Source organism: Megalopta genalis, chromosome 1, assembly GCF_051020955.1.
Source record: "Megalopta genalis isolate 19385.01 chromosome 1, iyMegGena1_principal, whole genome shotgun sequence".
Taxonomy (NCBI): domain Eukaryota; kingdom Metazoa; phylum Arthropoda; class Insecta; order Hymenoptera; family Halictidae; genus Megalopta; species Megalopta genalis.
In genome coordinates, this window is record NC_135013.1 from 16,908,464 (window position 1) to 16,960,560 (window position 52,097).

The 52,097-nt window shown below is 44.9% G+C and overlaps 1 protein-coding gene across 1 annotated transcript; it reads left to right on the plus strand.

Moving 5' to 3' along the window:
* The first annotated feature begins 1,215 nt into the window (after positions 1-1,215).
* On the plus strand, positions 1,216-48,877 carry LOC117222680 (putative G-protein coupled receptor B0563.6). The gene is made up of 7 exons (XM_033474523.2): positions 1,216-1,435; positions 19,081-19,334; positions 21,035-21,493; positions 43,141-43,290; positions 43,480-43,730; positions 45,817-46,104; positions 46,196-48,877. The coding sequence occupies exons 3-7, from the start codon at positions 21,289-21,291 to the stop codon at positions 46,445-46,447; spliced, it is 1,146 nt and encodes a 381-aa protein (XP_033330414.1). The 5' UTR covers positions 1,216-1,435; positions 19,081-19,334; positions 21,035-21,288; the 3' UTR covers positions 46,448-48,877.
* Positions 48,878-52,097: the final 3,220 nt, after the last annotated feature.

The window sequence follows — 52,097 nt, forward strand, 5'->3', positions numbered from 1 at the left end:
TAAAGAATATAAACTATAATACAACTCGATACAATTATATTTCAGATCTTTCAATTTGAAATGTTGCTCGTTCGACGGTCCGATCTCGACTTTTCGACTGTCCGTTGGTAACACATTATTTTTTAAGGGGTTGTTCATAACAGGGCAGTTTCACATTACAGCGACTTGATTTGGACAAGTCGCCGTAACAATATTATATTAGTTTTATTATTAGTTTAATTATTATTATTATATTAGTATGTTATTGTCGAATGTTTATACTACCGTTCGATAAATTCATATTCCTAGATAACTTAATGAATTTTGAAATATTTACATAATATGAATAAAAAATAATGCGAGGAAACTAGTAAAATAATACGTTAATATATATAATATATATTATATATATGTATCATAATACGTTCTCGCGTATTTGAAATAACCTTCGCAAAATTGAATTTGAATCACGGATGTCAGTTCCATAAATCGGGACAACGAAACAGTATGGAGCAGTATGTTCTTGCCAAGGAACATCCGCGCTCGAATAAACATCTTTTTCACAGCCGATATATAATAATAGTATTTATGCGAGTGAATTTACAAAATACTCTTATAAACTACTAGTTTTTGCTGCTACCGTTTCGAGTAGGGGTCACAATTCAGCGGTGTTTCATAATAGGTACTTTACCTTACGCATCCGAATCGAGAAGTTTGTTCAACAGTTTCTTTACGAGAGGATCTTCGTAATTTCAATGAAATAATCGTCGCCGGGTTAAAAAAAAACGTTATTTAGAACATCCTCTTCGTTCGAAATCGATGAAAATCGATGAAAATCGAGGAAAATCGAGGAAAATCGATGGAAATCGAGGGTTAAGAAAACTTCCTCGTACTCGCAACGTAAGTCGTCGGTGATCGCTGAAACAAAGTCCGCATTCTCGCGGCTCGAGCTTATCGAAGGAATTGTTCTCGAGGGATATTCGATTAGGGCGAAGGCAAGTGGATATGACAATTACTCGGTTGCGGGAGGCAGCGTTCGCGGGCGTCGATCAACTTTCGATTCGAATGAAAACCGGTCCCCGAGTGTCTCTCAATTATTAGCTTCCCCCCGGCCGGCTGCTTGCATTCCATCAGACGATCCCCGTGGCACGACGTATCCTGGAGCATGCGTCTCGACGTCCCGGCGGCGTCCCGACGAGCCGGCGTCCGGCCGACGTGCCCACCTCGCCGCGAACTTCTCCAGTCGGCGTCGCGACGCGCGTCAAATGTCTTTCGGCTCGTATCGCCCTCTGTCCCGTGTGCTCGCCCGTCGCTCGAATCGGCGCGAAACCGTCGCGAGAACCGTCGCGAGATCTTCGCGAAATCGTCGTGAGCCGTCCACTCGTCCGGTACCGTCGTTTCAGCGATTCGCCGACAACGAGCGGCTCGGAGAGCGAGCGGTAATCCGCTTTCGGAGGTAAGTAGAAAATGCGTGCCTGCTCGCGAATTTTCCCGTTGCCATCTGTTGCAACCCGCGGCACCGTGAGACCGTTTTTTATAGAAGAAGAAGGAGGAGGGAAGGGAAGATGGGGACGATAAACCCGGCCGATAGTATAACTCTCCTCGAAATACCTCGTTATCGCTTTATCTATCCTCCACGGTCCTAAATGGGCGACGGTCACCCTGCGGACACACCTGAGCTGTGCAGACCACGGACGGAACTCGAATTGAACTTTTGCAATCGTCGCACGACCAGCACCCGAGGCGAGTGCTAAACGTGTTTACGAGCCGAAGCTTTGGTTCTATACTCGTCCCCTACGACCGGTGTACCAAGTTGGTCCCTTGATATGCAGGTTCTGTCGAATAACGTGCGCGCGAGACAGAGAGAGAGGAGAGAGAGAGAAGAGAATGAGTGGAGAGAGAGAGAGGAGAGAGAGAGAGGAGAGAGAGGAGAGAGAGGAGAGAGAGAGGAGAGAGAGGAGAGAGGAGAGAGAGAGGAGAGAGAGTGGAGAGAGAGAGGAGAGAGTGGAGAGAGAGAGAGTGGAGAGAGAGTGGAGAGAGTGGAGAGAGAGAGAGGAGAGAGAGGAGAGAGGAGAGAGAGAGGAGAGAGAGGAGAGAGAGGAGAGAGAGAGGAGAGAGAATGGAGAGAGAGAGAGGAGAGAGAGAGCGTTAGGCCATCCCTCGCGAAAAATGAGAAAATAGCGTTGAGTAATATTTTCTCGCCCGGAGCTGTTTTTAAGGGAACCGAGCTTCGGGACTCGATGGAGCATCCGATCCTGTTTGTAAACAGTAGCTGCGCGACGTTTAACAGTTGATAGATTCAATAAAAAAACAAAGGGACACTATTTTCCATCGTGGAACTGCTGGAGACCGATGATTCCTCCGTTTCTGTGCACACAGAGAGATCGTCTTATAGAAGATGTTTCCGCGAGCGTAACTCCGCGTTTTAATAACCGAATGTAAGCTGACTGGCTCTCGTAAATAATAGGGGTGGGCGGGAATCCGATATTTCGGGTTCAGGTCGGGTCGAGTTATTTTCTCGGGTCGGGAAATTTTCTCGGGTTCGGGTCGGGTCCCGAACGTTTGCGATACTCAGGTACCCGAAAATTTCGGGTCAAAGTCGGGTTAGTTAGTGCTCGGGTCGAGTCAGGTTATTTTCTCGGGTTCAGGTCGGGTCTCAAAAGTTTGCGATACTCAGGTACCCGAAAATTTCGGGTCAAAGTCGGGTTAGTTAGTGCTCGGGTCGAGTCAGGTTATTTTCTCGGGTTCAGGTCGGGTCTCAAAAGTTTGCGATACTCAGGTACCCGAAAATTTCGGGTCAAAGTCGGGTTAGTTAGTGCTCGGGTCGAGTCAGGTTATTTTCTCGGGTTCAGGTCGGGTCTCAAAAGTTTGCGATACTCAGGTACCCGAAAATTTCGGGTCAAAGTTGGATTAGGTGGAGCTTAGGTCGAATCGGTAACCTAGAAGATTCATAATATTCAAGTACCCGAATATTACGTCGCGTGTCATTGTAATCCTTCGATCCGATTTCACTTATTATTTTTACTTATTCTTTCAGGTGTGTAAATGTTTTGTGTATTTTATATACAAGTGAAATCAAATTTTTAAAATCCACCAGCAAAGAGAACAGTTCATAATATATTAAATGAAATCTGTTTCTTTTTTTTTAGGAAACATACTTTCCCGAGAAAGTAATATAATTTACAATTTACGATCAATAAAAAATCATTGTTCAAGTATTCATTTAACAGAATCGTATACAAGCTGCATTAATTGCGTCTTGAGGAAATGCGGTTTGAATACTCTTAGTACACCTGTTCTTTTTTTGTCATTGACAATGGCAGCAATATTATACTTGCATGCAATTGAATCCAAAAAAGATTGAAGAAAGTGTAACTGTAAAATCCAATTAAGGGATTTACCAGACCCGCGACGTTAATATTCGGGCATCCGAATGTTATAGACCATTCGATTGTTTATTTCAAATTTAATGCTTATTTTAAATTCAAATTCATTTCTGGCTTTAACACGTCAAGTACCGAAACTCGTCCCCAAAAAATTCCCCACAAAATCGAAGTAATTTAATTAATGGAATATAAAGTTAAAGGTTACCATAGCGAATGGTATTTGATCACTTTTGCATTCTAAACATTCTAGTAAGATTCAGTTTATCCGAATCTGTTGCGATAAAAATTAATTTCGAAAACCAATAAAAAAAATTAGTGTCACCCGAATGCGAGCGACGCGTCACTGAACGTATTAAATTACCACCTATCTTACGATCGCTTCACACATACGATGTTGGTAGACCGCCGCCTATAATTTAAAAAAAAGAGAAACAGGTCGCTGTAGTGATGAAAAGTTAGGCCACCCCTGTTGTATACATTAGGGTTCTCGGCTCGACCTAAACACTACTTGACCCGACTTCGATGCCGGGTACCCGAAATTTTCTGTCGCCCGCCCACCTCTAGTAAATAACACAGAACCGGAGAGGCCGCGGGGCGCTGTTTACAAACAGGATAAATGTTGTTACGTTACGGCGCAGTGGTCGTTGCATACGCGCACAGTGGATTAACAAGAGCGAAAAAGTTTCGTTCTATCAAATAGCCGGGAGGTCGTATCCATGGATTTAGAGAACGAGCTTCGGGACATCATTTTCCGCGTCTCTCCTACAAACCATCTGAAAAAGTCTATATTAGGTCTACCGGAAAGTTCTGTCCGTTTTTGAATTGAAATATAACACAATTTTCATACATTTAATAATATTTATTGTAGAATACACTTTCCATCGTTGCTTGTGACTTCTTGCCAGCGTGATGGCAACTTGTAAATGCCATTTTAAAAAAATAGTTGCCGATTGTCAACAATTATAAAAACGAGGTGCAAGGCTCAAATCTCCTCTTTCCAAATTGTCCAGTTTTGTTTAGAAGCTGAAGGGAAATTGGGGAGAATTTACTATATTTGGCAATGTTGCTTTTACTATCCATAATGTTCAAAAGAATGAACGCAAAGTAAGTATTGATCTATAAAAATAACAATTCTTTTCGTATTGTATTTGGCAGAATATTTGATTTGTTGAACAGAACGTCTCACATATATTAGGTCTATCGGAAAGTTCCGTCCGTTTTTGAATTGAAATATAACACAATTTTCATACATTTAATAATATTTATTGTAGAATATACTTTCCATCGTTGCTTGTGACTTCTTGCCAGCGTGATGGCAACTTGTAAATGCCATTTTTAAAAAATAGTTGCCGATTGTCAACAATTATAAAAACGAGGTGCAAGGCTCAAATCTCCTCTTTCCAAATTGTCCAGTTTTGTTTAGAAGCTGAAGGGAAATTGGGGAGAATTTACTATATTTGGCAATGTTGCTTTTACTATCCATAATGTTCAAAAGAATGAACGCAAAGTAAGTATTGATCTATAAAAATAACAATTCTTTTCGTATTGTATTTGGCAGAATATTTGATTTGTTGAACAGAACGTCTCACATATATTAGGTCTATCGGAAAGTTCCGTCCGTTTTTGAATCGAAATATAACACAATTTTCATACATTTAATAATATTTATTGTAGAATACACTTTCCATCGTTGCTTATGACTTCTTGCCAGCGTGACGGCAACTTGTAAATGCCATTTTTTAAAAATAGTTGCCGATTGTCAACAATTATAAAAACGAGGTGCAAGGCTCAAATCTCCTCTTTCCAAATTGTCCAGTTTTGTTTAGAAGCTGAAGGAAAATTGGGGAGAATTTACTATATTTGGCAATGTTGCTTTTACTATCCGTAATGTTCAAAAGAATGAACGCAAAGTAAGTATTGATCTATAAAAATAACAATTCTTTTCGTATTGTATTTGGCAGAATAATTGATTTGTTGAAGAGAACGTCTCACATATATTAGGTCTACCGGAAAGTTCTGCCCGTTTTTTAATCGAAATATAACACAATTTTCATACATTTAATAATATTTATTGTGGAGTATACTTTCCATCGTTACTTATGACTTCTTGCCAGCGTGATGGCAACTTGGAAATGCCATTTTTAAAAAATGATTTATTTTTAGAGGCGAAGAACTCGACTAGTGCTTGGTTGACATCAGCTTCAGTTTTGAATTTTTTTTCCTGTAAAAAGTTTTGCAAAGAGAGAAACAAGTGATAATCGGAGGGTGCTAGGTCCGGGGAGTATGGTGGATGCGACAGAATTTCCCAGCCTAGCTCTGCGATTTTCTGACGAGTCGCCAAAGCAGCATGTGGTCTGGCATTATCATCGGTAGCCATGTTTTCACGATCGCGTCTCGCTTAATAACGACACGAGACATCTTTGTTTCAGTTTATTTAGGAGAGTACATGCGTGTAAATGCAACGATAAAGAGAGATAGTCGTATATGTCTCCAATCAACATGTGCATATGGATTGAAACTTGAAGTGACATTATCGGAAAGAACTTTCCGGTAGACCTAATATATCGCTTATTATTTTGACACATTGATCTACAGGAGATTCAGACTACGAGCATACGAAGACACCTCAAAGATTCATTTCCGAAAAAAATGGAAACGAATGAGAAGGGTCAGCACAAAACAATTGAAAATTTTTTAAAAATTGCAACCAATGAGTCGGTGTTGAAACACACATCGTAAGAATAGCCATAAAAAGCAATCGATACGAAGGGAAAAGGATCGTGTATGAATGGCGGGAAATGTATGTGATCACATAAACTTACACATCAAGCAGTTTGATTGGACTTTTTACTAGTGTCAACTAATTCTCCTAGAATACAAGAATGACACGAGACATCTTTGTTTCAGTTTATTTAGGAGAGTACATGCGTGTAAATGCAACGATAAAGAGAGATAGTCGTATATGTCTCCAATCAACATGTGCATATAGATTGAATCTTGAAGTGACACCATCGGACAGAACTTTCCGGTAGACCTAATACATTTCGTTACTACAAAATCTTCGACTCTATTCGCCGCGCCCTGTCGCGCACTTTCGCCGCGTAGCCAGTCGCGTTTCCAAAGTTAAATTTGCAATAAAAAGAACGATGGTAAAACTTCCTATCCGGCGTCTCTTATTTTTTAACCTGTTGGCGGGACAACCTGAAACCGCGCGTCGTCTTGCATGCAAGAGAAGCGCATCGTTCTTGTTCGCGAGTAACAAGATTTTATGAAAACCGTCAGACGGAAGTCGCGTCTCTTTTCGCGGATACATCGCGTCGGAACGCTTCAGCAACGCATTTGTACGCATTTGTTCCCTCCCGACCCCTCGAATCGACGGTCTGAACGCGGTTCGTCCTCCAGCGGATCGCCTCGAATTGTTTGGTATCCACCGACGTTCCGTCTTCACCGCGGAAACGCTATCGACACTCTTTGCACGCGTTATTCGGTCAGATAGAGATCGATAAGCGTTTTATACGCTGTAAAGCTTATCGCAAAGGTTCGTCGGAAGTACTCGATTGATTGGTTTGCTCGGCATTGGGCGCGCGATTGAGAAAGAAGGATCGGAGCTCCGCGATCGGAGGTGCACCGCGCGCACCTCCGATCGGATCTGATTCTTGCACGTACACTAGGTTCGCTGTTCAAACACAGGACGGGCCTTATTATCATAGGATAATAGAATTTGCCGAAGGAACGAATAGATCGAGACCGCGGCACGGGGCGAAACATCTTTACGACGGCCCCGAAGAGAGTTTCCCCGGTATTGTTCGGAACAAAGCCGCGTTATTACCCGGACCAATTGTAATTGCTTGTACAGAGCGAGGAATGAGGAAGAGGGGGGGAGGTAGGGGGGATGGGAAGCGCTGTGTGCTGCTCCATGGAACGCGACAAGAATCTCAATGACCGTGTTTTCCATCGAGGTCCGAGGAAAAATAATGTCGACGGCGGTCCGGTCCCGAGGATTTCGACTTCTCCGCGTTATCAGCGACAGTGAAAGAACGTGATTTCGCGGCGAGTTATTACCGATGCGTTCCGACCCCATTTCAAATCTATTCACGAACGCCGGCGTGCCGCGCGCGGCCGAGGAAAAAACAGTGCGGGTTCCCGTCGAACTTAAATTAAAAATGTTGCGCGCGCGCGACGTGACGCGAATAATCGAATCGGATCGGGCCGGGCCGGGCCGGGTCGGGTCGAATCGAATCGAATTGAAACCGGCCGCGCGCGCGACATCACAAAGCATCGACGACACGCCGCACCCGATCGCGCCGTCTCGACGGGACTATAATATTTACGAGCGTCTCCATCCGGGCCGAAGAAACTTGACGCATGGACCAACTTGTCGAGCTGCGAAACAAACTCACGACGAAACTTCCCTCGGCGAACTTCCCGGACGTCCACCCGTTGTCCATCAAATTACCAACTGCAACAATCGCGAGCTTTCCTCCGCGCTCCAGCCGCTATTCTTTCGAGTTTATCGCTCGGTTCCTTCTTCAGCCGTCTCGTCGATTTCATCGGATCTATCTCGACAGCAATTTTATCATCACGGTTTCGCGCTTGCTTACTGCAGCTGCGACTCGCGGGATATCCGGGTTACGCGCGAGTACACCGCGGATTTTTATGCAGAATATAAATTGTCCGCGAGATTGGTCGCGAGACGTTGGAGCGTAACGCGATTCTCGTCTTCCTTCGATCATTTCGATACGTTCGAATTGATGCGTCGACAGACTCGGTTCATCTGAATTTTTTTTTCACCGTTTTAAATCGCACGTGCCTTAAACGCAGCAAATCCGCTGTCCACTCGCGAGTAGACTGCGCGGATCTTTACGCAACTCATAGGTAAAATATTAGGTATAATATATTATTATATATATATTAATTATATTAATTATATTATTATTAAAATTATTTATATATATATTAATTATAATATATTATATATTAGGATAATGTCATTGCAAATTTCGATGGATATGCATATATTCATTTGAGATATATATTTTTGAAAAATGTTGCTCACAAATTGCCATAAGTCATAATGGTCATAAGTAACGACGGAAATTATATTCGAAAAATTATATTATATTCGAGTCTTGCACCTCGTTTTTATAGTCGTTGACAATCGGCAACTATAAAAATCAGTCGCGAGACTCGAATGATTGTATCTCCTCTTTTCAAGTTGCCCATTTTTGTTTAGAAATTGAAGGAAAATTACAGAGAATTTACTGTAGTTAGTGTCATCGATCAATTTATTAAGAAGTTCTCAGCTATAAATTATTAACGCGGCTCATTTCTACCGATTGTCAACAATGATAAAAACGAGAAAATTAGGGAGCATTTACTGTACCGGCGAATCTCACATGCTCGAGCAAAGATACCAAATTCTATCGCTTACAATTGGACAATTTGGGAAGAGGAGATACGATTATTCGAGTCTTGCACCTCGTTTTTTATAGTCGTTGATAATCGGCAACTATAAAAATGAGCCGCGAGACTCGAATGATCGTATCTCCTCTTTTCAAATTGCCCATTTTTGTTTAGAAATTGAAGGAAAATTACAGAGAATTTACCTTTAGTTAGTGTCACCGATCAATTTATTAAGAAGTTTTCAGCTATAAATTATTAACGCGGCTCATTTTTACCGATTGTCAACAATTGAGCCGTTTATTTTGAAAGTGGCATAAGTCACTTTACCGTAATGAAAAGTGGTGATTTTTTAATGTTTATACGAAATTATTTATACTGAGAAAAATATCAGTATCCTGAGATAACAAATACAAGTAAATCTTCTCGAAAGTTAGCATCGATATTTTTAAACGGTGTAAAAACGCAAACCCTTAAATATATCGACTTAAAAACAAAGTGACTTATGCCACTTTCAAAATAAACGGCTCAATTATAAAAACGAGAAAATTAGGGAGCATTTACTGTACCGGCGAATCTCACATGCTCGAGCAAAGATACCAAATTCTATCGCTTACTCGATTCGAGACCGAGACAATTTTTAGCAAACGAAGCGATTCGGGCGTTCGTGCCGAATGTTTCCAGGAAGCCGCACGCGTTGCGACACAACGATCTGCAAAATTCAACGTGTCCGGGCAGTTCCATGAAAAATTAATGCGCGGACCTGTCTGGCCTTGACACGGACCCGCACCTTCGCGGAGGATTCCGTCGGTTCGACGATGGATCCTCTGCTAATGGATCGCCACGCCGGCAGCGGTGAGAAATTTCGGCTCATTGTCGTCGGATCGGTCGGGTCGTCACGGAAAACGGGGACTTGTCCTCGGTTAATTTTCTTTCATCCGGTCTCACGGAGAGAATTCTTCGTTCTAATTCCGAATGTTCCCTCTCGCAAGATCAGATTCAGATCTCTCGAATACATAGCCGCGCCGGCGCACACCCACTCGGAAACCACCACGGTTTCGCCTAGCGAATCCTTTTAGCCGAAATTCTCATTCGAAAATAGAATCTATTTTGCAGAATATTTTCCCAACGATTATTAACGAAAGCTTTCTCCTTTCCCGCCCCTTTAGAACGTTCGGCAAGTTTGTAGGTCGTCGTAGAACCGTCGTCCGCGGGGTTTGTAGGTCGCCGGTGAACGGTCGGGGAAACAAGGTTTAGGCAAAAAGATCCGAGAAAATTGTCCGTCGGAAGAATTCGGACGTCGCGTCGTTGAATCCGCAAATAGGATATATTTCCGGTTTTTAATAATTCGCGGTGGGCCGTTTCGCCCATTTGTCACGTCCCCGGGACATCGCGTTGGCATCAAAAACAACAACGCAGAAGGGAGGAGTCGGTTCTCTGAAACGGGCTACAGTAATGTCTCTCTAATTGACGCTCGGATTGTCCACAGAAATGGACAATTTAGGAAGAGGAGATACGATTATTCGATCCTTACGGTTCGGAAGAGCTGCAAGGCTCTTCTTCCCAAATTGTCCATTTTTGTGGACAATCTGAGCGTCAATTAGGGAGACTTTACTGTAATTGGAAAATAGATACTAAATAAAAGTCATAATGCTTCGGAGATATCTGTCGACTGCGTCGAACCTAATATCAACAAGCCGAAGAAAGGCATATTTAACAGATCTATCGCGAAAGTGTTTATACTATTGCATAAAGAACGAGTTCGTATAAGTCAATTAACCAGTTAGCTGTCGGCGCCTCATTTTCAGAGCGCGCACCTACGTGTATCGCGAGAATCAAGCGACGACGAGTATACTCGTAAGATTAAGTATCGCTGTTAAAATATTGAATCAAAAAGACGGTTCTATTTTGTATAAAACTAACAATTTTATTACTAGTATTTATTTATTCGCTTAACATCAACATATACTACATACATAATTAACGAGTATACTCTTCGTGACACAAAATACAGTAATGTCTCTCTAATTGACGCTCTAATTGTCCACAGAAATGGACGATTTTGGAGGAGAAGATACGATTATTCGAGCCTTGCGGTTCATTTTTATAGTTATAAATTGTCCACAATTATAAAAACGAACCGCAAGACTTGGATAATAGTATCTCCTCTTCCCAAATAATCTATTTTTATTTATAAGCTGAAGCTTTATTGTACTCGTTTCGGCAAAAAAAAAGATTCCTCGGAGAAAAAGTGGTGTCCTGATTTTATGGGAATTGCAATAAATTCTCTCTAATTTTCCTTCAGCTTTTAAACAAGAATAGACAATTTGGGGAAGAGGAGATACGATTATTCGAGCCTTGCGATTTATTTTTATAGTTATAAATTGTCCACAATTATAAAAACGAGCCGCGAGGCTAGGATAATAGTATCTCCTCTTCCCAAATAGTCTATTTTTATTTATAAGCTGAAGCTTTATTGTACTCGTTTCGGCAAAAAAAGAGATTCCTCGGAGAAAAAGTGGTGTCCTAATTTTATGGGAACTGCAATAAATTCTCTCTAGTTTTCCTTCAGCTTTTAAACAAGAATAGACAATTTGGGGAAGAGGAGATACGATTATTCGAGCCTCGCGGCTCATTTTTATAGTTGCCGATTGTCAACTATAGTGGTTGGTAATGATTTGTTCGACGAAGAATAGTGTTTATACAGTAATGTCTCCCTAACTGACGCTCAAATTGTGCAGAAAAATGGACAATTTTGGAAGAGAAGATACGATTAATTTGAGTCTTGCACCTTGTTTTTATAATTACCGATTCTCAACAATTATAAAAACGAGCCGCAAGGCTCGAATAATCGCATCTCCTCTTCCCAAATTGTCCATTTTTCTGCACAATCTGAGCATCAGTTAGGGAGATATTACTGTATATCGCGTCCACGAGAACATATTTCGAAAGAACGCCCGTTGCGTATTCCGCAAGTCCCCTCGGTTCGCGACGCGGATTCGGATCTCATTTTTTTCCTTTCGTGCGTAAACGAAATGCTCGAGGGAAATGTGCGCGTTGCCGACCTAATCAGGCTGTAATATCCTTCGCGTTACACGGCAGCATTACAGGAAATCTAACGACGCCGATCGAGAGGGCAAGACGGCCCCTCCCAGTTCGATAGCGTTCCCATAACGTGACGGAGGGTCGCGTCGTCGAAGCAACTCGAGTCTCTTTCAACGTCGCCGGTGTATCAACGTAATTCGTTTTCGTTCGTTGGCACGTGGGAACCGACCGAACACGCTCCATTATCGCGTTCGGTTTTTCGGAAATCAGCGATCGAGGTGCCCGAATCCACGGTCGAAACCGCCTAAACGAGCACCGGGATTCGCCGCGTGTCGCAAATCTCTGATATAAGCCTCTCCATTTTTTATTTCGAATTTACGACAGACCCTTCCACTTCTGCACCCTCTTTTTTTTCCAGTTTCATGGATCGGCCCCCTAACGCGAGCGTACGGGGCCAAACATAAACAAGAAAGTTACGGTCCCCTCGAAACAACTTGTTCTTCGTATCTTTCGCGAGACGAAAGGGTCGCCGTAGATTTTCGATATCCTTCGTTTAGGCTCGTTGAATCTGTCCCCGCGGACTTTCGAACGTTTTCTTTGCGTCATTCTTTTTTTTTTCAGAAAAAAATAGAAGCGAAAGAAGATACGAGACGCGAAACTGTTGCGGTTTTTCGGTGAAGGGGCGTCGTTCCGCGATCAGACCGTTTGGACACTTCGGAAATATTGGATTGGCAAGAAAGTAATTTCGGTATTTCAATGTTAAATGAAACTCAATTTTTCCTAGAAAACGAAAACACATGTAATAACTCAAGACTTCTACCAACAAGAAGTAAAAATATAAAATAACATCACCGACGATCTGACATCACAGAAACATGTGTCCAGAATATCCTACATTACCTAAAAGAAACCAACGCCTATCACCAAATATAATCATCCTGAACTAAAAACAGCACCAAGATGTCGCTAATGACCAGAAGACAAAGAAATTATAACTTTAACAAAAGAATGACAATAAAAACATAACGCTATCTATTGATGCAAACCGAAATTACTGTCTCGCCAAGCCGATAGTTGAGCGATAGATTTCAAGGAACGAACGAGGAGTTCACTCGTAGACGAGAACCGGTTTTCTCGGCGAGGATCGATGTCGAATAGAACACGATATACCGTTTAAATCGCTTAGCCCCGATCGAATCGGATCGAATGTCCCGATAGCGTGCAATTAACTCGACGCTTTTGATCTGTATTACGGACACGTAACTTAACGCGACAATTAACTTTAACGACTTTGCGGCCGTCGAAATTCGAGTGGCTGCGATTCATCGGCCGAGGGAATCGTCGATGACAGCGAAAGCGGATCCGCGTGGGACCGAGAGCGCGGATACGCGACGATAATTTCTTGAATTCGCAGCGCGGTCGTTTCGAGAGCGAGCAGCGGCGGACGACAGCGGCTGGAAAGTCTGGAACGGCGTCGAAATGTCGCGGAAAAATGGATAAGTATTCTCGGTGATATCGCCCGGACCTTATCGGATCTCCGTCGATCGGTGAACAAGCGCGAAAGCGAACGCGAGATCTCTCAGCCGCCGAGGGAAATTCCGTATCCGATCGGGGCCAGTAATTTTTTCCTCTCGGATGTGTCGTCTCCACGGTTTACCGCATTCGATTCCACGACACCTATCCCGATCCGGAACGCTCCGATCTTATCGTTCTCTAAATTGCGTCGATCACCGGTACAGCCTTGCACGATCAGTCTCCGAGGAAATCTGCGGTATTCAAAATCGAAATGGCCCACAGTGATTTCCCCTGAAAATCTGTCGAACATGATTTCATTCGTTTTCACTTTTATTAGTTCTTGCCGTTTTCGATTTTAATATTTATAACCGAATTGAATACGTATCTGGAAGTGGTCCGACGTTATATACAAGGTGTCCCAAAATTATGGTATTTCCGGGAAATGAGGGGGTTCCCGAGATCATTTGAAGCAACTTTCTCCTTTACAAAAATGTTCTCCGAGGCATCGTTTACGAGTTATTAACAAAAAAACGCTGACCAATGAGACGCGAGATCGACTCGCTAGCGCGAGGCGGTGCAGCCAATGAGCGCGCGAAGCCTAGTTCCGTTCATTGGCTCGGCCGCCAGGCGCCAGCTGATCTCGCCTCTCATTGGTCACTGTTTTTCGTTAATAACTCGTAAACGAAGCCGCGGATCGCATTTTCGCCGAGGAAAAAGTTGCTTCAAATAACTTCACGAACCCCTCAGTTCCCGGAAATACAATAATTTTAGGACACTCTGTATACATGCAGTAAATTCTTCTTAGAAGGTCGGAGCTTGGAATTGAAAATGATCATAGCTAGACACTCGGGACACGATTCTTCGAGTGTCGCGGTTCGTTTTTATAGAAACTCGGTTATTATTAACTACACAGTAATGTTAGAATAAAAACGATGAATTTTTTTATTTCTAATATTTTGCCACGACTCAAAGGCAATTCGGAGGCCACCTTTCACGATTCGAAGGCAATTCGGAGGCCACCTGACACGATTCAAAGAAAATTCAGAACCACATGACACGATTCGAAGGCAATTCGGAGATAATTCGGAGGCCACGTAACACGATTCGAAGGCAACTCGGAGGCCACGTGACACGACTCGAAGGTAATTCGGAGGCTTCCACGATTCGAAGGTAATTCGGAGGCTTCCACGATTCGAAGGCAATTCAGAGACCACCTGACACGATTCGAAGGTAATTCGGAGGCTTCCACGATTCGAAGGCAATTCGGAGGCCACCTGACACGATTCGAAGGCAATTCGGAGGCTTCCACGATTCGAAGGCAATTCAGAGGCCACCTGACACGATTCGAAGGCAATTCGAAGACAATTCGAAGGCCACGTGACACGATTCGAAGGCAACTCGTAGTCCACACGATACGATTCGAAGGCAATTTGGAGACCACTTGCCACGATTCGACGGTCACGTACCTCGTAGATCCGCGGTCTTTTTACCCAATTCACACCCAAAAAGACTATTTTATATTGTCTTCCGGGAATTTGCCAGATGCCACGATTCGACGGTCACGTACCTAGTGCAATAAATCCTCTTCAATCGCCCCTCAACTTGTAAACAAAAAATTAACAACTTGAGAAGTGAGTACACGATTATTCGAGCCTCGCGGCTCGTTTTTATAGCTGCCGATTATCGACAGCTACAAAAACGTGCCCCGAGGCTCGAATATCCCCTCTTCCCAAGTTGTCCACTTTGTTTAGAAACTGAGGGACGATTGGGGAGAATTTACTGTACCTAACACGTATCTTCTAGCTCCGCGGTTTTTCTAACCCGACTCACACCCAAACAGACCATATTGCGACGTCATCCGGGAATTCGCGTCGCGTGCCGCATCACGCGCTCGACCGACTCCGTCGACCCTTATCATCGACATAGCAATAAATTAGGCGTGGCAGTAGCACGGGGAAATTCACAGTAACCCGAAATTTGACACTGAATGAACTAATGAACGGACACTTCCTATATGAAAAAGTAACGTTCATTATACCCATTTCGTACTATAGTTACTTAGGGTAGTTCCATTATATATCAACATATGTCTTGTAGATGTCATTGTGTGATTTATCAATTGTTCATTCATTGATCACTTAACGCATTTTTTTTAAATAGCTGCAACTACCAAGAAATGCTAGAATTGTATTCAGAGATGAATGAGTTTAGTAATAATACTAAAGATTAATTAGGATTAATACTAGATTAATTAGGATTAAATAACGATCGTTTTAACAAACGTGCAGCTTAACACTTTATCTACTGATATACCATTAATAGAGTTTTCAATTACTGTGCTGTACCAAGAGAAGCCTAAATAACTTCTTTCTACATGATAATCCCAGACGAAATGATTAGATAATGCTATTAGAGACGTTTTGTTCGTACACGATAGACATAGATAGTACCACTAGTCAATTTCTTAAGAAATTTTTTTTTATTGCAAATTGTGGACTTTCGGAATTTACAAAATTAATGCCGGCGAACAATATGTTAATATTATATATAAACAATATTAATATTATAATATAATTATAATAATAATTAATATTATATATAAACAATATTAATATTATAATATAATTATAATAATAATTAATATTATAATAGTTAATATTATATATAAACAATATTAATATTATAATATAAACAATATGTTCATTCACTGGATTGATCACATTGTATATCAACGAATAGTAGGTGCTTGTTACCGATACTCTGTGCATTTTTCACAAAGTTCTAAGTTTAAAATGTTTTCGTTTTACACTTCGAGCCGGCGACACACAATTTAACCCTTTGCCGTAGTTTAACTCGTGACGGAGACTTTCTAGTAAGAACCTGTTAAGGATGAATGTTATTCCGTTCTTCTAGGTTGAAATCAAATTCTGTTTTTTATAACTATTCCAGGAAATATAGGCTCACAATAAATACAAATATCCTTCTTCTTCTTCTTCTTCTTCTAAGAAATTATTATAATCGAAAAACTTCTAGTCATCGTAACTGGAAAGAAGATGGCACGGCAAGGGGTTAAGAGCCCAGCAAAATCAGTATGAATCCTAAGGCAATATGCAGAACGGTTCGGTTGCACGCTGGTCAGTGGTTGCGAAACTTCGTTTAAGTAAGCAGCTCTAAGGGAACGGGTGAAACGAATGCGAATGTATAATACACGAGAAGCCGAGATTCGGCTGCTCGTGTCGAGGGTCGAGTATCGAGTATCGAGCCGCAGCTGCGGGTACCGTTCCCGGAGAAAACTCGCGAGAATTGTCGCGAGTGCAATACGGAAATTGCAAACTTTCTTCCAGGGTTCGCGTCCCGAACTCTTCGGGAGTCGACTGCAGTTGAATTCCAGCATTCTCCCAGGATTCCGTTAACAAGGACGGAAAACAAGTCGAAATGTAACAGGTGTTCGCGGCCGCGTAAATACCGCGAATCTGGCAATTTTTCTGGAATTTTTATCAAGAGGCTCGTCCATTTTTCGACGAACTCTGAAAACCCTGTTCTTCTTAATCCGTTCAACCCGCTCGCTGTCAAACCATCGCAAAAAAGTCTTACGAAATCGTAGTCGCGCTTTTAAATATTGATCGTTCGGAAAGTTGGTTCGTTCTTTCACGAGAAAATAAAAGACAATTTTTTAAAGTTTCAAATAAAAAGAAAACTTTCCGACATTTTTCTGCTTATCTCGTAGAAGCTCCGTCGTTGATTCGTAAAATGCGAATCACGTGCTTCTTTAACGAGCTTACAAAACAAGATTTTTGTTGAGAACCGAAGCAACTTTCCGAACGACCCAATAGTTGGACGTCTTCATCATTTAACCAATATGACAACTGTTACATTTTAAGAGGGGAGACATGTGGCATATCTTGTTGCAAGAGAGAACGTCGCATTTCAGGGTTTTAACTTAAAGCTCTGATTGCAAATTCTTGTTTTTTCCTTCTTCCAGTCTGTCGGACTTCCTCTTATCCCGACTTTGTTCCAGATAAATACGCGAATCCTATATTCAACAGTTCAATTAATGCGTAAACTCACATTTTCTGGAATTGCGACATATTGTATTTTTTCTCACAGTCACAAAGATATGAACAGAACGGTTTCCGACCAATCCTGCGACTTCCGGTGGTGGCGACACGGCTATTTTAAGGCTTCTGTGATTTCCATACGCACCAAAGAGTCCATATATCGTATTCATTGTCGATATATCGAAACCAATATTACGTTAAATACCGAAAAGATGGTCCACTACTTAAAATGTAACAGCAGCAAACCGGTGAAACGTTCGCAGCGCGACGATACGGAGGTATTCGCGAAGTTCCGAGTCATTGCAAGTGAAATTCCGAGACGCGCGTACATTCCGAAACCGTTTCCGGGAAACGCTCGACCCGCCCCGCCGCGCAGAAATGTGTGCGAACGCCGATCTACGTGGAAATTCGTAGCCTCAAGCACACCTCGGCAATTGCAAAAATATTCGGGAAGCAGCGGGTAAGTATTTTGAAAATATTCCGGGGGCGTCGCGTCGCGTCGCGCGTCGCCGCGTTTTCCAGAGCAAAGCCGGAGTTCGTGCCTGGAAACGTTGAAACAAGACGTTTCCCGGGAAATCCGAAGTTACGATAATTCGCGACCTTCCTTTGTGCAACGGGATTCCGGATGCAATCGTCGCAACGGCGCGGCGCGTTATTCCCGGCAATCATCCGCGTTCGAGGCAGGAATGTTTAGCGGCGTCAAAGGAACGGTTTCCGATCCGGTGACGCCCGATCGAGGAAGTATCTCGAAGTATCTCTGAAAGAGCATTAATTTCGAAGTTCCCGGTCGCTTTGTACAGGGTGTTCCAAAAATGTCTCGCAATCCGAAAGTGTGGCGGGTTCCTCGGGTCATTTGAAGCAACTTTTTCCTTTACAAAAATTTTCTCCAAGGCACCGTTAACGAGTTATTAATGAAAAACAGTGACCAATGAGAGGCGAGCTCGGCTGGCGCGAGGCAACCGAGCCAACGGCGCCAGCGGTCGAGGCAGCCGAGCCACCGGCGCCAGCGGTCGAGGCGGTCGAATCCCAGTTCCGCTGGTGCGAGGCGGCCGAGCCAGTGAGCGGAACTGGGCTTCGTGCGCTGGTTGGCTGGGCCGCCTCGCGTCAGTCGTACTCGATTCTTATTGGTCACTGTTTTTCGTTAATAACTCGTTAACGGTGCCTCGGAGAAAATTTTTCTAAAGGAAGAAGTTGCTTCGAATGATCCGAGGAACCCGCCATTTCCGGATTGCGAGACATTTTTGGGACACCCTGCATTTTTGCCGCGATGAATTCTGACGCAGGGAGGAAGAGAAAGCGCGAAAGCACGAGATGAAAATTTCGGAAGCTCGTTGTCTTTTTGCCGGGGAGTGTACGCACGCGGCGCGGTTTCACCCCTCTCCGGGGGGGAAAACTTTGTTATTACGGCGAAACGTGAATTATATCCGTTTCCATCTGGCGTCCCCGGTGTTTCTTCGGGCGCAGTTGCCGTCGCCCCCGCGATTTCGTTGCCGCAACGCGGAACACCGGGATGATCTCGGCCGGTACGGCGATCCGTCTTCGTGTCGATTAGCCGACGAACCGCACCGACTTTCCGCGGCTAGAAAAATGTGGAAACTTGCCGGGCAACTGGAGAATTAACTTCGTCGTGTTCCGAGCGATTCCTTCGGATCGAGCCCGAATGTACGCCGTTGTTAACGACACGATTTGTTTTCTAGGGGATGAACGCGATAAGGCCGGCCGGTCGATGAGGCGCGGCAGCTCTGTGGACACGATACACCGTGGAAATAGTGCAGGAGGCCATCCATCCTCGAGATCTTCTTTCGGCGTTTTCGGACGCCAGTAATGAACGGCGGTGGGCTGTCGATGCACCTGTTGCATCCGGGGCCGTTTCTTTCGCGATATTTAACGCGTTGACAGTCGCGTCGTCGTGTCTTGCTAACAGTGCCGTTCGAGAATTCGGTCTGCTAGGGTAAGTGTGGGTATTACTGCGGGGACGCCCCAAATACTGCGGGGCGTATTTTTTATTTTATTACATTATAAAAGTAATAAATATTTTTATAATCTTCTTTATAGTCTTTATAATCTTTTAAAAATGAATCTCATGATTTTTTATACGTTTAATATCGATAATTTATGACGTACAAGGGTAACAGCATTCGCAGTTTTAATTCATTTATTGATGTTTTATATCCGAAAACTTATGAAAACGTCGTGTCTTATGATATATTCGTAGTGGCAGCTGTGAACGCTGATTCGAAAGGCATTTATGGTTTGGCAATTAATAATAAACTATTCATTTTAACGTTATTTTTAGATAAAGTAATCGTTACTTTGATAAAAAGTCGATATATACTGTCGCTATCATCTATCCTCAAATATTATTTACTAACACAGTATTTAGTATAGTTTTTTTACTTTTTTACTATATATACATTTTTACTATGTGTGTATATTACTGCTTCACTGAATTGCGTACCCTAACCTATACAGTGCGGTTCTCGATGAGCCGGTGCGAACACGCTTGATCGTAGCGTACCTATATCTAATTTGTAAATTTGTTTTACGGTGAAAATATATTGATCCTGGGAACTGTAGCTGTGTGTGTACATTGAAAAGAAAATGGGTTACGTCAACCTTGACACGGAGAAATCGGAACGTCCGCAGTATTTGGATCGCAGTAATAGATACATAATCGCAGTAATATGTGTACACGTATGGTTTATTTATATTACGCTTTTTAATGAAATCTGCGCGTTCGGAGATCCGATATTTTGAGAAAAGCAAATATTCAAGTTAACCTTTTAGGTACGGCTGAATTCTGCGCGAGGCTATTTCTCTGGACGGCAGAGTCTGATGTGTACTGTACAGAGTCTGATACTGTATATTCTGTCTGTATATACAGGGTGTCCCAAAAATGTCTCGCAATCCGAAGGTGGCGGGTTCTTCAGGCCATTTGAAGCAACTTTTTCCTTTACAAAAATGTTCTCCAAGGCACCGTTAACGAGTTATTAACGAAAAACAGTGACCGATGAGAGGCGAGATCAGCTGCCGCGAGGTGGCCGAGCCAACAGCGCCAGCGGTCGAGCGGTCTAATCCCAGCTCAGCTGGCGCGAGGCGGCCGAGCCAGCGGCGCCAGCGGTCGAGGCGGTCGAATCCCAGCTCAGCGGGCGCGAGGCGACCGAGCCAATTAGCGGAACTGGGCATCGCGCGCTGATTGGCTGGGCCGCCTCGCGTCAGCCGTAATCGATTCTTATTGGTCACTGTTTTTCGTTGATAACTCGTTAACGGTGCCTCGGAGAAAATTTTTGTAAAGGAAGAAGTTGCTTCAAATGATCCGAGGAACCCGCCATTTCCGGCTTGCGAGACATTTTTGTGACAGCCTGTAGACTGCTGTAAATCGATGCGAAGACAAAAGAAGTGTGAAACAATGCACATGAAGACGATTATTTGGTTCAAACGATGAGCGCGTGAGCTATTAGAGCAAGCCACTATAGTGGCGCGTCGTTCTAAAAGATGATATCCGCGGAAGTCACTATAGTGGCGCGTCGAGCCTAAAAGGTTAAAGAATAATAAATATAACTCAAGTTGTCAATTTATTGGCGCGAAAGGTGTTCTTTTCTCTGTGAAAGTACGGCTTGTTCGAGAAACCGTACCCTACGCTTACCCTAGATAGTTCGAAATCCGAGCAAATTGCTCGATCGAGTTCTCGCGGTCGCAGAATCGGCGGCCCGAGAATGCCTGAACCGTATCGCAGGATCTAGAGACGGGCCGTGAACGCGGGACGAGTGATCATGCCGGATCGCGGCATGGGTTCGGCTTTGAACTCTGATCGCGGAAGATGAAATGGACGATTTAACCCGGAGTCCGGACAGCTGTGAATGTGAAAAAGACAGAGAAAACGAGTGCGCGCGTGGGAGGGGGAGATGAACAGCGCGGAGAACTCGACGGAGACGCGAATATGCCTTCTGCAGGAGGACTTGGAGGATCCTCGGACCTCGTCGCTGAGGAGGATCAGCTACGGCATTATCCTGCCCGCAATCTGTTGCTTGGGAATCGTCGGGAACATATTGAACCTGGTCGTGCTCACCAGACGCAACATGCGGGGAACCGCTTACATCTACATGAGAGGTAGGTTCATTCCGTTCCAACTGTACAGGGTGCCCCAAAATCGTGGTGCTTCTGAGGGATGTAAGGAATTCGTGAGGTCATTCGATGCAACTTTTTCCTTTACAAAATTGTTCTCCGAGGCTTCGTTTACGAGTTATCAACGAAAAACGCTGACCAATGAGAGACGATCTCGGCAAGGCGGCCGAAGCCCGGTTGCGCCGATTGGCTCGGCCGCCTCGAGCCAACTGATCTCGTCTCTCATTGGTCACGGTTTTTCGCGAATAACTCGTAAACGATGCGTCGGAGAAAAATTTCGTCAAGGAGAAAGTTGCATCGGATGACCTCAGGAACCCCTCGTTTCCCGGAAATACCATAATTTTGGGACACCCCGTACAGGTCGATTTCTATTCCTAATCTCGTTCGAATAACAGCGGCCGGCGAAGTTTCACAGTTTCCGCTAATGGACGTACAGTTAGCCGGTCGTGCATTCGTTTCGAAGTTGCGGTCGTTCCACCTCGTCCGCAGCTTTTACAACTTCGCCATGGTATAGTTTAGGTTCTTGGGATTCCTTGGGGTCGTGAGATTCTAGCTTGCATAGTGAAACGCTGCGCGCTCTGCTGAATGGGCCGATAAGATTTAACGCGCGCGAACAACGGATGAAGCGGGTAAAGGTGCGTCGATGGTTCTTTGGAAGGCCCTGCAGAACGAATCTTGCCGGCGGAGATAATGTGCGAACGGAGCGTAATTATCGCGGAGTCGGACGAAACGCTCGGAGAGGAAGCGGAATCGGAGAAGTAGGATCGTTGGATCATAATATCCTCGGATAAATTTGTTTCTCGTGTTTATGCGATATTATTCGAACGGAAGGCCGCGCTGACGCGACGCTACTCGACGCTTCGGAATTCATCGATAAGCTGCAGCCGGAAGGCTCGCCGCGGGGCATGTTCGCGACTTCCGTCGCTTCGTGAACGAGCGAGACTCTCCGGTCTCGGTACCGTCGACGGAATTAACGCGGGAACGCGAGAAAAATTGGCGATCCCTGCCAAATGAGACGCTTTGACGTCGAGCCAAAAAGTCAGCGCGGCGCAGCCGCTCGCGGACAAGTTCACCGAAACTAGATACCCCGGCCCGGACTTTTATTTCGCGGCTTATCTGTTGAACACAGTCCGCTCTCGCACGAATCCATTACCGGTTTAACTCGTGCCTAAGTCCGCCTTATGGCTCGAGTTCGCGTAACGTTTAAACTTTCGTCGATTTCTGTCGTCGATGAAGACTCCGCCGAGCTTGAGATTCTTTTCGAGATGGAGCCCGCACGATACGGAGCTCGCGGAGCTCGAGAAATAGGGCGAGGGACGGACGAGAAATAGCAGAAGAAGAAGGAGGAGGAGGAGGAGGAGGAGGAGACGGTTCGTTGGGCGATCGTCGTTGTTTCTTAAATTCGACGACGCCGAATAGAACCGAAACGCCGCGACGGCTTCCGCGTTGCTGGCACCGACACGTCCACGCTCGTTTCCGGTCCGACGACGACGGTACATTAGGGGGAAATTACTCGGCAATTCGATTTTCGCCGTTTCCTTGTTCCGACCTTTACCGATTCGGCCCCGTACACGTTTCTTCCCCTTGCGGAACGCGAATCGCGACGCAGCCCTTAGTTGTGCTCGGGGCGTTCGCCAATTAGGCTAAGCAACCGGATGTTGAAGCCTACGGTAGCGAAGGGAACAAGAGATTATTCGAAAGAATCTTATATGACTGTTATTTATTCATTGATTTATTTATTTATTTGGTGTATGGAAACAAATATCACGGACGGATTTGCAGAGCTACGTTGCATTATGAATTGTAAAGAGTAGCGACTTATAATAGTTGTTCACGTGTACATACTAGTTGTGCACTGGCTTCTAAACTTGGCAACAAGTGTAATGCAGAAATCAACGGTACCAAATCTTATCATAATTACGAATATCATTGGCATAATATTTTATTCTTAGAAGAAGAGAGGGATACGATTGTTTCAGTTCAGTGATCGACGTTCAAATTTTTGAAGCATCTGAAAGTGAAAAGAAACAAAGGTACATTTGACAAATGAATTTCTCTATTCGCATGTATTGATGACTACTCCGTGGAATCGAAGAATAAATAAGTAGTTGTTTTGCATAATGATCCGCAGACCAGTAATAACTAAAAAGAATAAAAGATAAAATTTTGGCTTTCGAACTCCGTATTTCTCGCAACCAAATGGACAATTTGGGAAGAGGAGCCTTGCGAATTCGAGCCTCGCGACTTGTTTTTATAATTACCGATTGTCAACGATTATTAAAACATGGCGCAAAGCCGGAACAATCGTATCTCCTGTTCCAAAATGATCCACTTTTGCCTACAAGCTGAAGGAAAATTAGGGAGAATTTACTGTATTTTCAACGGTATTACAGTAGAACCTCGATTATCCGGGTTAAGTAGACTGACATGAACGTTCGAATAACAGAATAGCTATTTATTTAATCTCCGTTGATCTACAAAGTAAATGATTTTCCACACAGTTTGCCTCAGTTGGATCGAGCTGATCGCATATCAGACGTGTTTCGATGACAGAATAAAAAACGCTCGATAAAAGCGAAGCTGCTTCTCAATATTCAAAACCGAAGCGTCGCGTATTATTGGGTTGGTAACTAAGTAATTGCCGATTTCACAATTATAGATGTCTCTCACTCCCATTTTTATGATATCCGTAAATGTTATATTATAAAATTATTATTATTATTATTATTATTATTATTATTATTATTATTATTATTATTATGTTATTTTTTATTATCCGAGAATGTTAGCAACTGGACAAATTGAATGCAGCGGTCAAGGAAAAGCGACCAGAATTGGTCAATCGTAAAGGTGTCATTTTCCAGCAGGACAATGCTAGGCCGCACACGTCTTTGTCCACTCGGCAAAAATTGATGGATATTGGTTGGGAATCGATGTTACACCCACCATATAGCCCCGATCTCGCGTCATCGGATTACCACTTATTTCGATCCCTGGACAACTCCCTTCGTGGTAAAACTTTTAACGACGATGACGCTGTAAAATTTCACTTAACTCAGTTTTTGGCCGAAAAGATGGTCGAAAAGATTGTCGGAGAGATGGCAAAAGGTCATCGAACGAGATGGAAAATACATTACAGATTAAACTTCGTTCCAAGTAAAAAAGAATTTTTATTTCATTGAACAAATCGGCAATTACTTAGTTGCCAACCCAATATAATGATTGCGTCAAGACAATCTTATCGGGCAGTCGTTAAACTTTGTCCAAGGTAAAACGCGGGAATAAAATAAATTCTCCGAGAGCGGACACCGTGGTAGTTTCGACACCGTGGAGAAGATCCAAAACGAATCGCAACAGGTGCTTACCTCGGTCGGAGAGAAAAGCTCGCAGAAAGCACCGGAGACAGGGGATCGTTGCCAGCGTTATACCCGTAGGGGAACTAACAGGCTAATTAAATGTTTTATAGATTCGGTCCGGTATTCTTTCGTTGATAGCAGTTGCGGGGGCGAGTGAAATAGCATTTGCCTGGTTAGCCCGGGGAGAGACGTCGCGTCGTTTCAGTCGAAATCACGGCGCTTGTCCTCGAGGATTACTCGTCGCCCGGTATTCCAGGCGCGAGTCTCGCGGTATTCCGGCGGACGGAAATCCGGAAAATCACGGGAAAGCTCGGTTCGAGCCGTATCGGATCGGATTGGATGGGATACGGCGTCGGTGCGCGGGGATGGTAATTCGCGGACGCAAAGAAATCGCGCGGAATTTCCGTTTTATGCGGTTTCCTCGCGACGTCGACGAAAACGTCGGGGAAAAAGAGCGGGACAGGAGATGCGAAAAGATTCTCGTTTGCCGCTTTTGTATATTCGTTATCCGCAAAGAAGCCGCCTCATTGTTCCCTTGTAGCTATCTCGCCGTCGCCTTTTCTCTTCTCCGTTTAATTTCCTTGTATTTAATGAACGCTCGCGCGGCAGCGCGGCAGCTCTAATAAATTACAGTTAACGGGAAAACATTCACCCTTTTGGTTTCCCCGCCTGTCTTCTCTCCCGCCAGCCATTATTCCTCTCCCCCGTTCGCGCTCTATCGCGCGTCACCATTCAAATCCATTTTTCACATCTCGCCTCTCCGCTCGTTCGCGCTTCGTTCACGGTATCCTTTTATTTCTCCCACCCCCTCCCCAACCCCTTCGTCTATTTTTCTCTACCTCTCTTGTTCGGACCGACGCGACGTCGCCGAGCTTCCGGTCCGCTAATTCTTCTGTTCGACTTCGAGGATTCCCGATACGTTTCACGCTTTAATCGCGATCGCGGAGCTTCCGCGCCCGCGCCGCCGCGAGCCTCCGATCCGCTTTTTAGCGAGTGACTCCGATCCATCTTACCGTAAAGACGGCTACACGCTGCTGACTGCTGTTGCTGTTGCCTCCGTCGAGCTTAGCAAATTTATCCTCTCCGTGTTTCATCGTCCGTGCACCGCTGCCAGCCATCTGCGCGCGCGAAACGACGGTTAGAGAGTCCGTCGCCGCCGCAGCGATTGCTACATTTTCCTCGGAACGAGTCGAACCTATTTTTCGAATCCACGGGCTGTCGCGCGGATAATACGCTCTGATGCGCCACCGAGCACGGATCGATGCTGTTCGCTCGATCGTTGCGAGAACCGCCGCCAAAAAGAAGAACGGGGACACCGTCTGGGAAAAACCGGCGAATTTCGACGCTCGCCGGGAAAGGAAAATTCCTTCGACGCGACGCCGGGTCGAGGGGATCCGAAAATGTAGCAGCTATCTATCCCCGGAAAAGTATCATCGAAATTGCTGGTGCAACTTTTATAGATACATGTCGTATAGAACGTTTTCGCAGAAGCGAGAGAATGACTCGTTACGATATCTTTTTTTTTATCGGCGTTCGTTTCGTACCGAAACGAACGACACGATGGTGCAACTTCGCTGTCGATACGTCGCGACTTGAATCGACTTGTCAAAGTTCCCCGGAGGGAAATTACCTTGTGATTTTGTTCGCTTCACGAAAATTGGCCAATTATCGGTACGCGTCAGCGTACACTCGACGAATAAAGTCGATAGAGGAATTACAGGATGTTCCAAAAATGGAAACCCCTGCGAGAGGCGATTCCTGCGGCGATTTTAAGTAAGTTTTTCCCTCAGCGAAAATGCAATCCGCGGCTTTGTTTGCGAGTTATCAACGAAAAACGCTGACCAATGAGAGGCGAGCTTGGCTGGCGCGGGGCGGTCGGACCAACGAGCGCGCGACGCCCGGTTCCGCCCATTGACTCGGCCGCCTCGCGTCAACTGATCTCGCTCTCTCATTGGTCACTGTTTTTCGCGAATAACTCGTAAACGACGCGGCGGATTGCATTTTCGCTAAGGAAAAAGTTACTTGAAATAACCTCAGGAACCTCCCATTTCCGGCTCGCTAGACATTATTGAGACACCCGGTATATAAGTCAAGGTAAAAAGCCCGGTGATGAACCGACGTTGCAACGAAAGACCGTGCACACTGTCTACGTTGTCCCGCATCGGTGAAATATTCTTCGAGTTCGACCGAAATCGGACCGTGACCGGCATGGAACGGGTACAGCACGTCCGATGCGGACACTCTGGTACAAATCAATGGAAGAATATTTGACCGGACCAAGACCTGACCGAGAAAGGCAACGATAGCGTGTTCCAGCTCCTAGGTGGCAGCTGCTCGTCAATTTCTTTAAGCACGTTTTCAACTATCGCCCGTTCCTCGACCGTGGCGCGATCCGGTCGACGTTTCTTGTCGCGTCCAATTCGCGCGCTCCCCAATTGGCAATTACCGGGAGCCACGCTGCGAAGGGATTTTTCTTGCCCGAGTTTTTCGAACATTGTGCGGCTCTCTGCGGTCGATCGAACCGCGGCTCGTCCCGAATCGAGGGTCCCCAGGATCGAGAGGAGGAAGCAGCAGCACGCTCGCCGGGAAGTTCGCCACACGCTCGGCTCCGGAAGCCTATCGATATGCACGGTGCGCGTTGATGACGAGGGCGAGGCCCGGAACGAAGATGAGGTCGGCGAGGACTGGCAGAGGACATGCCTTTGAGCATGGAAATATTGCGAATCCCGGGATATTGGGCTGGAAGAATTTGTGCGTAAGGAAATGCAATTGGAGACGTGCTCGGAAACGGCGAAAGCTACCGGGCGGCGACGCGGCGTCGCGTGCACCATGGAAAACAGAGGCGTGCCCACTATTCTATGACTTATTTCCATGCGCAAAGATACGGCACGCGGCTTCGAATATCCGAGGACACGTCGCAGCGCGTCGTTACACAGAGCTTGTCCCGACTTTCGGATAGCCGTTATCTGCATTTCGGCTTTAGCAGCAACGATTTCGAACCAGAGGTTTGCGATATTTCAGATATTCTTTTTATTGTTCTTTGCCGCAGTATGCACGCTGTGGGTTCCGTTCCCGTTCCGTGCTAGTCGCAGTCCGGCTTCGATAAAACCCAAAGAATATTCGAGCGAAGCGAGGCGGGACTGATACAACGTGGACGGTATTATACGTCGGTCCGTTACCGATCATTTCGACAGCTAACACGCAATGCAAATAATGCTTGTGCGATGTAACAGTTTCATTTACATTACTTATAACTTTATACTTTGTATATACAGGGTGTCCCAGGTTTGAATGTTCAAACTTTGTCAGTGTATTCTATGGCACGAAGTAAGAAAAAGATTTTATGTAAACATAGGTCATATAGAGCTTTATTAAGTAGTTATAACAAAAATTCAGAATATAACAAAAGTTATATAACAAAAGTTCAAATATTATAAATGCTAATTTATCCAATTTCAGACCTTAACACATAAAACAAGGGAAAAATTTATATTTATTTACTATTTTCGAATATTGTAGCAATCAATTCATGGCAATTTTTCCTTCAATATCATCTGAAGGTCGTCGTGTAACAGATCGTTGAATTCGTCTCGATGTCGCCTACAATACTGTGAAGTTAAAATAACCTAGTTTCATTTAAAAACATAACGGTGACCTTGCTTTTTTTATTATCAAAAATCAATTCGTTGAAACAACTGCAATTTCTTTTCGATTAAATACTAAGTAAAAAAGGGGCTGAAAAATTGTGGGGACTAATTTGTGACTCACCCAGTGTACGATACAATACTATATTTAATTGTACCAAGAATGTAATACTTGTAATTCTTGCACAGCGATGCGACTACGACAGGATTTTACCGGACCGAGACCGGGATCGGCTCGACGGTAAACGTATAATTTCGGCTGTAAACGTATCCAAATCGTAGTGGCCGCCGATCGATCTTGTCAGGGAGATTTTGACGAGAGGGTGCGACAACGTTTCCCGGAAAAGCCGGTCGCCGCGCGGAGCAGCGAACGTGTGAATAGTTTAAACGTCCCGCTAATGAAGTTCGGAAGAATTCTAGGTGCTCGCGTTAACTCGAATTGCTGCAGTTTTCTAATCCGGGGGTGGAAACGAAGCGTGCGCGAGGCTCCACGGCCCCGTGGTTTTTGGATCTCCCGCGAGCCTTTTTCCGCTCTGGAATCCCATTACCTTCTTCCAGGGAATCGAGCACGCTCGACCCGGGCGAAAAAATTGCCGGCTCTGTCGACAAGCTTTCCTACTCGGTATCCCCTGGTATCGTGGTCGGTCTATCCATCGGTTATTACCATTTAGAGAGAGTCCTCTGCCGCAATGTCTATGTACATCTCTCGTCCCCGTCTCTCGACCCCGCCCGTTCCCTCTCGCGTTTCCCGCCGCGTCTTCAGTTTCGCCGTCGTCCCAGCGATCCGTTCCTACGAACGTTAACGTCTGCTTTCCGCGCCGCCCCAGGCTTTATGAATATTAACGAGCACGCTGCCACGCCTCTGCTTGTCGGCGCATTAAACGTCTCGCTCGAAACTGCCGGGAAAGCTTGCGAGCCGCGACCGACCCGAGACTTTTACCCGCGCGAATCTCCGAATCTCGGACGTTCCCGGGGACATCGGAAAACCGTGGATACACGTCACGGCGAAATTGTAAAGGCCAGAAATATTACTCGGATCCGCAACGTGTGGTCGAGAACGCGAGTTGGCTGCATCGGTGGGATTCACCGCGACGGTTTGGCCTGGCTGGCTTAGCAGCTGAGTTACGGCGGCTGGAGACAGCTTCGCACAGCTTCCCCCCCAAGCTTGCTTTGCCGGCGGACGCATCCGATATCTTCCCGGATATCTTCTAACACCGTTTCGACCGTTGATTTCATTACGGAATTCGTTTCACTCGCTCGTTCGTTTTGCGGTTTTATTAACTCCTTGCCGTATCGTTTTCTTTGCGACTACGGTAATTTCTTCCTAATTCGCGCGCGGATTGCGCGCAACAATGGACGATTTCGGGAGAGGAGATTACGAGACGGATGACTCGAATAATCGTAGCTTCCTCTTTCCAAGTTGTCCATTTTTGCGGGAATTACTCTTTTGGTTGTAATGATTTGTTCGACGAAGAATAGTGTTTATTCAGTAATGTCTCCCTAACTGATGATCAAATTGTGCAGAAAAATGGACAATTTGGGAATCTGACCATTTGACCACTGATCACTTGAACGTTGATCATTTTTCCACTGAACACTGATTATTTGAACACTGATTACGTGGTCACTGATTACTTGATCACTGATCACTGACCACTGACCACTGACCACTGACCGCTTAGGCATTGACCACTTGACCACGAACCACTTAACCACGAATCACTAACCACTGACCACTGACTACTGATCACTGACCACTTGACCACTGACCACTGACCACTTTTCCACTGATCACATGAACGCTGACCACATGCTCACTGAACACTGATTACTTGATCACTGATCACTTGATCATTGATTACTTGATCACTGATCACTTGAGCACTGACCACTGACCGCTTGGGCATTGACCACTTAACCACGATTCACTAACCACTGACCACTGACTACTGATCACTGACCATTTGACCACTGACCACTTTTCCACTGATCACTTGAACGCTGACCACTTGTCCACTGAACACTGATTATTTGATCACTGATTACTTGATCACTGATCACTGACCGCTTGGGCATTGACCACTTGACCACGAACCACTTAACCACGAATCACTAACCACTGATCACTTAACCACTGACTACTGACCACTTGGGCATTACCCACTTGATCACTGACCCTTGACTACTGACCACTTGAGCACTGACCACTGACCGCGATTCTGCAGAAGTTCACATGATTCGCATGATCGGCCACTTGTTCCAAGGAGAATATCGTTGTAGTTCTCCTTGGAGAAAATCAACTTCTTCCTAATTATTCGGCTCGCAGGGGACGTTCCTGAAGGATCAACTTTGGCCTGACATTCTCTTTGACAGTTTCGGATCGTGATTTCCGAGTCCTTGTGGTCTCCAACCCTTCTCCTTTAGCGATCGCATTGCGCAGCGATTTCTTCGTATTCGGATTCGAAAAGTCTTGCGCCGGTCGGAATCAACGATTCTCGAAGAAGATGGAAAACTGTTTCCACCTGGGAATCGGGGCCTCGCTTCGAGGAGTTTGCGAAACGAGGAGATAACATTAAGTGTCGTATCTTTTCGACTTTCGTGTCTACCGGTCCGCGATTTCCTGTACATGATCGAGCGACCGAGGATTCCTGGCCATCATTTTCTATAACGATTACATCGTAAAGTGGTCTTCTGTTCATGTTTCTTCAATGTAAACAAACTGTGTTGTCAACTAACGTGCTATTTGATCCTCGTGATATTCGTTCGGCGAACTCACTTAAAATTAATCTCCTGCTCAATTTTTTGAACTAAATTTTCTATTGCTAAATATGATTATTTAAACATTTCAATACATCGTACACATAGTTTTGGATAGATATGGGGTAGTGACTTTTTTGAATTTTGTCTATTAGACGGCCGCATTGTGCGCCAGTCTAAAGCAGGAGAGGAGCTCGGGGCATTCGATCGTCCCATTAAGCACTGTATAAGCAAAAAGAAGATTCTGCAGAGAACGGCGAGTACACTCTAAAGTCAGAAGATTTAATGTGGCGAGAATATTTGTGTAATTATGGTCACTGGAGGACATGGGGCGACGTAGTTTACGGGCAGCGACTCGAAGAGATTTATGCTGAATACTCTCTGGTTTTGTACATAGATAGCGTTGATAGAGAGACCAAGAAATTGAGAAATATTCTAGGCGGGGAGTACTGAAGAATGATAGAGAAGTTTTATAGGATTAATATTTTCAAAATATTTCGACGTGTTGTAATAAGAAAGCCAAGAATTTTAAATGCTGGTAATATTAAAAATGTGATTATAAAATGGCAAAATTGATGAGAAATAGTTTCGTAAATCACGAATCACAGTCGAACACGTAAGTTGGAATTGTTGAGAATATATTTTGGATAAAACTTTTTGTATTCGAGAAGGGCTGGAGAAGTCTTCGATGACATGGAACGGTTAAAGATCATTTGAAAATGGTAAGAAATGACACAAAATAATAAAAGCGACTACAATTGAATCAGAAAAGTATTATTGAACTTACAAGAAAACATTTCCAAGTATAACACGCGGATTTTAATAAAATTTTAGAAATTTTATTGTCTGCATGATCTATATCTAGGGGGTGAAAACAACCCTTAAAGTCGATAGTAAAATCATAATTTTTTAGATACCTCGAGAACTAGAGTGTGTAGAACAACGAGTTTGATTAAAAATGTCTATTTTCCTTCGGCAAATGTAGTCACATTAAAACAATTCGATTTTCATTTGAGGGCTGTTTTGACCCCTAGATTGGATTATTGCGTGTAAAATATTTTTCAACAAACTATATCGTACGAAAATTTTATTAATACACTTACAAATGTTCCCTTGCTAACAATTTGTGTTCTGTTATGAATATTGTTAACCATCCAGATTTAGAAATTCTCCGAAATGCCGTAATCTTTAAGTTTAGATAGGAGAATCGAACGATTCACCGAGCAAAAAGCTTTCTTAAAGTCGATGTACAATGTTGAGTCACACTTTGCATTCTCTGCTTGAAACACTTCGACCGGTTATAATTGGCACAGAGCGACAGATCGGTAGTAGTCAGACACATCAGACACATGGAGCCACGTTGTTGGCCGATCAGGAAATTCCTACAAAGTAAAGAAATAATTATAATTCATAAAGAAACGCGACGTTCCCATGGAATCGCATCAAGCGACCGCGGGACGATCGAGTCGCCGATGCTCGAGGATCGTTCCTTCTCGTTTGCGAAAGGCAAACCACCGTGGACCAGGCTATCGAACGGGTCTGCGCGTTTAATCGAATCCCAGACGGCGACAACGAGCGGTGTACTAAAAATTTACAGAGCACGCTACCTTCGATAAATATTCATGAAGTGCCGCGGAAGCTTTCCACGTTACTTTCTTCTAAGACTGCAATTACGCGTTCGATTACTCTTCGCAGCCGGCCTCCGATATTTCCTTGCCGGACGCAACGAACCTTCGACGAAAGGAGCCGGTCTTGTCTTATCGTTTGCATCGCAACTGTGTTCGCCGGTTCACGGTCGCCCGTCCCACGAACAAAATTAACGATTTCGCGAGCCAGTGAATTTACGCGGAACATCGCGGTCGGGCCTACGCGATTTACGTTCGTTGGAGCGGGCGTAAATAAAATTACGACGGCACCGTATAAGTAACGCGATCGAAGCGAGGCGCGATCCGCGGAAGCATTTAATACAGTCGCGGGTGTCGTGACTCCGCGGAGAGCCATAAACGCTCGCAATATCCAAAGTCGTTTGCAACTATCCGGGCCCCGTGGCTGCACTATCGCTAAAAGCATGCAGCGGAGCCTGCAGCTCGATCCTGCCGGCGAACATGTGCAATCCTTTATTTCTTTCGATTTCTTAGCGAGCTCGCGCGTTCTTCCCGGATTCCTCGTGGATGCTTCCGGGATACAGTAATTTCTCCCGGAAATGCCAAATTTCGGGTTGCCTGTGAATTTCCATGCGCTAGTGCTATACGCCTATGTAATTTATTGTTACGTCGATGTTAAAGGTCGACGGAGTCGGTCGAGCGCGTGATGCGGCACGCGACGCGAATTCCCGGATGGCGACACAATATAGTCTGCCTGCGTGTGAGTCAGATAAGAAAAACCGCGGAGCTAGAAGGTACGTGTTAGGTACAGTAAATTCTCCCCAATCGTGCCTCAGTTTGTAAAATAAATGGACAACTTGAGAAGAGGGGATATTCAAGCCTCGCGGCTCGTTTTTGTTGGCTCTTGTGATGAATCCATCGTTGTCTACGTCGCAGAGCCGAAATGTCCCTGGAAACCACCGGAAACCGATCTTCAGTGAACCGTTTCTCATACGCGTTGAATAACGATCCCTAAATTCGCCCCCAAAGCGTAATAAAACTTTTCGTTGCAATGGAACATCGAGCGCATCGAATCTAATTAATATCTGCAGAATTCAAAACGGAGAACGCGTAAGCCTAATCAGACCCGAGCAAATTTTGTTTCAATTGAAAATGAGAAATAACCATTCCAAATACAGTAATTTCTCCCGGAAATTTCGGGTTGCTGTGAATTTTCCTATGCTAGTCCTATGCCTATATAATTTATTGCTACGTCGACGCGAAGGTTCATCGGAGTCAGTCAAGCGTATAATGCGGCACGCGCCGCGGTTCCTGCGACTCAAATTCTCGGAACCACGAAATGGCTGTTTGGGCGTGAGTCAGGTAAGAAAAACCGCGCAGCTAGAAGGTACGTGATAAGTACAGTAAATTCTCCCCAATCGCCCCTCAACTTGGGAAGAGGGGATACTCGAGCCTCGCGGCACGTTTTTGTAGTTGTCGATAATCGGCAGCTATAAAAACGAGCCGCGAGGCTCGAATAATCGTGTACCCACTTCTCAAGTTGTTAATTTTTTGTTTACAAGTTAAGGAGCGATTGAAGAGGATTTATTGTACTAGGTACGTGACCGTCGAATCGTGGTGTCTGGCTTACGAGTGACGGTCGAATAAAGGCATCTGGCCTACGAGTATCGGTCGAACGTAGGCCCGAATAGCATAACTTCACTGATATTTTCTTTCGATCGACACATGTACATACCTTCTTTAACGTTGTCTTTGATATTTCACACGTTGTTAAGAATCGGTTCTTCTAATGCTTTTTTCGTAAATCAAGTATAATGAATAAATATGGTCTAAAGCATGTCGTGTTTGGTCTCATTTTAATTGGAAGAATCTGTCCGATGTATTAACAAAATTTTCATGTACAAGAAATTGGAAATAAAAAGGTGAAGTCACCATTTTTATTCTAGCACTACCATGTATTCATATTAACGCTTTAATGACCGGTGATTTATGCAGGTGATTGCTTTAACAATTATCACACAAAGGAAAAAATATTAAATTTATTGTATCAAATGTGCTATGTTATTGTTGTTGTTTTTTGTCCTATGTGCATGATTGCACGCGTTGAATTATTTCATGAATTTACATAAATATTGCCTGCGACGTTTGACTGCGCAGACGTGCGGCCATTAAAGTATTAATGTACACCGGCATGCTGGCCGCTGCCTTTTTTTTATCGACTGCCTCGAGTTTCTATAAAAACGAGCCACGAGGACCAAAGAATCGCGACTTAGGATTCTAAGATCTGCCGGTTTCAATTCCGATCTCCGAACATTTCTGGGAGAAATTACTGTACCCGCGGATTCGAATAATGGACAAGCGAGCGCGAGACGCGTGTTCGACGCGAATAAGGGTCCTAATAAGTTCGTCTTAATAAGGGTCGCCGACATAGTCGCCGCGAGCTCGGCGCGACACCGAGCCGAGCGTCTATCGAGAGAAAGGACGATTCCGAGGGAACGCAGAGCCAGACATTCCCGAGGGCAAAGACGATAAGGCAACGGTGAAAAATTTTATGAGACCTCTGCCGTTTCCCGTCGGCCGTATCTCGATCCGTTTCTTTTTCTTTCGTCGATTCCATTTTTTTTTCAGCCGTGCCCTTACGCTCCACCCATCTCGATCAAATAGTCGGATTCAGTCTCGGGTCCTTTTACATCAAATCGATCACTGTTATCCATCGGAGATTACGCTGAAAATCCAATGCTGTAAGATTGGGGCGAGGTTTGGTTTCAAGGCGGGATTTTTTACACGCGTCCGACGTACGCGTCAGACGCATTTATAACGATGCGACGGAAAAGTAATATTTCTGCTTTTCTATAAGCGATTTCCAAATGTTGCGCCTGCGTCTGGCGTACTCGTATCATGATCGTCTGTTTCGGAGCCAATTTGGGCGCGAACGCATTGCGATTAATTTCCATGTTTACGTATGAAAATGTCCAAAGAATTATTGCCGATTTGAGTTAACCCTTTGCACTCGAAGCTATTTTAACTATAAATCTAAAACAATCTTCTTGACTTATAGTCAAAATTTTTATTTTGTATCTCCTTTTCCCAAATTGTCCATTTTTGTTTACAAGCCGAAGGAAAATTGAGGGGAATTTTGCTGTATTATCCTTGCATCGAATTCGATGATCACGGTAGTTTCGCTTGCATTGGCAGGAGGGTCACACCGATTCACACGTATCTCGGCCGACTGTGAATGATATCGACCCTCACCAACTTGTTTTTACGTCAGAGCCGCCTTCGTTACCTTGCGTGCTCGCAACTCGTTACCTTGATCTCGCTCGTTCGCAAGAACGTTGTTTCAGCATCGGAAGATTGTTTTGGCATACCTGCACGTCCCGGCGATTCGAAAGCAAAGAACAGCGCTGCTCGGATAAATGTTTCGATCGTGACCGCGAAACGAATCCAACTTAGATCCGATTGGGAAACACCGTCGATAAATCTCTCTCTCACTCTCTCTCTCTCTCACTCTTACTCTCTCTCTCCCTCTCTCTCTTACTCCCTCTTTCTCTTTCTCTCACTCTTACTCTCTCTCTCTCACACTCTTACTCTCTCTTTCTCTCTCTCTCTCTCTCACTCTTTCTCTCTTTCTCTCTCATTCTTACTCTCTCTCTCTTTCTCACTCTTACTCTCTCTTTCTCTCTCTCTCTCTCTCTCTCACTCTTTCTCTCTTTCTCTCTCACTCTTACTCTCTCTCTCTTTCTCACTCTTACTCTCTCTCTCTCACTCTTACTCTCTCTCTCTCTCTCTCTCACTTTTACTCTCTCACTCACTCACTCACTCTCTCTCTCTCTCTCTCTCTCTCACTTTTACTCTCTCTCTCTCCCACTCACTCACTCACTCTCTCTCTCTCTCTCTCTCTCACTCTTACTCTCTCACTCACTCACTCACTCACTCACTCTCTCTTCCTCTTTCTCCTTCGCTCCGACCTTGAAAATTTCATTCATTCTGCGATCGAATCGAGAACGAACGAACGGAGCGCGTGCCGTGGTCGTTATGCAAATACGCGAAAAAAAAAGAAAAAATGGTTAATTTCCTTTGACGACGAAGCGGAAGATGGTGCCGTTTTCTCGCGATTAAACGAGCCCCGCTACATGAAACGGCTCGACGAAAATGTCACGGGGGAGCGGCTGTTTGCTTCCGGATCGACAAAGACGCGACGCTTTCGTCGACGACGGCCGGATCTTGTCCGTCAACGATCAATTAATTCCTTTGCCAAGCGAGCTGTGAACTTTTATAAAAGTCCTCCGGGCTCGGACCGGACACGTAACGATCCGCGCGCTGTTGCTTTTTCGAGCGCTAATTAATTTTAAACGAGCGGCAATCCTTTCGCCGACTATTGCTCGCCCGGTGCCGCGGATAAATTGTTTGACGTCGCGCGCGAAAGCCGGCCGATTCGAGAACGGTCCCAGAACGTGGCTCCTCTGCCAACGGGATTTTTCATTGTCAACGATAAATCTTTGCGCGCGGATTTATTACCGCCTAGATTTGATCGTTTAACTGCAAGTGGAACCGCCATTTAGCCGATGTCAGAATTCCCTTTTTATTTATTTATTTATCCGTTCATTCACGGGGAAAAGCCCTCTAGTACAAAAAGAAGGTAATACGAAGGTGTACAAAAAGACAAACGGAGAATTGCACGAAAGAAAATATTATCGCTTATGATTTGTAAAAATTAGTAAAAATTAGTACAAATTAATTAGTAAAAATAATTATTGTATATAGTATGTAAGGCTTATAGTATTATATATATAGTATTATATATATAGTATTATGTATATATATATATATATATACAAGCCTGAATACTATATATATATATATATATATATATATATATATATATATATATATATATAGTATTTAGATATATAGTATTCAGGCTTGTGGTTGATATACAGGGTGTTCCAAACGTGTCTCGCAATCCGGAAATGGAGGCTTCCTGACGTCATTTGAAGTCACTTATTCCTTAACGAAAATGCAATCCGCGGCTTTGTTTGCGAGTTATCAACGAAAAACAGTGACCGATGAGAGGCGAGCTCGGTTGGCGCGAAGCGGTCGAGCCAATGAGCGGAACTAGGCTTCACGCGTAAACAAAGCAAACTCGTAAACAAACCGCGCGGATTGTATTTTCGCTAAGGAAAAAGTTACTTCGAATTACCTGAGGAAACCCCTATTTTCAGATTGTGAGACATATTTGGCATAACCCTGTGCAGTTCAAGAGGTTAGACAAGCTGACAAAATTAAAATTCAGCAACTTGTTTGCTAGACACTGAGTTAATGTCACTGATAGGTTGGATCCAATCTTTTTTAAGGTGAAGACAGGTAGACCGCGAATTTTTATGCATTTATACTATATGCAAGTTTTTAAAATGCAATTAAACCTTTGCTTTACAACCACGTCTGAGAGACGTGGTCAAAAAATCGGGCCGGAAATGATTATCACGTCTGAGAGACGTGGTTAATAAATCAGAATAGAAATGATTATCACGTCTGAGAGACGTGGTAAAAAAAATCGGTCCATAAATGATTATCACGTCTGAGAGACGTGGTCAAAGAATCGGACTAGAAATGATTGTCACGTCTGAGAGACGTGGTCAATAAATCGGACTAGAAATGAGAGGCGTGGTGCGTCAGGCGGGCCAAGTATAAACATAATTAGTTAGGCTCGCGTTAGAAAAGGGATACGTGTTTTGGGATCTTTTGTTTTTCGTCACTTAATTGTTTTATTAGTAGCTTAAGAAGGTGGCGCAAGGACCAGTTTGATGCGTGCTAATCCCCGCCGCGGTCTAAAGGTGTACCAATTTTTATAGCTTCGGTTTATATATATATATAGCTTCGGTTAAAATATAACTGGAACCTTCTTAAACTAGGGAACTAAACACCATCGAGATCAAAGCCATCAAACTCTGTAAAGTTTTCGATATTTTTAAAATGACATAAGAAACGTAGCGAAACAATGTCGGAGTGCAAAACATGTAAAGTTCCATTACATGTACCAAAATGCTTCGAAAGATACCATACGGTTGAAGACTATTAATTTACTGTAAATTATTATTATTATTACTATTACTATTATTATAAGTTTTAATAGTTTTATAATATTATTTTATAAGTTATAATATAAATTAATAATAATAATAATAATAATAATAATAATTATTATTATTATTATTATAATTCTGTTCATTCATGATTCGTTCGAAATTATTGATCAAACACCTGACAAAATTAAGCCAGTTGTATCTCAGACATGTGTTTACATTCCGCAAGATGTGCGCGATTGGCACAACTTCAGACGTTTCGCGCAACCGTGAAAAGACTCGACGCGTGTCCGACCTCTTTGTTCTTTGTGTTACACGTGATTGAAACTTAACTCGTAGCACAAGGGGTTAAACATGCGTATCAACGAAAGCACGTTCACCGTAAGGAGTTCTCTAATTGACGCGAGAAAGCCATTTTGTCTTCGAATTTTCATAAAACATTTCACGAAAACGAGAATTTCTCGCGAGGAAAACTCGCTAAACAATCTAATAGTATCAGAACGTATTCAGCGAAATGTTCTTATATCCGCTTCGTTCCTCGTTCGCGTTCGTCAGCAGCGATATTACCGCGGAAGGGTTTATTACCGCGTCGGACGTGGACGCCTTTGTCTCGAGAGTCGTAACGAGTTTTCACGACGGGTCAACGTTCCGGTGTTTACACCTCCGATTTCTCATCTGTCGAGAAGTCGCGCGTGCTTCAATTATATTTCACGCCGTTCGTCGCTCGCGCGAGAATTAAGCGTCCGGGGTCACGTAGATTCGCTGCAATATCCAGAGAGAGAGAGAGAGAGAGAGAGAGAGAGAGAGAGCGAGAGAGAGCGAGAGAGAGCGAGAGAGACAGCGAGAGAGAGCAAGAGAGAGAGAGCGAGAGAGAGCGAGAGAGAGCGAGAGAGAGAGCAAGAGAGAGAGCGAGAGAGAGCGAGAGAGAGCAAGAGAGAGAGAGCGAGAGAGAGCGAGAGAGAGCGAGAGAGAGTGAGAGAGAGCGAGAGAGAGCGGGAGAGAGCGAGAGAGAGCGGGAGGGAGCGAGAGAGAGCGAGAGAGAGCGGGAGGGAGCGAGAGAGAGCGGGAGAGAGAGAGACAAAACAGCCGGACGATAATCGTCGAGTCTTTCCCGGGAATTCGAGGAGATCGAACGACCCGGACGGCGGGATCCTTCTCGGACGGAGTCTTTTGAGCAACGTTTCATCAACGGCCGCGTATTATACGCGTTTCAACGGGGATCGATTCGCGTCGAAACGATCGCCGTGGGCGTCGAGACGCGGCGGACAGAGGACGCGTTTCATTAGAGGCACTTCGAAAGCTCGGAGAGTCTGCATATTCCGGCGATACTTCGTTCCGCAAACAGAATCCGGCGGAAGCGGACCGGAAAGCTGGGTGTTTCTCGGAGACACACACTCCGACCGGCTTCTTTTTCACCGCGGGAGTTTCCAATCAGAATGTAACGACGCGATCGCGTGCGAGGGCGAGCTGGTGAAAGGGGGCGCGGGGACCGGAACTCAATCAGCGAGAGTTCGGTAAGCTGTGACAAACGAACCGAGATATTTAAGCGGGTCGGTGACAGGTTAATCCGACCCGCCGCTATTTGCGAGCTCCGTGCGCCTCCTTTCTTCCTCGTTACAAACGCGAGCCAAGCCGGAAACGAACGGTTCATTGAGGCGCGTCCCGATTTTAACCTTTTAGGCCCGACGCGTCACTATAGTGGCTTTCGCGGATGTCATCTCTCTGGACGACGCGCCACTATAGTGACTTGCTCTAGTAGCTCACTCACGCATCGTCTTCATATGCATTTTTTCACATTTCTTTTGTCTTCACATCGATTTACAACAGTCTACAGGATGTCCCAAAAATGTCTCGCAATCCGGAAATGGCGGGTTCCTCGGGCCATTTGAAGCAACTTCTTCCTTTACAAAAATGTTCTCCGAGGCACCGTTAACGAGTTATTAACGAAAAACAGTGACCAATAAGAATCGAGTACGGCTGACGCGAGGCGGCCCAGCCAACCAGCGCACGAAGCCCAGTTCCGCTCATTGGCTCGGTCGCCTCGAGCCAGCTGAGCTGGGATTCGACCGCCTCGACCGCTGGCTCGGCCGCCTCGCGCCAGCTGAGCTGAAATTCGACCGCTCGACCGCTGGCGCCGTTGGCTCGGCCGACTCACGCCAGCTGAGCTGGGATTCGACCGCTCGACCGCTGGCGCCGTTGGCTCGGCCACCTCACACTGTTTTTCGTTAATAACTCGTTAACGGTGCCTCGGAGAACATTTTTGTAAAGGAAAAAGTTGCTTCAAATGGCCCGAGGAACCCGCCACTTTCAGATTACGAGACATTTTTGGGACACCCTGTATATACAGACAGAATAATATACAGTATGAGACTCTGTACAGTACACATCAGACTCTGCCGTCCAGAGAAATAGCCTCGCGCAGAATTCAGCCGTACCTAAAAGGTTAAGCGGCGCGAGCATCTCGATCGTTTGTATCCGCGATGGTCCGCGAACGAGCACGACCGGACCCGCCGGATCATCGCGCGCGAACATAAATCATCGAACTTCCCAAGTATTTTTTAAGTCGTTATCACCATTATCGCCGAGGAGCGTTTGTCCCAACGCACTCGTTGCCGCGGCAACGCGAAAGTTCGAACGAGTTCGAGCCGCTTTCAGGTGGTATCTCTCGTTAAGAAAGTATAAAAATCGATCGGATAAAGAGAGAGGAAGAACGGCGGTAGCAATTGCAACGGACGAGGGTAATAAAAGTGGATGCACCTCGGATAGAGAGACGGCGACGATCGCCGGCCGCTCGGCCATCGTAATTCGAACGGTAACGCGCGTAATTCGGGTCTAACGGAGACGGCGGGAGGCGAGATGAAACCTTTCAGGGGTATTCGACGTGCATATTCCATTTGGAAGTTCGCTCGGATTCGCCCGTTTTCTATCGACGAGTGAACCGTCGATTGAAAACTGACGGTCGCGCGATCGAAGGGAGTTTCCTACGAATGGAACGTTGAGCACACCCTCGAGCTTAAATTTACCCCTCGGAACCGATAAGGTAGATTCTGCCATCCACGCGTTATCACGAGAGAGAGTCTTGTTATCGACGATTTATCAGACGCGGAGAAGGCAGATGCCTGCACCCTGGAATTCCCGCGTTTTATCCACGGTCGAACCGTTGTAACGACAGCCAATTAAACCATTTCGCTGGCGGGGATGTTCATTTGTTGTACCCTTCGATGCTACTTCAGTCGACGGTCCTCCAAGCAATTAATGATCGTTCGGGAGAAGCGACCGCTGCTGCGATCGATTCCGCGCGGCTTTAAAAGCGGTAAAACAGCAGGTGTTCTCCCATCGAATACGCAATTACGTCCCTCTAATTGACGCTCGGATTGCGCACAAAAATGGACAATTTGGGACGAGGGGATATGATTAGTCGAGGCTCGCGGTGCGTTTTCATAGTTACGAATTGTTTTAATTATAAAAACTATTAAAACTATAAACGAAAAATATAATTATATATATTATATATATATATTATATTACATTATATTATATTATATTATATTATATTACATTATATTATATTATAATATATTATATTATATTATATTATATTATATTATATTACATTATATATAATATTATATATAATATATATTATATAATATAAAAATAAAAAACTATAAAAAAAAGTAACTAGTAAGGCTCGAATAATCGTATCCCCTCTTCCCAAATTGTCCATTTTCGCGCGCAATCTGAGCGCCAGTAAGGGAGAGACATTACCGTACAACGTCGTTAAAACGAAGGCGCAACCGCGGATTAATCGCGGTGTAATCTTCGGGATCTTTAAACGGTCTTAGCCGAGAACACCGGAGCGGCTCGAAAGTTACGAGTAATTTCGCGATTTAATTTCACTTCTGTTGCGGCCTGCTTTCGGTCGCTCCCCTCCCTCCCTGCACCAGTGTCCGCGGTGTTCGCGGATAGGAAATCGCGCGAGATCTGGTTAATAATGAAAGTTCGCCCGGGATCGTTATCGCGATCCCCGGCGGAAAAAAAGTATCAGACGCGGAGGAACGTTCGGCCGAGGAAGAGAGCCAATTGGCTGAAGCGCGCGGCTCGGATCGTGCGATTCACGGGCCGGCGGCCGATCGCTGCTTTATGGAAGCAGGCCGGGCGGCTAACTTTGTTACTCGTTTGTTGTAGGATACTCGACGGCGGCGCTCCTCGCGATCTTATTTTGCATCCCGTTCGCCCTCCGAGTTCTTATTCACAAAGAGGCGGGCCGGTGGAGCAATTGGGCGCAGGCCTTCTACCACGCTCACCTCGAGCTGTTTCTGGGCAACGGATGCTTGGGTATATGATCTGTTTTATCGTTTCGTGGCACTCGCCCAACCTTGTCTTATATCCGTCGTCCCCTTCCGATCTGTTCTCACCGTTGAACGGTGTCCCCGCGTGCCTTACGTGCTCCTTTTCCTAAGCAGTTGCTTGTGTACCGGCGACCTGGAAGATAACAACATCGAATGCATCCTCGCGTTGTTCCAGGGGTCGGAGTGATGATGCTTCTAGCGCTGACGGTTGAACGTTACGTGAGCGTCTGCCATCCGGGCCAACATACTCGTCCACTCTGCGGTCCTCCGCATCTGACAGTGGTGCTGATCCCGCTGGCAACGTTTCTGGTCTATCTGCCGAGCGCGTTCCGCGGAGAGATTACCACGTGCCTCCTAGGACCCGCCGGACCCATCATCTACCAGAAGAGGGAGAACCAGACGTTCCTCGACTCGCTGTTCTACCATGTAACTTCTTTTCTTTTTTTTTGGTTATTATTATTATATTATTATCATTTGAAGCGTTCAAATCGCTCGGAGATTTATTTGCTTTACTCTGTGCAGGGTGTCATATAATTATGGTACTTCCGGGAAATGAGGGATTAGATTAGGGATTTTATATAATTGTTGAAATGTTAGACAAGAACGTTGTATATACAGATTTTCATCGGGTTAAAATTATTATTAAATTATTATTATTATTAAAATTATTATTATTAAAATTATTATTATTAAAATTATTATTATTAAAATTATTATTATTAAAATTATTATTATTAAAATTATTATTATTAAAATTATTATTATTAAAATTATTATTATTAAAATTATTATTATTAAAATTATTATTATTAAAATTATTATTATTAAAATTATTATTATTAAAATTATTATTATTAAAATTAGCGAGGAATACATTTTTGTTGAACTTTTCCCTGACATGGTAATCGTAATATGATACTGTTCACGGCGATTTTTCTCTCTTGTATACAGGATGTCCTATAATTATGTTAACACCCGGAAACGGGCGATTCCTGAGGTTATTTGAAGTAACTTTTTCCTTAGCGAAAATGCAATTCGTTGCTTCGTGTACGAGTTATTAATGAAAAAACAGTGACCAATGAGAGGCGAGCTCGACTGGCGCAAGGCGGCTGAGCCAACGGGCGCACGAAGCCCAGTTCTGCTCATTGGCTCGGCCGCCTCGCGCCTCTCATTGGTCACTGTTTTTCGTTAATAACTCGTAAACAAATGGGCGGATTGTGTTTGAGCTAAGGAAAAAGTTATTTGCAATGATCCCAGGAATCCCTCATTTCTCGGAAGTATTATAATTTTGAGATACAGTAATGTCTCCCTTACATAACCTTGACATAACCTTACTGACGCTCAGATTGTCCACTAAAATGGATAATTTGGGAAGAGGAGATACAACAAAAATAAAACAAAACAAAAAATGTTATTTTCATTTAATGTAATTTAACCTTAACTTAATAAATTTTTTCCTCGTCACTACTCGGTACAATCAAACGAGAACGTTTCTTCGGTTGAACGACATCATCTTTACTTTCTGAACCTTCTTCTTCATTCAGATTTTTTGCGCCTTCCATCCTCTTTAAAAAATCTGTAATTTTGGTTCGTTTGCCGTTTATGCCAAGGTCATTGTAGATTTCATGGTTAAATTCAAGATAGACAATTTTGCAGCTCCCTTTTGAATTTTTGGCATCTTTCAGCGGAGGGGTATATATTTATTTAACCTTAATTATAATAATTATATTTTTATGTAAAGGCACTATAGTTCATTATTCCTTCCGTCATTATTTTAAGGTAATTTAGTCTTTGAATATGTTAAACAAAAGTCATGTTATCTTTCAGCGGAAGGGTATATATTTATTTAACCTTAATTATAATAATTATATTTTTATGTAAAGGCACTATAGTTCATTATTCCTTCCGTCATTATTTTAAGGTAATTTAGTCTTTGAATATGTTAAACAAAAGTCATGTTATCCAGTGCCGTGGAAGTACAGTGTCGTACAAAGGTTTTTGCAATTTTCTTATCATGTTAGAGCGAAACAGTGTTGTAAGATGCCATGTTGTAGCAGGGCTACCTGTATTATATATAACTTAACAAGTGTCGTCGGTACCAAACATTAAGATTACAATAATGTCTCCCTAATTTTCGCCTAAATTGAGCACAAAAATAGACAACTTGGGAAGAGGAGATACGATTATTTGAGCCTTGCGGCTCGTTTTATAATTGACATATAATTTTTATAATTGACAATCGGTAACTCGAGTAATCGATAATCGCAAGACTCGAACAATCGTATCTCCTGTTCCCAAATTCTCCATTTTCGTGCACAATCTGAGCGTCAATTAGAGAGACATTACTCTACATCCTTCAAGAAAAGACCAAATATACGAGAATGCGAAAACATTAGGCTCAACTAACAAAGTTTCAACACTCACTGGAGTATAGAATGCAACTTGCACGACGAAACACCCCATCGTCTTTGTAGACGCTTGTTTTTTTCTAACGCCCAACTTGTTCCCGCAGATCTACAAGGTCGCGCTGGAGGTGGTGTTCAAAGTGGCGCCGACGATCCTGCTAGCAGGCTTCAATCTGCGCATAATGATAGTCTACAGAAGGTCCTGCGATCGACGCAGACGGATGACGCTGTCCAGAACCGTCAGCAACGAGGAGGACCCGAGAACGTTCGCGGAGGAGCGAAGACTCGTGCTCCTGCTGGGCAGCACCAGCATCCTGTTCCTGGTTTGCGTCAGCCCGATGGTGATCTTGAACGTCACGTTGCGGGAGAGCAATCTCAGCCACTACCCCTACCAGGTGACGTTGCTCGTTTATTAGCAGGCATTGTCCGGCGACGAAGTGCGCGGGCAGCCAAGTTTTATCGGTCGTTATCTGGCAACTGTTTCAGGTGTTCCGAGCGCTGGCTAACTTGCTCGAGCTGATCAATTACTCGATCACGTTCTACATCTACTGTCTGTTCTCGAAGGATTTCCGGAACACCCTGTTCCGGACGTTGCAGTGGCCCTGGGGACACAACAGCCACGGCGGAAGGGGTCTGCCGATGAAACGGTCTCCCCTGCCAAGGCCGACCACCACGACCACCAACTCGCCGCCGACGATCGTCGCGACCCCCGGTCGCTTCACCAGAGCCAGCGTTTAGGCGAATCGGGGAAGAGAGTCTCCAGAGGATCTGGAGGCTCGCTTCTTCGGGAGGCCGATCTTCCGATTTCCGACGCAGGCGACTCGGCCGCAAACGAGCCAACGGCTACTCTGCTCTTCGTGTTCCAAAGCTGCCACTGCGAGAACCGTCGCGACGGAATTTCGCAGTTCCGCAATTTCGTTCGTCCTCCACGCAGCTCGAAGAAACATCTCTCGACCCGACAGCGACGCCATCGCTCCGAATTCTCGCTTGTTTTTCAGCCCCGCTGGAGAGCACACGGTTCCGTTCTCGTCGAGCATCGAAACACATCGCCCTGCGCGTTTAACCGGCACGATTCCATCTCGAACCGCCGTTGAATCGCCTCCCCTAACGGCGACGCGCCCGGAATCTCGACGATTTTCCGCGTAATTGTCTCCTCGCGGAATCTGATATTTCACGCGAACGCGCTTTTTTTCCCTCCATTTTCGCGTCGCCCGCATCGATCGTACAGCTGCGAGCACTTCGCCGGGGACACGTTTTAACCCTTTCATCGGGTAACCGACGTTCGAAATTTTCGACCGCGTTCACGTTCGAACAGCGACGAAACGCGCGAGGTACAACGAACGGAAGCTATCATGGGGAAAAAGGAGCACGTTTTTCGGTCCGCGTCGGAGAGAACGCAGCGAACAGACTGCGGATTACAAAAACGGGCACACGCAATTACGAGGCAGAAGAAATAATCGAGGAGAACACGGACGGGAATCGACGCATCAATATCAGTCTATTAAAATTATTAATTTTCGCTGCCCGTACACACCGGCGTGTAATTACGCTCCATGCATTTTCCATGGAGAATGCAGAGGGGAGAATTTTAGCTGCGTAAATATTTGCGTAACTCCGTTGATTTTCTCCCGGCGGGCGTGCGAAGATTAATGAATTCGAATCGGGGTAAATAAAAGAACAGAGCGTTTGCGCGACGATGAGGCGAGGATTAAAGAAACAGGGAAATCGCTAAGTGGCTCTTGTTTCTTGCAGTGGATGCGATCGTCTTGCACGAAGATCCACGGTCGAGTGGTTAGCAGTTTAACACACCGATACTCTCTTCCTATAATGAACAATAAGAATTCAGCGCGGCTGGATACCGATTGAAGAATCGATCGGTTACCGATTGTAGAACGATTGTAAAAAGCGTCGATGTAAGCTCGTTGCGTAAAAATCGATCGTCCATTGTATCGCGTTGCGGCCGTTATCATTGCAATCGCTATTATTTGCCTAGTCAGCGTCGAGCGTCTAACGATTCGCAATTTGTCGGCCGGAAACACGGGTAGCGCGGGCCGTTTTGGCAGCGTACGGACACGAGAGCGGGCTCGTTTCTCTCGGCTGTACACGAGGCCGCGGAACAAGTGGACTGACAGTGCCAGGAATATAGATGCGAAAGGTAGCGTCGACGCGTCGACGGAGAGAAATTAGAATGCCGATTCCAATGAAATAGTTCCGAGCCTCCCCCCCGGTATTCCGCGGACGGCATACTTTCCGCGCGCTCCACCGCGAGCATTTCCGCCCACCCGCCCCGGAGAAATTCGAATTAACGCGCACCGCGTCTTCGCTTTTCCATATTCCGTGAATTAAAGCGATCCGCGTGGGCGGCGCCGAGACGTTTCGCCCGCATTACACGGCTGCTGGCACTGTCTAATGCGAATTGTAATCTGCGACATCCGGCGGCCGATCTTCGCGGAGCATTTGGAACGCGGGTCCGCGAAAGGAATCGCCGAGCCAGCAGCACCGACGTTCCAAACAATTAGGAAAATGGGCGCGCGTTCAATTTATCTTTTAAGCCTGAACAGAACCTCCGAGGGTTTTTCACGCGGTATTTCATTTCGCGGAGAATACGGCGTCGCCGATGTGGGCGCATCGACCCCTTTGATAGAATTTTTCGCGGCCGTTAACAATAGCTGCGAGCTGAATAATTTAACAATCGCGTATATTATACCGTTCTGGAAGCGTTCCCCTATATGTTTCAAGCCTAAGCAGAACTTCCTGCCGTGTCTAGTTTCCACGCGACACCGCGGATAAATAACTCATTGCCGCGGGGACTCGCGCGTTTTTTTTTTCGCGAACCGAGCACGATAAATTATTTTCTGCCGCGGGATTTCTGTCGCGAGCCGTTCTATATCTTCCAGCGGATGTCGCAGATTGATATCAGATTGTTCGACAGATCATCGGACAGTGCGTGATCGCGTAATCGCGCGCAGAGCGGCGCGCGAGACATAAGTGTTCGCAATTATTGCGAGATCGCGGTGCGAAATGCAGCGGCGCGTGTGAAGCTTGCAACAAACGTGTCGCTGGCGCACGACGAACTAGCGTTAAGTTACTCACTTCGTTCGTGTACAAATGTATTCGTGACGCAGGGAAACCGATTTAATAAAGGCCATTTATTAAATTTCCCCGAAATCTCGGACTCGTCTGCTCTGTCGACCGAAATGTCCCCCGCGACGCGGAAATTCTCTGCGCCGCGGTCCGTCGGATCCGGACGCGAGCGGAAACAACGTTACGCGGCCGCGGGTGCACGCGTGCGAGAAACGAACTTCGGAATTCCCGATATACTCTCTCTCCACGGTAGTAACTAAAGCCTTCGCACGTAACGATTTGATTCCAGGTTCTCGATTTACTCTCGCAGACCCAATCGCGAACGGAATAAATGTCTGCGACGGCGGACGGATCTCCGTAACGGGGGGAGGGAATCTCGTCGGGGCGACGGGGATCGATCGTTTCGAAATTCTGTGTCTCGCAAACGACCGGGGCTATTCGACGAACAAAGCCATGGCGACGAAAAATAAGGACATGCTTTGCATCCCTGATAACGGATTGCCGCATCTCGGAATCTACACGGTGTTCCGTTTCAATCCTCTCTCTCTCTCTGACGCTCGGTTAAATCGAAATTCGGGGACCTCCCCGCACAGCCTTTTGATCTCCAGAGCTTTCTTTTATACAGCTGTTTGTTCGGACACAACGGATGATCGATGGTAACAGGGAATACCAATTTTTTTTTTTTGATAATTCGAAATGTCCTGTGCTCGAGCATCGGGGAATGTAAAATCTACTCGTAGTCTGTGCCCGCGTGGGTCGACGTTGCAGTTTGTCAACGTTGAAAGCATTCCTGAGACATTGATCAAGGCGAGGGTTGCTGTTAAATAAGGAAGAATTTCGGGGGTGCGCAGAGCTCTGGAAATATTTAAAGAGCAGGGGACGGTTGCACGGAGGAGAAGAGGGATGGTCGCACGAGGCGGTGCATCCTATCGAAATTTTTGGACTGCGTGGCACTGGTGGCGGTAGACAGGGTCATCCATGGTGGGGGTCGGTCTTTGGGTGGGCGTTGCTGGGTCGATACAGGGTGGCTTCGCCGTCGGTCGCACCGCGAGGATAGCACCGTGGAGCCGAACCAACGAACGAGCCAACGTTTGCTGTATCTCTCGCTAACCCTCCTTCTGGATGACCTTTCTCATACTCGGTATTTCCTTCTGGCAACGACGTTTTCTTCCTCGTCCACCGGTCGCTCCGCTTCGACGAGCAGTCTAGACATTGCTTGCGAACACCAGTTGATCGAAAGTGCCTTCACCCATCGCCGCTGTCTTGTCATCAGCTTTAGGTCCGCGACGCAGCACGCCTTCATCGAACGGGTCGACGCAGCTACTCCGAAAGATTTCCGTGGACTGTCTGTTGGCGACGGATTATTTTGACCAAAAACTCGAGGGCGAATAGCTTGACGCTTTCGGTTAATTCGCGACAGGGTCGATTAGAGCAGCGTCTGGCAACTCGAAATTATGCAGATGAATAGAAAGTTGGGAATCTTTAACGCCTCAAGTGGCGAAAAACGACCGCCAAAATTTCTAAAAAAAACCTAAGCAATTTGTTTGAAGAAATTGAAACCAGAGAGGATTTATCACGGTGAAAGATATAGTAATTATTTTGCATGCTAAACATCATAGTTGCAGAATTCAGTTCGTTCGAATGTATCACAATTAAATTGAATTTTGAAAATGTATAAAAAATTAGGGTTATCCAGATCTGACGGAAGCGACATTCGACGTGTTAGATGTGACAGGCAAGCCGAGGTTGTACCGCTAACTTAAAGAACGAGGATATTCTTCGTGAAGTATCTGGCCACGGATTGGGAAAGACAGAGGTGCTTTTTGGTGAGAGGATCTTGATTGACGACGCGACGCCCACTCCAGAACCAACGAGGTACATATAGGGTATCCCAAAATTATGGTACTTCCGGGAAATTACACATTTCTGAGGTCATTCGAAGCAACTTTTTCCTTTACAAAATTGTTCTCTGACGCATCGTTAACGAGTTATTAACAAAAAACACTGACCAATGAGAGGCGAGCTCGGTTGGCGCGAGGCGACCGAGCCAATAAGCGGACGAAGCCCGGATCCGCTCATTGGCTCGGCCGTCTAGCGCCAGTTGAGTGCTCGCCCCTCATTGGAGACAGTTTTTCGTTAATAACTGGTAAACGAAGCCGCGGATTTCATTCGTGCTAAGGAAAAAGTTACTTCGAATGACCTCAGGGACACTTCACTTCCTGGAAGTAATATAATTTTGAGATTATTAACCCTTAGCGCTCCGTTGGCTCCGCTACGGAGACATCCGTCATTTGTTCCGTAAATCCGAAGGCTCTGCTGCGAAGCCCAATGTTTTTAGCACGATTACACTGAAGATGTTATGGTTTTGTCGATGTTAGCAACTGTTATTTGTAGTGAAAACGTGAATTTTTTGCCCATTTTTATACCTAGCAACATAAAATGAATAAAATCAAACGCTTTCGCAAGGACGTGTAATCTTTTCCGCTCAAAATAAGACTTCCTTTATCTCAGGCGCTTTGCTCCAAAAATGAGCCGGAGTTGCCGGTAGTGATATTTTTCAGAAAAACGCTGTTCAACTTTATTTTAGAACGTCCGAAGGATATTTACTAATTTTTAATTTAATTTAATTATTAATCGAGCCGATTCCAGTAAAGATTAACAATAAAAAAATTCCGGCAGACTCACGCAAAAGATATTTTTGTTTCAATAATTCCGTATCCAAACAGAATTCAACGGACGATTCGCGATGCTAATTTTATAATAAATCGCGTCAAAGAACACGAGGGATATATTTATTTAAGAATCGCGAAGAATATCATTAACAGTAAATTTACTCATTTCGATGAGGATGCATTTGCTGCTTGGAAATTTCGTTCACAATTCACGATGTCGATGCACCGACCTCGCACAATGTTAAGTAGACACCATTACGATTAAAACATTTTTTGCCCATTTTTATACTTGGCAACATAAAAGGAATAAAATCAAAAGCTTTCGCAAGGACGTGTAATCTTTTCATCTGAAAATAAGACTTCCTTTATCTCAGGCGCTTTGCTCCAAAAATGTGCCGGAGTTGCTGGTAGGTAGTACTCGAGAAACGCGTGGAGCGCTAAGGGTTATTTGAAGAATACAGTAATGTCTCTCTCTAATTGACGCTCAGATTGCCCACAAAAATGGACAATTTGGGAAGAGTAGATACGATTAATTTGAGTCTTGCGCCTTGTTTTTACAATTACCGATTCTCAACAACTATAAAAACGAGGCGCAAGACTCGAATAATCGTATCTCCTCTTCCCAGATTGTC

Bases quoted from the DNA above. Each gene is read 5' to 3' on its own strand.
- LOC117222680 (XM_033474523.2), top strand. From the start codon at position 21,289: ATGAACAGCGCGGAGAACTCGACGGAGACGCGAATATGCCTTCTGCAG. The intron at 43,731-45,816 runs GTAACTTCTTTT...TTGTTCCCGCAG, and splicing joins TCGACTCGCTGTTCTACCAT to ATCTACAAGGTCGCGCTGGA. The intron at 46,105-46,195 runs GTGACGTTGCTC...CAACTGTTTCAG, and splicing joins TCAGCCACTACCCCTACCAG to GTGTTCCGAGCGCTGGCTAA.